The following is a 67,037-nucleotide window of genomic DNA, read 5'->3' on the forward strand; positions in this document are numbered from 1 at the left end:
TTTAGGTCCTCAACCTGCCCCTGGTGCCCCTGAGGTCCTCAACCTGCCCCTGGTGCCCTTTAGGTCCTCAACCTGCCCCTGGTGCCCCTGAGGTCCTCAACCTGCCCCTGGTGCCCCTGAGGTCCTCAACCTGCCCCTGGTGCCCCTGAGGTCCTCAACCTGCCCCTCCTGCCCCTGGTGCCTTAACACTCCTAGCTCACTTATCTTACAACGTGAAGCTCCCCTGATGCAAAACCATGTTGGTATTTATATCTACCTACAATACATGTAATGAGTGAAGCAGATTAATAAATAGTATTTGAAAAGAGAAATATTTTCTTTCTTCCTTGTCTGATTCACTCTAAACATGTTGGTGGTTCTGCTGAACGACTGATTTCAGGCAAGATGGTTTTGATGTTTATACAGAAAGAAACTGACATTCACAACACTGGGTCTTGCTTTCACACATGGTTAAACTTCATTTCTCTTTCTCGCCAGCCTCCTGTTTACTACTGCTGTGCAGAATCCTCTACCCATAAGATGAGCCAGTGTCTACCCTCACCCACCCTCACCCACCCTCTCACCCCTCTACCTGACCATAGCAACCAGTTATGACACTTTACAAATGATCTCAGACGCTTCAAGAAATAAGACAAGTTTATTTATATTTTTACAATCAACTGTCTGGTAACTCCACAAGGAATCATAAAACTTTATACAAACACGCATATCCCTCCCATCACACCCTCTCCTCCATTCCCCCCCCCCCTCGCTGTCTTTTCTGGAAGCATGATTAGAGTCATGATGCCGGGGTAGAGAGGCTCTGCAGGGGGTGTGTGTGTGGAGGTTGAAGTGGTGGTGGAGGGGTTCATAGACATGTGTATGTGTCTAAGGTGGAGTTAGCTTAGCCCAGTGGAGGGAAGCAGGTTTGAACATCAGTCATGATTCAGTATCTGACCCTCCTGCTGCAGCATTCAAGAGCACTGAGCTGTCTTCCCCCTCCTCTCCTCTACCTCTCCCCCTCCTGTCCTGCCAGTGAAGGCGCAGCAGGCTGGGAATCGATGTCTCCCAAGTCTGGCCTGTCACCCCGACCTCCCACCGCCAGCCTGTCAATCCCCTTCACTTCCTCTCCTCTCTTCTATCCCCCTCTCCTCTCCTCCTGTCAGCTCCAATCAGCTGAAGAAGAAGGTGGACTCCTTTACTTTCTGAAGATCAAAGTCACCTGGGGAGGAGAGGAGATGAGGACAGGATGAACTGCTCCTGTGTGAGTATGTGTTAAGAACGTTGAGGGGAGAGATGGCAGCTGACTAGAAGCTGACCGTGTGTGTGTGTGTGTGTGTGTGTGTGTGAGAGAGACTAACCAGTCTGAGGCACCTTGGCCAGAAGCAGCATCATCCTCCTGTAGTCTGGTTTCTTCAGGTCAGACCTGCACACACACACACACACACACACACACACACACAGCTGTGGTTTGTTGGCTGTGTTGGGTTAGGGTAAGGGTTAGGGTTAGGGTAAGGGTTAGGGCTAACTCCACCTCCTCTGCTGTTTCCTTATTCTGGTTCTGTGAAAAGATTCCGCTTCAATGAAAACTTAACTCTGAGGTTGAGTATGTGAACGTCTATGTGTGTGTGTGTGTGTTTGAGAGAGGGTGTGTGTGCAAGAGAGTGTATTTGTGAGCTAAGGTGTTAGTGTATAGGTGTCAGGTGCCAGACGAGGTTGTGGTCCTGAGGTTGATGGTTTAGACGTGGCAGCGCTGTATTTCCTGTCCCACACACCTCTCCCACACTAACACCCTGAGTGTGTGACGCTGAGGGGTGCGTTACTTACGGCAGCCCAGAGCAGTACTTTTTAAGCAGGAAGTTGGAAAGCTCTTGAAGGATTGGCTGGCTGTGTAGGGCAACAAACTGCTCCCGGCAAACCTGGCAACCCAGAGGGAAAGGAAGAACACAGTCTCTCTGACAGGAAGCTCTGAATGAAGCTTAGCAGAAGACAGGAGGAGAGGAGGAGGAGGGGAGGAGGAGAGGAGGAGGAGGGGAGGAGGAGAGGAAGAGGAGAGGAGGAGGAGGGGAGGAGGAGGGGAGGAGGAGGGGAGGAGGAGGGGAGGAGGAGAGGAGGAGGAGGGGAGGAGGAGGGGAGGAGGAGGGGAGGAGGAGGGGAGGAGGAGGGGAGGAGGAGGAGGGGAGGAGGAGGAGGGGAGGAGGAGAGGAGGAGGAGGGGAGGAGGAGGGGAGGAGGAGGGGAGGAGGAGGAGGGGAGGAGGAGAGGAGGAGGAGGGGAGGAGGAGAGGAGGAGGAGGGGAGGAGGAGGAGAGGAGGAGAGGAGGAGGAGAGGAGGAGGAGGGGAGGAGGAGAGGAGGAGGAGGGGAGGAGGAGGGGAGGAGGAGAGGAGGAGGAGAGGAGGAGGAGGGGAGGAGGAGAGGAGGAGGAGAGGAGGAGGAGGGGAGGAGGAGGGGAGGAGGAGAGGAGGAGGAGAGGAGGAGGAGGAGAGGAGGAGGAGAGGAGGAGGAGAGGAGGAGGAGGGGAGGAGGAGGGGAGGAGGAGGGGAGGAGGAGGAGGGGAGGAGGAGGGGAGGAGGAGGGGAGGAGGAGGAGGGGAGGAGGAGGAGGGGAGGAGGAGGGGAGGAGGAGGGGAGGAGGAGGGGAGGAGGAGGAGGGGAGGAGGAGGAGGGGAGGAGGAGGGGAGGAGGAGGGGAGGAGGAGGGGAGGAGGAGGAGGGGAGGAGGAGGGGAGGAGGAGGGGAGGAGGAGGGGAGGAGGAGGGGAGGAGGAGAGGAGGAGGAGGGGAGGAGGAGGGGAGGAGGAGAGGAGGAGGAGAGGAGGAGGAGGGGAGGAGGAGAGGAGGAGGAGAGGAGGAGGAGGGGAGGAGGAGGGGAGGAGGAGAGGAGGAGGAGGGGAGGAGGAGAGGAGGAGGAGGAGGAGGGGAGGAGGAGGGGAGGAGGAGGGGAGGAGGAGAGGAGGAGGAGGGGAGGAGGAGGGGAGGAGGAGGGGAGGAGGAGAGGAGGAGGAGGGGAGGAGGAGGAGGGGAGGAGGAGAGGAGGAGGAGGGGAGGAGGAGGGGAGGAGGAGGGGAGGAGGAGAGGAGGAGGAGAGGAGGAGGAGGGGAGGAGGAGGGGAGGAGGAGGGGAGGAGGAGGGGAGGAGGAGGGGAGGAGGAGGGGAGGAGGAGGGGAGGAGGAGGGGAGGAGGAGGGGAGGAGGAGGGGAGGAGCTCCTCTAACTGGGTTGTTGGGTCAGTGCAGGTGGAGTGTCTCGGGAGGCTGCCTCGCCTCGCCTCGCCTCGCCTCGCCTGCCTGCCTGCCTCGCCTCGCCTTGCCTGCCTGCCTGCCTCGCCTCGCCTCGCCTGCCTGCCTGCCTCGCCTCGCCTCGCCTGCCTGCCTGCCTCGCCTCGCCTTAGCTGCCTGCCTGCCTGCCTGCCTGCCTCGCCTTAGCTGCCTGCCTGCCTGCCTGCCTGCCTCGCCTCGCCTCGCCTCGCCTTAGCTGCCTGCCTGCCTGCCTGCCTGCCTCGCCTCGCCTCGCCTCGCCTGCCTGCCTGCCTGCCTCGCCTCGCCTCGCCTGCCTGCTCGCCTGCCTGCCTGCCTGCCTGCCTCGCCTGCCTGCCTGCCTGCCTCGCCTCGCCTCGCCTGCCTGCTCGCCTGCCTGCCTGCCTGCCTGCCTCGCCTCGCCTAAGCTGCCTGCCTGCCTGCCTGCCTCGCCTCGCCTCGCCTGCCTGCCTGCCTGCCTCGCCTCGCCTGCCTGCCTGCCTCGCCTCGCCTGCCTGCCTCGCCTCGCCTCGCCTGCCTGCCTGCCTGCCTGCCTCGCCTCGCCTGCCTGCTCGCCTGCCTGCCTGCCTGCCTGCCTGCCTGCCTCGCCTCGCCTCGCCTGCCTGCCTCGCCTCGCCTTAGCTGCCTGCCTGCCTGCCTCGCCTCGCCTCGCCTCGCCTCGCCTGCCTGCCTGCCTCGCCTCGCCTCGCCTGCCTGCCTGCCTCGCCTCGCCTTAGCTGCCTGCCTGCCTGCCTGCCTGCCTCGCCTTAGCTGCCTGCCTGCCTGCCTGCCTGCCTCGCCTCGCCTCGCCTTAGCTGCCTGCCTGCCTGCCTGCCTGCCTCGCCTCGCCTCGCCTGCCTGCCTGCCTGCCTCGCCTCGCCTGCCTGCTCGCCTGCCTGCCTGCCTGCCTCGCCTCGCCTAAGCTGCCTGCCTGCCTGCCTGCCTCGCCTCGCCTCGCCTCGCCTGCCTGCCTGCCTCGCCTCGCCTTAGCTGCCTGCCTGCCTGCCTGCCTGCCTCGCCTTAGCTGCCTGCCTGCCTGCCTGCCTGCCTCGCCTCGCCTCGCCTTAGCTGCCTGCCTGCCTGCCTGCCTGCCTCGCCTCGCCTCGCCTGCCTGCCTGCCTGCCTCGCCTCGCCTCGCCTGCCTGCTCGCCTGCCTGCCTGCCTTGCCTGCCTGCCTGCCTCGCCTCGCCTAAGCTGCCTGCCTGCCTGCCTCGCCTCGCCTCGCCTCGCCTAAGCTGCCTGCCTGCCTGCCTGCCTGCCTCGCCTCGCCTCGCCTCGCCTCGCCTAAGCTGCCTGCCTGCCTGCCTCGCCTTAGCTGTCTGAGTGTCTGTGTGTGTGTGAATGCATACCTTGTTCATGGTGTCCACAGTAATAGCGTGGGTCCAGAAACAGTCATGGACAGATGCAAATGTCACACCAGCCCTGAGAGAGAGAACAGAGAAAACAGTGAAAGAAGATTCTGTACAAGAATAGAGATCAAGCGTCTTCTGGAGCCTGTGGGGGGCTGTCAGCAATGTGTGTGTGTGTGTGTGTACCTGCAGCACTGCAGGGCTGTCAGCAATGTGTGTGTGTGTACCTGCAGCACTGCAGGGCTGTCAGCAATATGTGAGTGTGTGTGTGTGTGTACCTGCAGCACTGCAGGGCTGTCAGCAATATGTGTGTGTGTGTGTGTACCTGCAGCACTGCAGGGCTGTCAGCAATGTGTGTGTGTGTGTGTGTACCTGCAGCACTGCAGGGCTGTCAGCAATGTGTGTGTGTGTGTGTGTACCTGCAGCACTGCAGGGCTGTAAGCAATATGTGTGTGTGTGTGTGTACCTGCAGCACTGCAGGGTTGTAAGCATTTTGTGTGTGTGTGTGTACCTGCAGCACTGCAGGGCTGTCAGCAATATGTGAGTGTGTGTGTACCTGCAGCACTGCAGGGCTGTCAGCAATATGTGAGTGTGTGTGTACCTGCAGCACTGCAGGGCTGTAAGCATTTTGTGAGTGTGTGTGTGTACCTGCAGGGCTGTAAGCATTTTGTGAGTGTGTGTGTGTACCTGCAGGGCTGTAAGCATTTTGTGAGTGTGTGTGTGTACCTGCAGGGCTGTAAGCATTTTGTGAGTGTGTGTGTACCTGCAGCAGTGCAGGGCTGTCAGCATCATGTGAGTGGAGTCTAGAGAGTGGATGAAGTTGGGAGGGAAGGCGTTCTTCTGTTTCATAGTGTCTGGTCTCCTGCAGACACAGAGAGAGCAGGGTTACACACACACACACACACACACACACACACACACACAGAGACAGACAGATACACACACCTTTTGATAAAGAGAGCAACTTACTGTTTAGCGTCATAGTTGATCGAGAGACAAAGAGTCTGCATGGTGCTATTCAACTGAGGGAGAGGAGGAGAGGAAGAGGAGGATGAGGTTAGGAGGATAGGAGGAAAAGAGTTACATTAAGAACTGACATGGTTTCTGTTTCCACGGTAATTGATGTATTCATCAGGTTAACCCTGAGGTTTCAGCTGGCTGAAGTACCACTGGGTTTTGTCCCAGATCTCCAGGTCACCTCCCCCCTCCCCCGCTCCAACCCGGACAGCTGCTGATCAATATGACCCACTTACTAGCATCAATATGACCCACTTACTAGCATCAATATGACCCACTTACTAGCATCCCCCCCACACAAAGAGCCATCAGTAACTATGGCAACAAGGCATGGTTATCAAGGTGGCAAAAAATGGAATTCCTCTAGCCCTAACCCATCACATGATGATATTGGAGCTGGCCTCTCCTCTCCTCCTTTCTTCTCTTCCTTTCTTCTCGTCCTCTCCTCTCCGGGGGCGGTGATAGGGCTGGAGGATGGAGAGTGTGTGTACCTGGGTGTGGCGGGGGCGGTGATAGGGCTGGAGGATGGAGAGTGTGTGTACCTGGGTGTGGCGGGGGCGGTGATAGGGCTGGAGGATGGAGAGTGTGTGTACCTGGGTGTGGCGGGGGCGGTGATAGGGCTGGAGGATGGAGAGTGTGTGTACCTGGGTGTGGCGGGGGCGGTGATAGGGCTGGAGGATGGAGAGTGTGTGTACCTGGGTGTGGCGGGGGCGGTGATAGGGCTGGAGGATGGAGAGTGTGTGTACCTGGGTGTGGCGGGGGCGGTGATAGGGCTGGAGGATGGAGAGTGTGTGTACCTGGGTGTGGCGGGGGCGGTGATAGGGCTGGAGGATGGAGAGTGTGTGTACCTGGGTGTGGCGGGGGCGGTGATAGGGCTGGAGGATGGAGAGTGTGTGTACCTGGGTGTGGCGGGGGCGGTGATAGGGCTGGAGGATGGAGAGTGTGTGTACCTGGGTGTGGCGGGGGCGGTGATAGGGCTGGATGATCGGCAGGCCCAAGGGTGTGACCCACTCCACCGGCCGCCCCGACTTAGAGATCAGACGAGCACTGTCCGTCAGCCAATCCTGGATGAGATAGACAGAGGGTGTCTGCTGTGTGTGTCTGCTGTGTGTGTCTGCTGTGTGTGGCTGCTGTGTGTGTCTGCTGTGTGTGGCTGCTGTGTGTGGCTGCTGTGTGTGTGTGGCACACACAAGACAAAGATCTTGTGTTGATCCTTCCTCTGAGGAAGACCCACTTGGAGGAGGGGAGGGAGGGAGGAGGAGGGGAGGGAGGGAGGAGAGAGGCGAGGAGGAGGGGAGGAGGAGAGAGGCGGGGAGGGGGAGAGGAGAAGAGGAGGGAGGGAAGAGGGAGGAGGAGGGGGGCAGCAGTAGCAGGTCTTAACAGGAATGAATGATGAACACCCCAAACTAAACCTAACACCCCAAACTACTACTTATCTCCACTTGTCATCAATAAAACTTTCTAGGTCTGCGTGTGAGCGTGTGTGTGTGTGTGTAAGCTAGTCATTAATAAAACTTTCTGTCTGGGTCACCTGGGCAGACAGCAGATGTAGGTCAGCATGGAGTGTGTATGTATGTATGTGTGTGTATGTGAGTGTGTGTTACCTGGATTTCTCTGGTACCAGTGAACATCTCCTTCAGACTGTTGAACACCTGGTGCACGAGGTAGTGAGACGCTTCCCACAGGTACTCCTACGCACACACACATACAAATGACTTGGGCATTATACTGTGTATGTGTATACGTGCATAGGTGTGTGTGTGTGAGGTGTGTGTGCACCCCACCCGAGGGAAGTCCTCAGCCTCTCTCAGCCTCTTCTCTATCTGCAGTCGTCCTCCGTAGCGCGTCACCCCGTACACCACGGTCATCACAGTCTGTTTCACCACTCTCCTGCCCACCACCCCCTCCAGCACCTGCGCCACCTTCACGCCCCGCGCAGCATCCCGGCAGCGGAACACCTCCACCTGCACAAACACACACGTCAGGGGGCAGGGGCCAGGGGGGCAGGGGCCAGGGGGGCCCGGGGGGCCAGGGGGGCAGGGTACCTGCTGGGCCACGCTGCTGTAGACGTCCTGGGGCAGGGGGCAGGGCGCCAGGTTGACTGAGGTGGCTCCCACAACGTCCCGACCTAGAGCTGCGTAGTGCTGCAGCCCGTTACAGGAGCCGTCCTGGGGGCAGGGGGGGTTAGGTGTGTGTGAGGTGTATTTAAATGTGTTTCAGTGTGTGTGAGCAGTGGCGGTTCTAGCACATTGTGCGCCCAGGGCAAGTTTACCCCCCCCCCCCCCCCCCCGGGAGGAAGAAATCGTGTGCCGCCCCCTACCCTGTCGGCCGCCCCCCGACAGCGCCCTCAGAACGAGCACCGCTACTACCTGGCTGCGACAAACGAAAACGAAACTCCTGCACGGCAAGCAGGGGTGCCTGCAGCTGCCTGAAGGGGGCGCCAATATACCAATTCCCCACAAACTGAAATGATCGATAAGACAAAACCGCACAGAGATTTCTTTTTTTTTCATGCTCGTGCGCCCCCCACGTGACATGAAAAAATGCCGCCCCGGGCGGCTGCCCGGTCTGCCCGTGCCTAAAACCGCCCCTGTGTGTGAGGTGTGTTAGGTGTGTTTCAGTGTGTGTGAGGTGTGTTAGGTGTGTTTCAGAGTGTGTGAGGTGTGTTAGGTGTGTTTCAGTGTGTGTGAGGTGTGTTAGGTGTGTTTCAGAGTGTGTGAGGTGTGTTAGGTGTGTTTCAGTGTGTGTGAGGTGTGTTAGGTGTGTTTCAGTGTGTGTGAGGTGTGTTAGGTGTGTTTCAGTGTGTGTGAGGTGTGTTAGGTGTGTTTCAGAGTGTGTGAGGTGTGTTAGGTGTGTTTCAGAGTGTGTGAGGTGTGTTAGGTGTGTTTCAGTGTGTGTGAGGTGTGTTAGGTGTGTTTCAGAGTGTGTGAGGTGTGTTAGGTGTGTTTCAGTGTGTGTGAGGTGTGTTAGGTGTGTTTCAGTGTGTGTGAGGTGTGTTAGGTGTGTTTCAGTGTGTGTGAGGTGTGTTAGGTGTGTTTCAGAGTGTGTGAGGTGTGTTAGGTGTGTTTCAGTGTGTGTGAGGTGTGTTAGGTGTGTTTCAGAGTGTGTGAGGTGTGTTAGGTGTGTTTCAGTGTGTGTGAGGTGTGTTTATGTGTGTTTCAGTGTGTGTGAGGTGTGTTAGGTGTGTTTCAGTGTGTGTGAGGTGTGTTTAGGTGTGTTTCAGTGTGTGTGAGGTGTGTTAGGTGTGTTTCAGAGTGTGTGAGGTGTGTTAGGTGTGTTTCAGTGTGTGTGAGGTGTGTTTATGTGTGTTTCAGTGTGTGTGAGGTGTGTTAGGTGTGTTTCAGTGTGTGTGAGGTGTGTTTAGGTGTGTTTCAGTGTGTGTGAGGTGTGTTTCAGTGTGTGTGAGGTGTGTTTCAGTGTGTGTGAGGTGTGTTAGGTGTGTTTCAGTGTGTGTGAGGTGTGTTAGGTGTGTTTCAGTGTGTGTGAGGTGTGTTAGGTGTGTTTCAGTGTGTGTGAGGTGTGTTAGGTGTGTTTCAGTGTGTGTGAGGTGTGTTTCAGTGTGTGTGAGGTGTGTTTATGTGTGTGTGAGGTGTGTTAGGTGTGTTTCAGTGTGTGTGAGGTGTGTTAGGTGTGTTTCAGTGTGTGTGAGGTGTGTAAGGTGTGTTTCGGTGTGTGTGAGGTGTGTTAGGTGTGTTTCAGAGTGTGTGAGGTGTGTTTATGTGTGTTTCAGTGTGTGTGAGGTGTGTTTATGTGTGCGTGAGGGGTGTTTAGGTGTGTGAGGCGCTAGCTCACCTGGTGGACTGGAAGGTGTGATATGTACTGGGCAGGGTCAGGTGACCTGGTTGCGTTGGCGATCTCCATACAGCAGCCCAGAACTTGCCAGGGCTCCTCAGTTTCCATCCACCAACCTCTCCCCTTACACACACACACACACACACAGAAAAACATGTGTGTGTGTCTCCAGGGTCTCTTAGCGTGTGTGTGTGTGTGTGTGTGTGTGTGTCGCTGGTCTCACTGTTAGGGGGTGGTCAGCTGAGTCCAAGATGTCCTCCATAAGACTGTTGGCGTGGTCCAGCCTCTCCTGCAGAGAGCAACGCTTCTTCAGCCCCGTCAGGTTCACCAGGTGAATCTTGACCCAGTCCAGGCCCCGCGGACCCAACGGACGGCCCTCGGCAAACACCAGGATGGCCCGGGTCACATCGCTGCCCAGGTGGTTGAGGTGTGGGGGAATGGGGTAAGTGCGGCCTCTGAAGTCCATGTTGTGGGGGAACCAGAAGACCTGATCCCTCAGGTGGAGGGCGATGGACAGCTTGTACAATGCAGACACTCTCAAGCTGTGCATCTCACTGAGGCGCTTCTTAGCCTGTGGGACAAGCAGTAACATGATTCACATTAGGGCTGGGCGGTATGACAGTGTATACCATGCAACGGTAGAAATGTGTTTACCGGGAGAGATTTGGCTATACCGTTTCAACCGCGGTATACTTTTATACTATATTTTTGTATTACACGTGTCATTTAAATGTCTGGTTGTTGTATTGTACATAAGCCATCATATATATCGCATTCTTGCGATAGCCTATTTAGAATTGTAGTTTAACTTTTATTTTATTTGCTGTTTTCGTCTGACCTTGAAGCACATTTGCGTTGGTCTGACGGAATTATCAATGTGGAGTGTATTTTGTTTAAGCGGACCACATTTATGCCGATGCTAATTAATTATATTTGACCCATTCTGCAGGTAACTCAATTCGATTTGTTGTTGTAAAATTATTGTTGTAAAATTACACTGGTGGCGTTGCTAGCATTCTTATCTAGGATGACTAGTGAAGGCTAACTACTTACTAACTGAGAGTGAGGTCATGCCGGGAAATATCAAACTGAGGCTTTAACGTATCGACCGAGCTTTAACAAGGTCGATACGCCGAAACCCAAGTTAGATATGTTAGTAAAACTCAGACTGATCGCTTTCACTCATTTTTAAATTTATGTCGGAGGGCATTATTGAGCTGTGAGTAGGTCACCATGCGGATGGCTTGACTGCGCATCAGCCAATCGGAACACTCTTACTCCTAACTTTTGTTTTTAACTCAAGTGTTGTCTCATGTGAGGCAGTTTGTTTGTAATAATTAATCGAGTGTGATGAAGTATGGCAAGGCCGTAATCATAATACATCCCCCCAATTTTCAAATCATGTAAAAATTAAATTATTATAAAAAATGTAATTTGTCCCCCCCAATGTTGTGTCCATGACTACGGCCTTGAAGTACGCTATGGTTATTTTGAACCATTTCTTAATTGAATTTACAGAACAATTACTATACCATGATATATACCGTAACCGTGATATACAATTACTCATACCGTGATAGAATATGTTGGCCATATTGCTCACCCCTAATGCACACACACACAATCTCCTCCTGTCAAGGCATTTATGATGACCCACCACAGAGACCAAGATAAATTTCCCTGAGCGGGACAATAAAGTTCATCGTATCCTACACACACACACACACACACACACACACACTGTCCTCTACCCCCTCCTCCACCCACCTTGTTGGCCTGGGTCTTCAGGGTAGCCTTCTGGGCGGGGCTGACTGTGGGGTCTCTGGGGCTGAAGCGGGGGACCTCCGGGCCCTCAGACACAGGCGGGGGCACCGCCAGCTTCTCGTTGCCGCGGTCGTTGAACAAGGAGATGATGACGTCCAGGAGACGCTGGTTGACCCTCCAGGCACAGTTCCCCAGCTGGCTCAGAGAGTCCAGCACAGCATGCAAACTCTGGGTGGGTGTCCGGTCCAACAGAACCTGCAACATCACGGAAGTTTAGATATATTCGATTTATACTTATACCACGGTCTGGGTGAATACTCGATTCTGATTGGCTGCAGGGGTGTCCATTATCAGGTGATAATATACACCTACTAAGTAGTTCCAGTCAAACTGTCTGTTCACCGTTGTAAATGATTGCGCTGGCTACATATAGTATGAGCCTGTACAAAGTGTCTGAAATAATTAACCATAACAACAGGGACGGAGTCAAAGCCTCCATTTATAATTTTGAAAGACTTCAACAATCTAACATGTAATTACAACAATGAGTGCTTTCAATATTTATTTTAGCCTTTTTTTTATTAAACTTTTCTGAATTTACTGTCCAATTATAATTAGCTACCGTTTGGAGAATATGTCAACTTTGATGCGATCATCTCACATCCATTTGCTATTCAACTCGCTCCAATAAATCTATAATATATTGATGTGAATATTTATATAATGAGGTTTGGCCATACAAATTACGGGAGTTTCACGGGAGAAATAAGAAAACGGGAGGGGGCGGGAGATGGGTGTGAAATACGGGAGGCTCCCGGGGAAAACGGGAGTGTTGACAGGTATGGTTCATATCACCAGACGCCTCCAATCCATGTCCACCACTATTACATATACCTATACAGTCTTTACACACACACCTTGCTGTGAGACCATGTACACACACACACACCTCATGCTGGGCTGCTCTGCCTGTACGCATGATCTTGGCGGGGGTGAGCAGGTAGCCACCAGAGCGTGTGGTTGCTGTGAGACCATGTACACACACACACACACACCTCATGCTGGGCTGCTCCGCCTGTACGCATGATCTTGGCGGGGGTGAGCAGGTAGCCACCAGAGCGTGTGGTCGTCCAGGGGATGGGAGGACACAGCATGGGCATCACATAAGAGTCAAACGTCAAGGTCGTTTCCATGGCGTCCAGCTGTATCTGGCTCAGGATGGGGTGGGGCTTGATGAAGCCGACCTGGGGGGGGGGGGGCAGAGATATTTAGACATATTTAGATTAGATTTCAAAATCAGATTTTTTAGAGATTATTAAAAAACGGGTGCCGAGAAGGCAGGGTGTGTTCAGGTGGAGAGGCAGGGTGTGTTCAGGTGGAGAGGCAGGGTGTGTTCAGGTGGAGAGGCAGGGTGTGTTCAGGTGGAGAGGCAGGGTGTGTTCAGGTGGAGGCAGAGTGTCTTCAGGCTGTTCAGGGGAGCGTACCTGCTTCACACTGCGGAAGGTGTACATGTGGTAGAGGATGGGGACCATCTTGGTGTCTGTCTGCTGGGGGTTCAGGATGTTGCTGCGGACCTGCAGGTGTTTCACCATGAGCTCCACCAGGAAGGTGCCCAGCTCCAGCACCAGCATGGGGGGCCACGGGGCATCGTCCCCCTGGAGGGAGGGCCCTGAGGCCTGGGCAGCCTCCACACGACACCAGTGCTCCCTGGGAAGGGAGGAGGAGGACTGGGGGGAGTGGGGTTATGGACAAGTCATCTAATGATGCTGGGTTATGGACATGTCATCTAATGAATGCTTCCTGAGGAGACTGATGCTGTGTGTGTGTGTGTGTGTGTGTGTGTTTACCTCTGTGTCCTGGGCCAGCAGGTGTGTGTACTCCTGGTAGACTTGGCCCAGCTTGTGCACCATCCTGCTGTGGTTCCTGTCCTGGACACACAACTTGCTGTGGACCTGCGTCCCCAGAGAGCGAGCCAGGCTGTGCAGAGAGTCCCCCTGGGGTGACATCCCGCGCAGGCTCTGGAGGGAGGGGGGAAGGGATGAGGGAAGGATAGAAGGATGATAGAGGAAGATATACAGGACACAACAGAGGATGAGTAGAACACAAAAGACAGTGGTCAGGGTGTGTGAGAGTGTGTGTGTGTGTGTGTGCTACCTGCATCATGATGCCTGTGTAGTCCTGGTCCTGGAGCAGACACAGGTAGGGGTACAAGCTGGTCTTGAGGTGATGGTGGCTGCTGGAGGCCAGGGCCTGCCTGGTTTCTCTGAAGGCCAGCAGGAGGCTGCTCTGCCACTGGGAGCGCAGCTCACTCAACAGCTCCCTCTGCAGGACAGGAGGGGAAGGGAAGGAGGGTTAACCGGGACCACGTTAGTGTGTGTCTGTGTGTGTGTGTGTCTGTGTGTGTATGGTAGGGCTGGGCGATATGGGTAAAAAATCATCACGATAGATATTTATATTTACATTCGATAACGATAATTAAGACGATAGACCACAGATCTGTAGTAGCTAAATAAGTCTCTTTCTCAACTTTTTCTCTACAGTCGGCATAAAGTTTAGGCAGCCCGGTGTGAGAGAAATGTTTGCGGCCAGGGAGCACGTACCTGGGGTCAAGTAACTTCAGCTTTTTAAAACCTTGCTTTTTATCAATACCTTGGTGGAAACACACACTTGCTGCATGTTCCAACAAGTGATTTTACTTCAGGTGGTAAAAAAGGTTTGACGTTACCAGACTTGGTAGCCACCTGTTTGCACAGAACATTGCTCTGCTCTTTGTCGGATTTCAAAAAGCCAAACCACTTCCAATTAACTGAAGATGAACCCCTTTTTTTCAATCATTTCTTTATTGGAAGTTGCTCCCTCGCTGCCACTGTTTTCGTCAACAAGACTCATTTTCCGCAGTTAATATTAGCTATTCCACTCGAAATGCTCAGTGTCTTTTGGTGGGCATATACCATGTCTCCACAACTTCCTGCTGCATCACAGAAATTAAATGGACTGCTGTTCCTAATTATTCTCTATCGACATTATTGAAAATGAATTCATGTTACGACATCTTTATTGATGGAAGTCATTACTTCGATAATATTTTGTCTCAATTTATCGCCCAGCCCTAGTGTAGGGTGTGTGTACCATCCTGGAGGCGTGGGGAGTGACCGGTTTGCTGCTCTCTACTGACTGGATGGTGACAGTGCAGGCCTGCTCCTCACTGAGCTGCTGCTTGAACCTCCTCTGCAGCTCCGCATGGGAGAACGGCAGCTTAGGGTAGGACGCCTCTCCAGCCTGAACACACACACACACACATACATACACATACACACACACACACACACAGAGAAACCCACAGTCAGTCAGAAAATGATAATAAATCAGTAAATAGTTGTATAATATTTTTTAAATAAAGTGTCATTTTCCTGGACAACAGATCCATCACAGGCTAGTTTTGGGCAGAACATGTTGCTATACTGCAGCCTGACTAACAGAATATCAACAAGAGGCAAGCTTGGCTACAAAGTTCCTGTTCTTAGAACAAACTGAAGATAAAGATGTAGGAAAGAGGAGAGGTTCACCTGGGTGTAGAAGTCCTTGACCAGAGGAGAAGAGCAGAGAGGCTGGGTGTAGGAGCTGCTGGGCTGGTAGTCTGGCTGGACGGCGTGTACAGCCTTCAGAACCATGTCCTTCTCATCCTGCTTGAACATCACCTTGCTGAACATGCCATCCAGACTCAGACCATCCCCCTCCAGCTGGCTTAGACACCTGCGCACGCACACACACACTCACCTACCTGAGGATGATGTTTGTGTGTACCTGAGGATGATGTTTGTGTGTACCTGAGGATGATGTGTGTGTGTACCTGAGGATGATGTTTGTGTGTACCTGAGGATGATGTTTGTGTGTACCTGAGGATGTTTGTGTGTACCTGAGGATGATGTTTGTGTGTACCTGAGGATGATGTTTGTGTGTACCTGAGGATGATGTGCGCGGGGCAGGATGTGATGCGGCCCATGGCCTCCAGGGCTGCAGCGTAGGAGCCCAGGTCTGGCTTCAGCCCCGCCTCATCCAGCAGCGTGAAGATACGACGAACGTTACCTAGGTTACCCTGCATGGGACATACACACACACCATCAAACCTCACACACACGCACGCACCTACACAGTCCCTCCTCCCTCTCCTCACCCTCTTGGCCCAGGCCCTCATCATGGTGTTGTACTCAGCGGTGGTCAGCATGTTGCGTCTCTTCAGACGGCGATGCTGCTCCAGCAGGAAGCGATGAGCCACATTGATGTCCAGCGCTGCCACACACGCCTCCAGGTAGGACCGTACCGCCGTGGGGCTATGGCCCTGCTCCCCCCCAGCCCCAGGCCCAGCCCCAGGCCCAGCCCCAGGCAGCTGGTTGATCCGTGCCTGTAGCTCCTGTAGCCCCTCCAGATCCCTGTCCCAGCTGGCCTCCTCATGCTGCCCAGCCTCCTCCTGTTGCCCCCCCACCCTAGACACCTCAGCCTTCCTCTGCCCACCTCCAGCACCTCCACCTCCGGCCCCTCCACCAGCCCTAGCCTTGGTCTTGACCTTAGTCTTGACCTTAGTCTTGACCTTAGTCTTGACCTTAGTCTCTGCTTTAGGCCCAGTCCTCACAATGGCCTCTGCCCCAGCCTCCCTCCCAGCCTCAGCCATCATCCTGGCCTTAGAGGCAGGGTTTCTGGTACTCTTGCTGGAGGGCTTGGAGGTAGTCTTGCTGGAGGTAGTCTTTGTGGGGGTCTTGGAGGTTAGGGTGGGGGTCTTGGAGGTTAGGGTGGGGGTCTTGGAGGTTAGGATGGGGGTCTTGGAGGTTAGGGTGGGGGTCTTGGAGGTTAGGGTGGGGGTCTTGGTGTTCTTCTGCTGGATCCTCTGCAGCTTTGTATTGGTTACCCTTTTCTCCTTATTCAGCTTCTCCATCCAGCGGCTGGCTTGTTCCTTGCCAGGGGGGCTGCCCCCCACCGCGCCCCTGGGCTGGCCCCCCACAGGGAGCCTGGCTAGGGCCCCACTTCTGCCTTGCTGGGGGGGTCTGAGGGGTGGGGCCTGGGAGGGCGGGGGTTCCAGGAGGAAGCCACATTGAAGCTGTTGGATCCTGGCTTCTAGGACTGAAGAGGAGGGAGGCAGGATAAGGGAGGGAGGGAGGGGATGGAAAGGGGAGAAGAGGAGAGAAGGAGAGGACAGACAGAGGAAGAGAAAAAGAAGGCATTTAAGTGATCTGATGGAATCTGATGGAATGAAGCTAAGTTAGGAACAAGTACATTTTACAACAACTGTTTTGTATGTTAACACCACCGTAACATATACCTAACAAGGGACTAACTAACTACGTTGTCAACATTTGTTTGCTAGCCAGCTTTTAGTTAAATCTTAGGTTACCATGTTTCTACTGATAATATATTAGTTAGTCAGGACGCGAACCAGATACATCCGTTCCTACCGTCCAGCAACACCGACTGCTCCCGCGTTCTCTTCCTGCCATCGGCCGCCCTGGAAAAGACAGCTCGCGCACGGGCCGAGAAATTCTGCCGTTTAAACGTCCACGGGTTCTCTTAAAGGACAACAGACAAACACACAGACATCGTAAAGACAAAACACGGTAATCTACTCATCCTGCTTCAAGGAACCAGGTCGGCCGCTCGCCACCGGCTCCTCGGGAGAGTAGCCTACCTGCTCGAAACCGCTCCGCCGCCTCCCGGACGGTGTGACACACGGGACGTTGCCTCGCATGCGACACTCGAAAGACGCTTGTGTTGAGCAGTGCTCGGCCACTCAAACATCGGGGAAAGGCACATAGTCTGAGCAGAGACATGTTGACATGACAGCCGCATTACACCTCTACACACGGGGCTGACATGTTGAAACAGACCAAAGGAATCGAGCACAGTGGTTTCAAGTGGAGGCAGGCATGGCTGGTAGATCGCAGATAGAATGATGTCGATTTAGGCAAGTTTTACTTCCGCGATAATCGCAGAGTTTACAGAAAATTTAAATATATGGCTACTGTACTAAACAATGACCAAATGAATATTAAACTATCCTGTTGGAATTATTGACCAGATTAACTGAGTTCAACTTAAACTAATGTGAGTGGGAGGAACTTTCGGTAGTTATTTGTCATTTCCTCTCAAATGACCCCAGAGCAGGCCCCTGCACTGTTTCGTTTTTCGAACCGTTGGCAAACCACGCAGGCAACACCAATAACGAGACCGAACCGACACCAGACATTAGGACAGATTTTCACCCGAAAACCAGATAGTTTATTTATTTATTTTTGCTTTTCCACAGGTACACTTGCACTTATAGCGATTCATGTTGTTTAATTTGTAACTTGATTAACTACATGCTCTTATGGTTCTTCCCTTTGGCACTTATATTTGGTTGTTCACAATATGTGCTTGATGTTTTGGCTACCTGCAACGTTTTGGGGCTATCTTGTTGTTATCAGTGACCTATGCACTTTGTAAAGCTCTCTCTTGGAAGTTGCTTTGGATAAAAGCGTCTGCTAAATGAATAAATGTAAATGTAATGATAGGGATATTGTCAATATTCTATAATATGGTGCTTGGTATCGTTGGAAAGGGGACCTTTTAAGCTTTTATTTAAGCCCAGTACTGAATCTGTCTGACAAACACAGGTCACATGACTTCTTTAAACCAGAAATAACACACATTTTCTCACAATTCCCGCTTAAACTGTATGCTTTATTTTATCCCTGGGGCATGAAGGAACATCAGGGACACAAAACTCAACAATTTCAATACTCAAGGCACTCTGATGATTCGGAAAATGTATATTATACCCATACTATTTATTTGTGCAGCCAGCACAAGTCTTCAGAATAGAATGGAGCCAATATAATGGACAAGTAGAATACCCTATTAGTCCAGGGCCAAATGGCCTATTTATTCATGTACAGTTGTATGAAAAAGTAATTGTTTCAATAGTGTTGTCAACATAACACTTGTAAGTGCTTAAAAAAATTCTATCATGTATTTTGATATTCACCCACTTTCAGTTAGACAGTAGCTCATGCACGGAATGTTGATGGATTTTTACAGTTTAACAAGGTTTTGTCAGTTTGGTGAGAAGATCGTTGGTTCAGTTGACTGGTTATAACAACACTACCAACTATGCCATCTTCAATCAACTTCCAGTGGATTCCATGGGTATTAAATGTAAGTTCAAAATACTTTTTCTTTTGTGCTTGTGAATTGATGGAGAATAGACAGAGGGGGATTATACCTACAGCTGTACCTTTAACAGTAGCTAATGTAAGCTAGGCTAGCTAGCTTGTAGGTTAAACAGTGTAACAGTAACACAAACTGCTACAGTGCAGGCTACTTGTGTAGCCAGTAGTTAAACATATTTGTTTTCTCAGTTAAATACATGCCGCAGAAGCTGTGGCTGGATTGAATCGAGATCTCACACATTGATTTTCTCACTGGGTAAACAGCAGCTAATTTTCTTTCAGAGTAAACTAAAAAGAACAGTTTCCGAAGCTGAAGCTTTAGCTACTGCTACTGCTGCTCCAAACCTTTTCCTGCTAATCGCTATATGTAATGATGGTTGAATAGCCTATGTGTACCAATAGGTGGCAGTGTTGGTCACAGCTAAAGAGAGTGCGTTGATTAGGTTGTAGAGGAAGACTTGTGCACAGAATAAAGAACTGTCCTGGCTAGCCTGAAGCACAATGTGTGTTTGAGTACATCATTATTTCTGTGTAGAGGGAGGGAGAGGGTTATTACAACGGAGCTGGTTGATATTCTGGCCTGAATGAATGAATATGCGTTAAGCTGGGAACACAAGTCTATGACTCCCGGTCCATCAGCACCGGATCACCTCAGGGCTGCGTCCTTTCTCCTCTGCTCTTCTCCCTCTACATCAACAGCTGCACCTCCAGTCATCCGTCCGTCAAACTCCTCAAGTTTGCGGACAACACCACCCTCATTGGGCTCATCTCTGGTGGAGACGAGTCTGACTACAGGTGGGAAGCGGACAACCCGGTGACCTGGTGCAGCCAGAACAACCTAGAGCTCAATGCTCTCAAGACACTGGAGATGGTTGTGGACTTCAGGAAGAACACAGCCCCACTCACCCCCATCACCCTGAGTGACTCCCCAGTCAGCACTGTGGAGTCCTTCCGCTTCCTGGGCACTATCCTCTCCCAGGACCTCAAGTGGGAACTGAACATTAGCTCCCTCACCAAAAAAGCACAACAGAGGATGTACTTCCTACGGCAGCTGAAGAAATTCAACCTGCCAAAGACAATGATGGTGCACTTCTACTCAGCCATCATTGAGTCCATCTTCACCTCCTCCATCACCACCTGGTACGCTGTTGCCACTGCCAAGGACAAGAGCAGGCTGTAGCGTATCATCTGCACTGCTGAGAAGGTGATCGGCTGCAATCTGCCTTCCCTCGAGGACCTGCACACCTCGAGGACCCTGAGGTGAGCGAGGAAGATTGTGGCCGACTCCTCCCACCCTGGACACTCCCTCAGTCACTCCCCTCCGGCAGAAGGCTGCGGTCCATCAGGACCAATACTTCACGCCATAAGAGCAGTTTCTTCCCTTCAGCTGTTGGCTTCTTCAACAAGGCCAAGGGTCCACACTGACTAATGATTTCCTGCTTAAAACACTGCATTTTGCACTGCAATACAAAATTGTATCTTGTACACTTTTTTGTATAATTTTTTTATAATATTTGTATTTTTATATTGTAAATTACGGCAACTCATATTGTATTTTATTGTACATTTTATTTAATTCTAATTCCACTTAGTACTGCTAGTTTATGTACCCTTAGTATAGATAGTCCACATATTTTAATTTTAGGTTCCTATATGTTTATTGTATGCACCTTCCTGCCAAAGCAAATTCCTTGTCTGTGCAAACTTTGATGGCAAATAAATCCCATTCTGATTCTGATTCTCCAGTTGATGAGGAAGGACTGTGTTGTCCAGTTTGGATCCCAGCCCCCTGGAGACCTGGAGCTGCAGGTATGTGGTGATGTCACACTGATGTCATCCTGCTAGCACACCTGTTACACTTCCTGCTGACTTCCTGTCCCTCCTGCTGGTAACTTCCTGTTGACTTCCTGTCCCCCCCAGTTGAGGACGGCCCAGTAGGAGCTGGTTGAGATGGGAAAAGGAGGAGCTTGCCCAGTGCTGCCAGGAGCTGGATCTGCAGGAGCTGGATCTGCAGGTAAAACCAACAAGCTTCTAGACCTCAGCTAGTTACCTCAGTGAGTGTGAGCAGGCCAAGCCGAGAGATTACAAAGAGAAGCTGAGAGTGACGGCCTGGTACAATAAGGTAGGACAAGAGTTAGCGTTGGCATTACCGGCGCCGCCTCCCAGTAGGACATTTAGTAATTTGGCAGACGCTCTTATCCAGAGCGACACGCCCCCTCCATACAACCATCCTCCTGCCGGTCACTACGGAGACAGAACACCAGCCCAGCCCTCTCTGTGGAGATAAAACACCATCACAAGAACACAAACTAGTCACGCCCTTGCCCCTCCCTTTAGTGGAGTCAGATGGCTGAGCAGTGAGGGAGTCTGGCTAGTAATCAGAAGGTTGCCGGATCGATTCCCCGCCGTGCGACGTTGTGTCCTTATACTTACTGTAAGTCACTCTGGATAAGAGCGTCGGCTAAATGAATACATTTAAATGTAAAATGTAAGAGAGCACTTAAGTGACCTTAAGCACAAGATCTCGCACTCGAGCTTGTGGACTCTCTAGGACTAGTGGACTCTCTAGGGTTGGTCCTCCTAAGCAGATGATTAACTAGACAGTAAACCTCCCTGTCCCCACTGCAGGGGCTCACTGTGAACATTCAGTCTGTTGTTAGAATAGACACAGTCTAACACAGAACACTATACACCCAGGACGGGAGGAGCAGGGGGTGGCTGCTAGTCCAAGCACTGGTCCTCTCCAAGTTGGACTAGTGCAATTCGCTGCTCGCTGGTCTCCCAGCACGTGCAACCCACCCTCTTCAGAGGATTCAGAACGCAGTGGCCCGCCTGATCTACAATCTACCCAGACGGTCCCATGTTACCCCGCTCCTCATCTCCCTCCACTGGCTACCCATCACAGCCCATATCAGATTCAAAACCCTGGTACTGACCTTCCTAGCAGTGAACGGGACTGCACCCGACTACATCAAGTCTCTCCTGCACCCCCACCCGTCACCTACGGTCTTCTTCAGACAACCGCCTGGTGGTCCGACCGCTCAAGACCGCCCGATCCCAACACAAGCTCTTCTCCTGCCTGGGCCCCCAATGGTGGAACCAGCTCCCCACCTCCATCAGGGACACTGACTGTCTCCCCACCTGGTGTGTCCAGTCTCTCCCATGAGGGCAGTCCTGGTGTGTCCAGTCTCTCCCATGAGGGCAGTCCTGGTATGTCCAGTCTCCCCCTATGGAAGCAAATCAATGACAATGTTATGAATTCAAACACCACCGAATTGTTTTTTTTTTAAATCACCTCTTTAAAATTGATGTATGAATTTATTTCAATGTATAAATTAAAAAAAAATCTGATCCCAAAAAAGCTATAAAAAAAAATCAAACTTCAGATACTGAAATAGAACACAACTCTGTCTGCTCAAATTCGATCTCAGACCACCATACAGAACAATTCTGTTTCTCCAGTAAAATAGAACTCTACAGAATCTGACCACCATGAAAACTGCAGAATGAATAACAAGCCAAATGTAAACGCCCTCATATCTCATGCATACCCTCAACCCCTTCTGCTATGTTGTTTAAAGAGAGAGAGGATGGGGAGAAGGAGAGAGAGATGGGGGGGGGGTGAAAGACCAAGAGGTTAGGCAAGGCCTATGGCTGGGACCTTTGTGTGTGCATGTGTGTGTGTGTGTGTGCGTGTGTGTGTGTGTGTGTGAGAGACCAGTAGGAGTGTCTCCACGGTTGAGCTGCTTACCAGTGGCTCGTTTGAAGACGCCCCCCCTCCCCCACACATCTTCACCCTCACAACCTGGCTGGGGGGGGGGGTGGTCCAGGCTGAGGGGGTCCAGGCTTTGGGGGGTCCAGGCTGGGTGGGCTCCAGGCTGGGGGGGGGTCCAGGCTGGGTGTCTCCCTGAGGGAGGGGAGACATGGAGGTGGGGTGGGGTTGTGTGTCGGAGTGTGTGTGTGTGCGTGGGAGTGTGTGTGTGTGTGGGAGTGTTTTTGTGAATGTGTGCGTGAGCCTCTCGCATCTCAGAGGCTTGTTTCTCTTCTCTGTCCACTCCAATTCTCTTTCAGTGTTTGTCTCTCTTTGACTCTCTCTGTCTCTGTCTCTTGTAACTCTTTTCTCTATTTCCCTCCCGCAACCTCTCACTTCCTCTCTTCCTTATTTATCTCAGTCCCCCCCCCCCCCCCCCCCCCCGCGTACTCCCCCACTCCCTTCCTCCTGTCATCTCACTTCTTATCTGTGTTCAGATAATCGTTGCCGCTCTGCTAATCTGAGCCAGTTTAATCTCAGGTGCAGCTCCTTGTCTGATCTTCAGAAAGATCCCAGCAGGAACATCAGATATGTTGACCACTTATCACCATAACGACAATGGACAATGGTCACAAAGCCACCATATGCAAAACTGAGTTCTGACCCTGCCGCCGTCACTGCGATACGGTTGGTTCCTTAATGGGCTCGGGGATGTTTATTTAGCCAATCACAGCGCCCATGTTGATTTCAGAAACAGGAAGGACACCTGGATGGGGCTAGTCCAGACAGGAAGTAAGTAGAGCTGACAGGAGAGTGTTGTGACTGAAGTTGGAATACAATATTTCCTGCATGTTACATGAACGAGAGAGAGAGAAAGTGAGTAAGACAGAGAGACAGAGAGACAGAGAGACAGAGAGACAGAGAGACAGAGAGACAGAGAGACAGAGAGACAGAGAGACAGAGAAACAGAGAAACAGAGAGACAGAGAGACAGAGAGACAGAGAGAGGGCACTCTGATGTGGAGATCAAACTAAAGAGGAGGGATGCTAAGGGACATGGATGTCAGAGGTCAGAGGGGACGGATTGAAAACAAATCAGTGAGGAGAGAAGAGATGGAGTTTAGGGCAGGAAGGGTGGGAGAACAAATTTGAGAGGACGGGAAACTGAAAAAAAGGGAGGGGAAAAAGAGACAGAGAGAGAGAAAGAGACAGAGAGAGAGAAAGAGACAGAGAGAGACAGACAGACAGAGAGAGAGGGAAAGAGAGAAGGAGAGAGAGAGAGAAAACAATTAATAATAGAAGCTATTACTGGGGATTGTCCGTGCTAAGAGGGGTCAGATTTCAGGCCTTTTGAAGACTTTGATGGAACCAAACAGGCTTCATTACAGAGATATTATCTCTAACCCTATCTCTATTCATACGCCACAGAGCTGCAGGGAAAGATTAGCATCCTCAGCCTGTGAACATCCTACCCTGCTGCCCAGACTGGGTGGGAGGCTGAGGGATAGGCTGAGGTTGGGGAAGGCAAGCGGAGGCTGGGAGAGAGGCTGGGGCAGCGGGAGAGGCTGGGGCGGGGGCCGGGGGAGGCTGGGGCGGGGGAGAGGCTAGGGCTGGGGGAGAGGCCGGGGCTGGGGGAGGCTGGGCGGGGGAGATGCTGGGGCGGAGAGAGGCTGGGTTGGGGGAGAGGCTGGGGCGGGGGAGAGGCTGGGGCTGGGGGAGGCTGGGGCTGGGGGAGGCTGGGGCGGGGAGAGGCTGGGTTGGGGGAGAGGCTGGGGGAGGCTGGAGCGGGGGGAGGCTGGGGCTGGGGGAGAGGCTGGGGCTGGGGGAGAGGCTGAGGTTGTTAGTGAGTCTGCATACAGAACCTACTCCCAGAATACAGATCTCATACAGTACATGGCAGCTTGTATGATTCTAATTTCCAGAGGAAGGGCAAGTGCCACTTCCTGGGGGTTGCGGGGTCATCTGGCCGGTAGGATGTTGAAAGGGATGAAAGGGTTGAGGAAGTTGCTTGCCCCCGGAACAATCAGATTAGCTACAATGCATGCTGGGATAGGAAGGACCTCCAAGAGCAACCTGTAACTGGTGACGTCTTCGGGAATGATCCATATTCACTTACTTTCTTCTAAGATATTATGCATTTTATTTAATACAAATTTAAACTACATTTTATATAAATAACAACAAAACCGAAATTCACGAAGAGCATATATAAACTAGCGGTAGAAGACAAAAAAGAAATGAAATTTGTGTAATGTAAAAGCTTTATTTCACTGACTCTCTCTCCCTGTCTCTCTCTCACTCTCTCTCTCTCTTTCTCTCCCTATCTCTCTGTCTCTCTCCCTATCTTTCTCTCTTTCTCACTCTCTCCCTCTTTCTCTCCCTCTTTCAGAAAGTTATGAATGACTGTGGCCCCTCCCTTCTCCACCACCCACACAAAGCCCCGCCCAAGAGAGGCAGGGCTCCCAGACAGGAGAGAGTGGGGCTCTGCTCTGTCGCCCTGCCCTAAACACTCTCTCTCTGTCTGTCACACACACACAGCCTCTCTCCCTTGCTTACTTTCTCCTCCCTCTCTCTCCCCCTCTCACCACCCAGCAGTGCATGCCTGGCATTGAACACAGAGGAGCAGTGCAAGGTGGACACACACTCCAGGACAGACGCACACCATCCCTCACACACCCACACCCTCACGCACACACACTGTCAGTGGCTTCAGCTGAGGACCGGAGGAACACACGAGTTCCAGAGCAGAGGACTTGTGGATGGATGGATTTACAAAACCACTTGTGTTTTTCTTGAAGGAGTGAGAGAGGAGGAGTCAGACAGACAGACAGACAGACAGGCAGGCAGGCAGGCAGGCAGGCAGGCAGGCAGGGCCCAGTGCTGGTGTGCTGTCTGGAGCTTGTTGACCCAGCAGTGACTGGCTCTGCTCCCTGGACAGGCAGCATGCTGACAGCTTGTGCTCAGACCCCCCTGGGAGACTGACCCATCATGTCTACATGGAGCCCCCCTCCCAGCCTCCCTGCCCAGCCCGGCGCCTCCCCCCTCTGCCTGGGCTGGGTTAGGGTCTGGGTCTCCCTGCTCCTGCTGCTCCCAGCCTCCACCCTTGGGCTATGCCTAGGCCCCCCGGGCACCCCTGCCCCCCCGGGCACCCCTGCCCCCCCGGGCCCCCTCGCCCCCCCGGGCCCCCTCGCCCCCCCGGGCCCTCTGGCCGGGGCCGGCTGCTCCTCCTGGCTGCTGGACCGACGGGTTAGTGAGAAGGTTAGTGAGAGGGTTAGGGTTAGACAGCCGCGCAGCTACAACCACCTGGAGGGCGACGTGAGGCTCCGTAGACTCTACTCTGCAAACAGGTTCTTCCTCTGCATCGACAAGGCCGGCAAGGTGGACGGAACACGCCGGAAAAACTATGCAGAGAGTGAGCACCTCCCGTCTCTCTCCCTCTCCCTGTCTCTCTCCCTCTCCCTGTCTCTCTCCCTCTGACTCTGGTGAGTGATGTGAGATGCTTTCTGTCATGGTCCCTTCCTAGTTTTACTGTGCTGTTGAACTCTGTTATCTGGTTAATAGTGTTATAGTGGTTCAGAGGAGATCCTCGGAATGTCACGGCTGTTGTTGCTCCGTGTTTGGAAGCAGAGGAGGTGTTGCTAGGTAGATGTTTGGAGGCAGAGGAGGTGTTGCTAGGTAGATGTTTGGAGGCAGAAGAGGTGTTGCTAGGTTGGGCGGGCAGGGAATACCCAGGAAGAGAGGCAGCTTCACATGGGAGCAGAACTCTAACCCTAACCCAAACACACAGATTGAACATTTGTTTGTTAGTTATTTTTGTGTGTGTGTGTGTGACTGGGTGACTGCAAATGTGTGTGACTGTGTATGTGAGTGTGCATGTGTGTGTGTGAGTGACTGAGGGCCTCATGTACTAACATTGCGACCGCAGCTTAATCTGCGCCTTTGCCCAACCGCAAATGCGGATGGTGTATTTCTGCATTTTGTGAGGTATTTATCAAACCAGATCCTCGTTGGGCAATCAGCGCCCATTAGTGTTAATTAGCACGCCGTTAAAAGACGGGAGAAATCGCCTGCATTTTACTGCCACCATGGGGGATTCGAGGAAAAGAAAAAAAAAGAACAGGAGCTCCACCCACTTCCCTTATACCCTCCCAGCAGCGGTAATCTGCGTTTTTACTCAAATGTGCTGCCTTTGTAAATACAGTGTTGTCTTTACCCGCTATTTCACGACTGAAATAGGCGCAATCCTGTTAGTAAATGAGGCCCTGAGTGTTTGTGTGGGTGTGTGAGTGTGTGAGTGTATACGTGTGTTTGAGTGTGTGTTACAAGTCTACGTGCAGCAGTGCGCAGTGTGTTGGGCTGTGTGAGGCAGTCATAGATCTGTTGGTGTGTGTGTGGGTGTGTGTGTGGGTGTGGGTGTGGGTGTGTGTGTGTGGGTGTGGGTGTGTGTGTGTGTGTGTGTGGGTGTGTGTGTGTGTGTGTGGGTGTGGGTGTGGGTGTGTGTGCTTTTCAAGATTTCTTGATAGAGACCTGGAATTGAATGGGACACCTGAGACTGGACACACACACACACACACACACACACACACATACACAACTACACAACTACACCCACACAGCCCGGTCACTCCACAGGTTGTGCATCTTCTCTGTGTGCGACAGCTGACCTGCGTGTGTGTGTGTGTGTGTGTGTCCCAGTGGTGACCCCTGTGTTGTCTGGGCAGCACTGAGGGATGATGTCTGGATGTATTTGCTTGTTACCTTGTTAAGCAGCAATGACTCCATGTTTTCCATCCTGCAGAGGAACACAGCTGGGAACAGCCACACAGTGTGTGTGTGTGTGTGTGTGACTGAGCAGCAGTAGCTCTCAAAGCGTCCGACCTCCAGCTTCTCCTTCATTGGAAAGAAATACACACAAACACACAGGGACACACGCAGGCACATGGACAGGAAGTGTTGCATATTTGATGAACACACAGACACCCTGCAGAATAACACTGCAGCTCTCTCCTAGAGACTAACCCTCCTCTCTCCTCCCCTCCTCCTCTCCTCCCCTCCTCTCCTCCTCTCTCCTAGAGACTAACCATCCTCCCCTCCTCTCCTCCTCTCTCCTAGAGACTAACCCTCCTCTCTCCTCCCCTCCTCTCTCCTCTCCTCTCTCTTCCCCTCCTCTCTCCTAGAGACTAACCCTCCTCTCTCCTCCCCTCCTCTCTCTTCCCCTCCTCTCTCCTAGAGACTAACCCTCCTCTCTCCTCCCCTCCTCTCTCTTCCCCTCCTCTCTCCTAGAGACTAACCCTCCTCTCTCCTCCCCTCCTCTCTCCTCCCCTCCTCTCTGCTCCTTTTTTCTCAGTCCGGCCCTCACCCATACACAGCTCCTACTGTCTGGATGCAGAGTCATGCAGAGTGTGTGTGTGTGTGTGTGTATGCTCTGGAAGTCTGCGGTACATGTCTGATGCTGCCTCAATCCGCCTGGATCAATCCCACAGAGAAAGAGAGGGAGGGAGAGAGAGAAGCATAGAGGTAGAGAACAAGAGAGAGGGAGAAGAGGATAGAGAGGGATAAGATGTTCCTGCTGGTACTAGATGCAGAAGACGGTTACAGGCTGGAATCTGAGACTGAAAGTCTTCTCAGTGAAACCCTAACCCTCCATCTCCCCACAGGAAGCCCTGGACACCAGGATCTGATGCGGCTTCCTGCTAATCATTAAACTCAAGTGGCACCTCTGAGCATGAATATCCTCTCCTCTGTTGGTATTAGTAAGAGGCTGGGGCAGGGGCTGGGGCATGGGCTGAGTCTGGGGCAGGGGCTGGGGCTGGGGCAGGGGCTGGGGCAGGGGCTGGGGCAGGGGCTGAGTCTGGGGCTGGGGCATGGGCTGGGGCTGGGGCAGGGGCTGGGGCATGGGCTGGGGCAGGGGCAGGGGCAGGGGCTGGGGCAGGGGCTGGGGCAGGGGCTGGGGCAGGGGCTGGGGCTGGGGCTGGGGCAGGGGCAGGGGCTGGGGCAGGGGCTGGGGGGGCAGACAGATTTGTCAGTCAAATAATGCAGATTAATATCAGCTGAGAGACAGAAAACTCAAGTCTGGCAGACAGCAGTACAGACCACCTCCCTCGACCTCCTCCTCCTTTTCCCTCCCTCCTCGACCTCCCTCTACCCTCACTCTCTCCCTCTTCTCCTCCCTCCTGTCTGTGGCTGGGATGAGAGGGCCTGTGTTGCTGGGAGGGTTAGGGTTAGAGCTGGCATGATGGAGAGGAAAACTAGTCACTTTGTTTACCCGAGCCCTGAGAGGAAGGTACGCATCACTTCCTGGTGGGGGTCATAGGCCGTGCCTGGTTAATTACACAGCAGTGACCTGGACCCACCCCCTGGCGCCCCAGTAGCCTATCGCAGGCAGAGAGTGCAAGATCATAGAGACTATAGGCTCGGTTCCAGACACACTCATTGGCTGATTATACTGCACGACCAAACGTGTTTTCTTTTTGCGTTTCATTCCCCCGGTCACGTTCCACCTGGACCACAGCTGGTCTGACCTGGTGAACAGCACACTCTGTTGAGGTTTTGGGTGTGTGAGGGAGGTGGGAGGGGGGGTTGTTTGTGTGGGGGGGTTTATGGTAAATGTGTGTGTGAGGGTGTGTGTGCATGTGTGTGAGGTTGTGTGTGTGTGTGTGTGTGGGGCTGAAGGCTTCAAACACTTGTACGGTCTCCAGGTTATGACTCGCCCTGAGGAAGTCAGGTAACGGTAGAATCAGGCTGTTAAACAAACACACCTTCCTCCACCTAGTGTAGCAACACTGCAACACACACACCTTCACACACACCCTCACACACACACACCCTCACACCCACACACCTTCCTCCACCTAGTGTAGCAACACTGCAACACACACACCTTCACACACACCTTCACACACACACACCCTCACACACACACACCCTCACACACACACACCCTCCGTCCCCCTAGTGTAGCAGCACCAACACACACCACACCCCTTTCCTCCCTTATCATTGTCAAGGTAACTTAGGTCCCTCTTTGTTTAGAAGGCCAGGGTGTGGTCAGTGACGCATAATTCTTACCAACACACACACAGTCCAGGTAGAGCACCTCAGGCTGCCCTCCAGCAGCAGTGACGTCTCGGGGATCACATGACCAGCTGGATGCATTTGCTGTCCTGCCTCCTGCTTGTTACCACGGTGATGTCTGAGTCTGAGGTAATTGGTCTCATTTGACCCTGGCCTTTAGACTGTGGAACGCTGGCCTTATCAGGTGATTGGTTAATGAAACACTTCCGCAGTTCCTCAACATGGTCCGGGTGTGTGTGTTATGGATGGCCTGACTGACTGATAAAACTGAAGAGGGGGAGAGAGAGGCAAGAAAAGAGGGGGAGAGGGGGAGAAAGGGGGAGAGAGAGGGCGGGAAAGAGGGAGAGAGTGGTGGTTACTACTGAAACTCGCTGCTCGCTGGTCTCCCAGCATACGCAACCCGCCCTCTCCAAAGGATTCAGAACCCGGCAGCCCGCCTAGTCTTCAATCTACCCGGACGCTCCCATGTTGCCCCGCTCCTCATCTCCCTCCACTGGCTTCCCATCACGGCCCGTATCAGATTCAAGACCCTGGTACTGACCTTCCGAGCAGTGAACGGGACTGCAACCGACTACATCAAGTCTCTCCTGCAGCCTTACACCCCCACCCGCCACCTAGGGTCTTCTTCAGACAACCGCCTGGTGGTCCCACTGCTCAAGAGTGCCCGGTCCCAACACAAGCTCTTCTCCTGTCTGGCCCCCCAATGGTGGAATCAACTCCCCATTTCCATCAGGGACACTGACTGTCTCCCCACCTTCAAGAAAAGGCTCAAGACGCACTTGTTCCGGGAGTACAACGGTACTTAGGAATGATTGGCTGGACCTGATGTTTCCTCCAGGATCACAATGACTCTTATTGAAAGACTTATTGCCCTTGTTGGTTAGTTGTAACTGACTTAAAACTATGGAGTTAGATTTGTTTAATAATTCAAGACAGTCAAACAAACGTAACACGATTCAAACTAACGTAACACGATTCCAACAAACGTAACACGATTCAAAAATGTATTTCATGATTCACAAATAAATGTAACGCGATTCACAAATGTATTTTGTGATTCACAAATAAATGACCCCATTAGATTTGTTTGCAACCTGACAAACACGAGTTACAAATCGGAAAACACAAGTTACAAATCCCTGCATTCGTTGGTGTGGATTTTTGGAACTTTCCTGACGCGCTTAGATTCACAAATGCATTTTTTCTAAAGTATATTCTCTGCAGCCTATCAGATCGGATCTTCCAATTTTAGCCAATCACATTAACGTGTCTATGTGGACTTCAACAACCTGCCATAATAACGAACATCGTCTCCTTTAGATCACGAGCAATGTCGTCTGGTAGCATGTAGGTGAAATATTGCTTGTTAATCTTATTAAACCGATGATCATACGAGATTAAATATTCTTGAGAGTGGCAGGATCCATGTTTAGTCATTTTCAGTGTTTTCTAGGCTAACGCAAGCGCGTCAGGAAAGTTCCAAAAATCCACACCAACGAATGCAGGGATTTGTAACTCGTGTTTGTCAGGTTGCAAATAAATGTAATGGGGTCATTTATTTGTGAATCGCGTTACATTTGTGAATCACAAAGTACATTTGTGAATTGCGTTACATTTATTTGTAAATCATGAAATACATTTGTGAATCGTGTTACGTTTGTTTGAATCGTGCTGTGTTTGTTTGAATTATGAAACAAATCTAACTCCATATAAAACTACTGTACTTGCTGTGTAATATATTTTTGCTGCTTGCTTTTTTCCACAGGTACACCCTTGCACTTTTTTGAGGTTCATGTTGTTAAATTGTTTAATTGTAACTTGTTCAACTACATGCTCTTATGGTTCTGCCCTTTGGGACTCATTTAGGGTTAGGGACCTATGCACTTTTGGAAGTCGCTTTGGATAAAAGCGTCTGCTAAGTGCATAAATGTAAATGAAATGTACTAGCTTGGTTTTGTGTTTCTGTCCCAGTCTGACCCCTGTCTGCTCTCCTGTCCTTCTACCGCACCCCTCACCTGCCCCCGCACCCCTCACCTGCCCCCGCACCCCTCACCTGGGGGTGCAGTGCAGTGAAACCAGACCCCTGTCATGAGGCAGCAGCCTCTGAAGGGGCAGTCTGGTCCCTTGAAGGGCTCTGCCTTACCCGGCCGCCCAGGGAAGCAAAATTGTGCCACCGGACCCCCCGTGTGATGTGTGTGTGAGGTGTGTGTGTGAGGTGTGTGTGTGAGGTGTGTGTGTGAGGTGTGTGTGTGAGGTGTGTGTGTGAGGTGTGTGTGTGAGGTGTGAGTGTGAGGTGTGTGTGTGAGGTGTGAGTGTGTGTGCCTAACCTCCCGGGTACAGTCTAATGTATGGTATCAGCTGTGTGACTCATGCTTCCTCTGTGTTACAGTGCCCTGAGTGCTAACTGTCCTGTAACTTACACTTCCTTTCTTGTAACCCACACTTCCTGTCACCCCCCCACCCCATCTCCTGCAAAAGATCCACCTGCGTTGTCATAACACGGATATCTTATACTGTGAGGGTTAGGGTGAAGGGGGCAGGAGAGGAGGGGGAGGGTTAGGGTGAAGGGGGGAGGAGAGGAGGGGGAGGGTTAGGGTGAAGGGGGGAGGAGGGGGAGGGTTAGGGTGAAGGGGGGAGGAGAGGAGGGGAAGGGTTAGGGTGAAGGGGGGAGGAGAGGAGGGGGAGGGTTAGGGTGAAGGGGGGAGGAGAGGAGGGGAAGGGTTAGGGTGAAGGGGGGAGGAGAGGAGGGGAAGGGTTAGGGTGAAGGGGGGAGGAGAGGAGGGGGAGGGTTAGGGTGAAGGGGGGAGGAGAGGAGGGGAAGGGTTAGGGTGAAGGGGGGAGGAGAGGAGGGGGAGGGTTAGGGTGAAGGGGGGAGGAGAGGAGGGGAAGGGTTAGGGTGAAGGGGGGAGGAGAGGAGGGGAAGGGTTAGGGTTTTGGTGGAGGGGGGAGGAGACGAGGGGAGGAGAGGGGTAGAGGAGAGGGGTAGAGGAGAGGGTTGCCCCCCCCAGAGACAGAGTATGTAGAGGAACAGACCCAGAGAACAGAGCTCCATCTGGTGGCCGTGGAGAGGAATTCTCCCAGCAGCAGACTGGATCTAACCCAAGACTGTCTTCTCATGGGAACCAGGCCTGTTTCTAACCCCTCCTCCCCCCTCCCATCCCTCAGGTCTGCTGGAGATCCGCTCGGTCAAAGTCGGGGTTGTGGCCATCAAATCTGTCAGCACCGGTCTGTACCTGGCCATGTCCAAGAAAGGAACTCTCTTTGGCTCGGTAAACTTGCTTCCTTACTCGCTGTCTCAGGCACACACACACACATACACACACACACACATACACACACACTCATACAGGACCCAGAGGTCCCACACACACACTTTCAGGCACACACACCAGTCAGTCAGATAGGTGTGACAAAGACAGGTGTGTGACAGACAGACAGGTGTGTGACATACAGACAGGTGTGTGACAGAGACAAGTGTGTGACAGAGAGACAGGTGTGTGACAGACAGACAAGTGTGTGACAGACAGACAGACAGGTTTGTGACAGAGAGACAGGTATGTGACAGACAGACAGGTATGTGACAGACAGATAGGTGTGTGACAGAGAGACAGGTGTGTTACAGAGAGACAGGTGTGTGACAGACAGACAGGTGGGTGACAGACAGACAGGTCTGTGACAGACAGATAGGTGTGTGACAGAGAGACAGGTGTGTGACAGAGACAAGTGTGTGACAGAGAGACAGGTGTGTATCTGTGGTGATGACATAGCTGGGTTGTGGTTGATGAGTTTGAGATGAGTCAGCTTTGAGGGAACATAGATGTAATTAAGAATATTACTATCTTCATGTCACACCCTCTTTACTGACAGCATATAAAACATTCAGAAGATAAATCTCACTACCTGGTCTTCCCCCTGTCTACAAGAACACCACACACCTTCCTACGACTGCTTCAGAACTGATAGTAGTTACAGAAAAACACCAGACTTCAGCAGAAATTCTCTGAGATTAAACATGCAAACAGCCAACTGTCAAGTGTGTGTGTGTGTGCGTGTGACTGTGTGTGTTAGTGTGTTAGAGTGTGAGTGTGTGAATGCAGACTCTGACCTTTGCTCTCTGTGTTGGTTTATAGAGTGCAGTTTCAACCAAGCCAATCTGTAGTAACCGGTTTCTCCCCCTCCTTCCACTCCTCCCCCTCCCCTCCTCCCCTCCCCTCCTCCCCCTCCTCCAGGTGAAGTACAGCCCCAGCTGTAAGTTTAAGGAGCGGATCGAGGAGAATGGTTACAACACGTACGCCTCAGTCCGCTGGAAACATGGCGGCCGGCAGATGTTCGTGTCTCTGAACGGCCGGGGGAAACCGCGGCGAGGCCACAAGGCCCGCAGGAGACACCCCTCCACCCACTTCCTCCCCATGCTGCCTTCCTAGCTACGCCCCCTGCGCTGCTATTTGTCAGCCCTCACACAAAGGCCTGCCCACCTGTGTTGTGGATGTACAGTGATGTTCATATTCCGCCGTCTGCCTCTCTCTCCAGACCTCCCCCTCTCTGGAACACTTGACCCCTCAACACCACCCCGACTCTGACCCTACGGGGTGGGGTTCTCCATGCTGGTCTGACCCATCAGCACCTTGACTCCAGGGGGTAATCCCCCTGCCCCCACAATCTCCCACCCCTCCACCCTCGTCCTCTACCCTTCCAGTCCCCCAGTCTTCAGTCCTCCAGGCCCCCAGTCCCAAGTCCTCCAGTCCCCCAGTCCCCAGTCCTCCAGTCCCCAGTCCTCCAGTCCCCCAGTCCTCCAGCCTCCAAGTCCTCCAGTTCTCCAGTCCTCCAGTCCTCTACTCCCCCAGTCCTCCAGTCCTCTAACCCCCCAGTCCTCCAGTCCCCAGTCCTCCAGTCCCCAGTCCTCCAGTCCTCCAGCTTCCAAGTCCTCCAGTCCTCCACCCCCCCAGTCTTCCAGTCCCCCAGTCCCCCAGTCCTCTACCCCCCCAGTCCTCCAGTCCCCCAGTCCCCCAGTCCTCCAGTCCCCCAGTCCTCCAGTCCCCCAGTCCTCTACCCCCCCAGTCCCCCAGTCTTCCAGTCCCCCAGTCCCCCAGTCCCCCAGTCCCCCAGTCCCCCAGTCCTCCAGTCCTCCAGTCCCCCAGTCCTCCAGTCCTCCAGTCCCCCAGTCCTCCAGTCCCCCAGTCCTCCAGTCCTCCAGTCCCCCAGTCCTCCAGTCCCCCAGTCCTCCAGTCCTCCAGTCCCCCAGTCCTCCAGTCCCCCAGTCCCCCAGTCCCCCAGTCCCCCAGTCCTCCAGTCCCCCAGTCCTCCAGTCCCCCAGTCCTCCAGTCCTCCAGTCCTCCAGTCCCCCAGTCCTCCAGTCCTCCAGTCCTCCAGTCCCCCAGTCCTCCAGTCCCCCAGTCCTCCAGTCCCCCAGTCTTCCAGTCCTCCAGTCCCCCAGTCCTCCAGTCCCCCAGTCCTCCAGTCTTCCAGTCCTCCAGTCCCCCAGTCCTCCAGTCCCCCAGTCCTCCAGTCCTCCAGTCCTCCAGTCCTCCAGTCCCCCAGTCCTCCAGTCCTCCAGTCCCCCAGTCCTCCAGTCCCCCAGTCCTCCAGTCCCCCAGTCCTCCAGTCCCCCAGTCCTCCAGTCCTCCAGTCCTCCAGTCCCCCAGTCCTCCAGTCCCCCAGTCCTCCAGTCCCCCAGTCCTCCAGTCCCCCAGTCCCCCAGTCTCCCAGTCCCCCAGTCCTCCAGTCCTCCAGTCCCCCAGTCCTCCAGTCCTCCAGTCCTCCAGTCCTCCAGTCCCCCAGTCCTCCAGTCCTCCAGTCCTCCAGTCCCCCAGTCCTCCAGTCCTCCAGTCCTCCAGTCCCCCAGTCCCCCAGTCCTCCAATCCCCCAGTCCCCCAGTCCTCCAGTCCCCCAGTCCTCTACACCCCCCAGTCCTCCAGTCCTCCAGTCCCCCAGTCCTCTACACCCCCCAGTCCTCCAGTCCTCCAGTCCCCCAGTCCTCCAGTTCCCAAATCCTCCAGTGAGGGATCCAGGAGGAGGCATCCAGGAGGAGGGGTGGAGGACTGGATCACCGTCTCTCTCTGCTTCTCCAGGACTGTCTCAAACTTGTTGGTTAGGACATTACTTAACTGGTTATCATATATATTTTCTCTGCGTCTTTCTAACACCTGTTGCACATAGAATTTTTAATATATTTCAATTGTTTTTATGTTCAATGTTCAATTGTTTTTATTTTTTACTGCATGATGTTTCACTTTGGTGAATTTGGTGACACGCCCCCTTGATCTAATTGGTCAGCTGCAGGTTAAAGGTAACAGCATCACAGATCCTTTGAAACATAAACAGAAAATGGAATTAAAAACTGAAAACTAAAGGAGAGAAAGGAAACAGGAGGAAGAAACAGGTAGAGGAAGCATGAGACGGGTTAGTCTGATGACAAGGTGAGGAAGGCCCATGTGTTGCCACCAACCACATGTTGGACCGCACTCAAACACTTCCTGTTGGGCCGCACTCACACACTTCCTGTTGGACCGCACTCACACACTTCCTGTTGGACAGCACTCAAACACTTCCTGTTGGACAGCACTCACACACTTCCTGTTGGACCGCACTCACACACTTCCTGTTGGACAGCACTCAAACACTTCCTGTTGGACAGCACTCACACACTTCCTGTTGGGCCGCACTCACACACTTCCTGTTGGACAGCACTCACACACTTCCTGTTGGACAGCACTCACACACTTCCTGTTGGACAGAACTCACACATTTCCTATTAGATGGATCTCTAACTTCCTACTTCCTGCTTTCCTACTTGTAAACCCCTAAAGCCAGTGGTTAAGCCGCTCAGTGTCCTTGAGCATATTTCTCATCATGTGTCACTGGCTTAAGAAGGAAATGAACAGGAAGTAGGAAAACAAACGGGAAGTAATAGAGGAAGAGGATCATGGAAGCATACACTGTTGCTAAGATACATTCAGTGATGAGTGTGGGCCTTGGTACATGTTCCGCTTGAGAAGCATTATATAATGTTGATAAATTATTCCTTGTTTCAACTGTATGCGTGCCCCTGTGTCTGTGTGTTAGTTTAAGACTGGAGAAACTAAACTGTATACACACTCATCCCGACTGAGGAGTCAGGACGCTCTCTCTCTCCTCTGCTGTACATGTAGTGTACAGCAGAGGCTCTCTCTCTCTCGCTCTGTTTGTCTCTCTCTCTATCTCTGTGTCTGTCTGTCTCTCTGCCTATTCTCTCCCTTCCCTCTTGTAGTGCTGTAAGAAGTTTGGGTGGGTTGGTAGGTGACACAACAGGACAGTATTAGGAAAGATGTGAAATGCAACCAACCAACCAACCAACCAACCAACCAACCAACACACACACACACAGACAGAAAGGGAGGCAGTTATTGTGGGAGTCACTGTTGCAGTAAACCAGTCCTATTATGGTCATAAAGTCTTCAATTCTCTGGTCTTATAGAAACCAAACACACATTTACTTTTCCAGCATCTGTATTCTAACTAAACTTGAAGCTCTAATCTTTGAACTAGCAGATGTCTCTGCATCATAAATTCTATAACCCTAACCCTGTATATACCATACACTGTACCATGCACTACTTTGTTGAAAAGTACCTTGCATAAAAATATAAATATTCATATATTGACTCTGACCACCAGAACAAAGTCAGACCCACATACTGCTTACTTTTTCTGTAAATGTAATCCAAGTGGTAACATCTACTAACAACAAGCACAGCAGCAGCATCTGGGGAATGCATGAGTCTGCAGATTTCCAGTAACATGCAGCCCTGCTGCCTGAGCAATGTGAGGTGTCACAGGAAGAGATGATCTACTGAGTTGTGTCTGGTGTCTCCAGGACAAGCAGAAGAAGCTAATCTGTCTCACCTCATCTAAACCACACGAGTGAGAACACTACTGCTACTTTACACCATGTGTGTGATTGTGTGAAACCTGTGTGTGTGTGTGTGTGTGTGTACCAAGGTATGCTTGTGTGTCCCAAGGTATGCATTCACCAGTGTGTTGGAGTACAGGCATTTCCTAGAAATATCTATGGGGATGAGTGCATGCATGCATGCATGTTTGTGTGTCTGTGCATGCATGTGCATGTGTGTGTGTGTATGTGTTTACTATATGTGTGTGTGACCATTTCATCTCTACAGATCATGTGGCTCCATGACTCATCAGATCTGAGTTCTGTCAGCATAGCCCCCTAACCCTGGAGGCTGTATAAATACAGACGAGTCACTGAGAGGGTCCGTACTTCGCTCAGGCATCATGGCTGCCCCTCTCACCCTCTCACCCTCTCACCCTCTCATCATGCTGCTGGCTGCCCTCCTCTCTCACCAGGGTCTGACAGGTGAGTTACCTGAGACAACGCAGCCCAGCTAACCACACCACAGAAAGATCATCATTTGTAGGTTTATTTAATACTTGTAGTTGGAGGTTGAAATCAAACTCCATGTTATGGTGTTCAGGGTTGTGATGTGTTGCAGGTGTGTCAGGGACTGAGATCATCAATGGGCAGAAGGCTGGCAGGAGCTTGTTTCCCTTCATGGCGTCGGTCCAGAACAACCTCAAACACAGCTGTGGAGGGGTCCTGATCCAGAAGAACTTTGTTCTGACTGCAGCCCACTGTGACAAGAGGTAAGCCTGTTGACTACTTGATCTGAGCTTCCACAGCTGCATATAATCATGTTGTTTCTTGGATTAGACCATGTGCTCTAAGAACTCAGACAATGGGGAGGAGCTCACTAGGCTCATGTTCTCACCAGTCTGATTGTGGTCATTCAACAGACACTCTGAGTGACCACACTTTCTCAAAGCCACTGTTTCTCAAGAACAGGGTTCCTCAAAGTCAGTTAGGTATTGTATTTCATAGACAGTGTTCCTCAAAAACAGTGTTTCTCAAGGTCACTTTGTCTCCAAGACAGAGTTTCTCAAGACCACTGTGTCTTAAACACTTTCAAAGATAGTGTTTGTCATGGATGCTGTATTTTGTAGACACTATTTGTCAAAGCCAGGGGTTGTAGTGAGAATTTCAGGGCAGCATGAAGGAGGTTTCACTACCAGGGAACCTGACCTCTGCCTAGTGTGGTTTTTGGCGGCCTGTTTTAAATTTAGTTTTAGTTTAGTCTCTGTGTCAAGCTGTCATTTGAGTTGTTATTAGTTTTAGTCACATTCATACTATTTTTAGTCTAATCAAGTTTCAGTTGACTAAAAGTCTGAGCATTTTAGTCTAATTTCAGACTTATCCATGACTATTTTCGTCTATTTTAGTCAATGAAAACTGATGACATTTAGTTTCTTTACACTCTCTCATACAAACAAATACACACACACACACACAGTATACACACTAGTCATACATGTTAACCCACTTTACACTCACAAACAAACACACGCTAGTTACACACGTTTGACTCAGTCATTTTCAGCTCAAGTGGCTAATGTTTAAAGCTAACGTCTAAAGCTAACGTTAAAATGAGACACATTAACCACAGCCTCATGAGTTGGCTAATAATAATAACGCCACTAAACGAGACGAAATACCGTTGTTGTTTCGTCGTTGACGAAAGCAACTCTACCTCTGCCTCCTCTAGAAACCTCAGCGTGGTTTTGGGGTCACACAACATCGGGGAAAACTCAAAGGGAGCTGTGAGGTTCGCCGTGGAACGCAAATGCATACACCCTTCCTTTAAGGACATCAGGAAAGGAAATGACATCATGCTCCTGAAGGTACATAATCACATGACCGTCCACTCTGACCAGCTGAACAGATTATGAGTTAAACAGCAGTGTGTACTCTGCCTTATATCATTGCTTGTGCCCCTGTGTGCATCGTAATAATAATTTGTTAATTTAGCAGACAAACTACGTTATTAATCTGCAGTCAAATGCTCCTCCACAGACCTGTACTAAGTAACCTGGATTCTCCCCACAGCTGTCCAAGAAAGTGAAAATCATCAAAGTAGCCAGGATCCCGACCAAGCCGCGCGCGGTTGGTGCTAACATCCGGTGTCAGTTGGCTGGCTGGGGGCCGACGGAGACAAGGGGTGGGGCGGTGGACGACCTCAGGGTGGTCAACGTGTCCACCGTGGACCTGGACGTCTGCCGCAAGAAGTGGCAGGATGTTCGGTTCCCTCTCCCCGACAAAGTGGTCTGTGCAGGCGGGTACAAGAGCAAGAGTGGTGCCTGCCAGGTTGGTCAGGTTTAATAGCCAGTTAGCTAATCAACTAACTGGATAATTTATCAACTTTATAACAGACTCAAGGCCCACATGGTAAAAAAAACTAAAAAAAACAATACATACAAACAATTAATTAGATATAAATATACAAGGAAAGAAGGGCTAAGCAGGCCCTCCAGTGCCAGTGCTCCCAGATCTTAGAGGTGAACGTGACAGAGCTGCAGCCAGGGTTTGTCATCAGATCAATGATAACATTTGTAGAGCGGTCCAGCCCACTCATAACTTTAAAGTGTGGATTAACTAACTGACAACATTGTTATCTACATAGCTAGAGAACTAACTAAACACAATGCCATAATGACATGTAAATGGTATATCTCCTCTCATCCCCCCTCTTTCTCTCTCTGTCTCTCTTTCCATCTTTCCCTCATCCTTAACTTCCTTTCTGTCCATCCATCCCTCTCTCTCTCTCCCTTCCCTCTTTCTCTCTCTCTCTCTCTCTCTCTCTCTCTCTCTCTCTCTCTCTCTCTCTCTCTCTCTCTCTCTCTCTCTCTCTCTCCCTCTCTCCTGTAGGGGGATTCGGGGGGTCCCCTGGTGTGTGCTGGGGAGGTGGTGGGCATTGTCTCCTTCAACATGAGGAACAACTGTGACTACCCCAATGTCCCCAACATCCACACCCAGGTGTCCAGTTTTCTGTCCTGGATCAGAAAGGTCCTCAACAGCAGCACCTGCTAGAACACAGGCACCATCACCATCATGAAGTCATCTCTCCATTTCTCTTGCTCTCACTTTTTTTTGTCTTTCTCCCCCTACCAATCTCTCTCTCTCTCTCTCTCTCTGTCTTTCTCTCTCTCTCTCTCTCTCTCTCTCTCTCTCTCTCTCTCTCTCTGTCTCTTACTCTCTCTCTCTCTTTCTTTCTTTCTCTCTCTCTCTCTCTCTCTCTCTCTCTCTCTCGTATTTGGGGCCATTAGGTCTGTACATGTTTCTAAGTTTTTAGATGATAAATGACATGATTAGGGTTAGGGTAAATGACATGGTTAGGGTAAATGACATGGTTAGGGTAAATTACATGATTAGGGTTAGGGTAAATGACATGGTTAGGGTAAATTACATGATTATATCTCCATCGTGACCATCATGAGTCAACCATGACTGTGCAGTTTCCTAACCTCAGGGTGATGTCTGACATTAAATCTATGCTGAAATACCAAGTGTGAGTTTTGTCACTGTGTGCTGGTGGTTTGGAGGGCCCCTCCCTCCCTCCCTCCCTCCCTCCCTCCCTCCCTCCCTCCCTCCCTCCCTCCCTCCCTCCCTCCCTCCCTCCCTCCCTCCCTCCCTCCCTCCCTCCCTCCCTCCCTCCCTCCCTCCCTCCCTCCCTCCCTCCCTCCCTCCCTCCCTCCCTCCCTCCCTCCCTCCCTCCCTGGTATAAGACCCTCCTCTGGCAGCATGGTTGTGTAGAAGGCACCATGAAGGTCAGCTTCTTGGTTTTTAACATTGGGCTGCTTCTGTCTCTGGAGGGTAAGATACTTTTCTGACTGCTGTCATTTTAACAGAGACACATGTTTATATTAACTTTGTATTCATCTATCAGATGCTTTGATCCAAGGACACAAACTGCATTTATAAAAAGTATAGCAGAAGATCAAGGATCACAAGTGTATAGTTCTGCAGTATTGTACTGTAAATACTAGAAATCTCCCTCCCCCTCTCTCTCTATCTCTCCCTCCCTCCCCCTCTCTCCCTCCATCCCCCCTCTCTCTCCCTCCCTTTCTCTCTCTCTCTCTTTCTGTCTCCATTGGCATTGTAGATGTTGCATGTGTATGTGTGCAAGGGTTTCTTTACTGTGTGTGTGTGTGTGTGTGTGTGTGTGTGTGTGTGCGCGCAGAGGTAGGGGGGTCCCGGGTGGGTATCGTGGGCGGCAGGGAGGCAGAGCCGCACTCCAGACCGTACCTGGCCTCCTTGCAGACCAGGGGGACACATGAGTGTGGAGGCGTCCTGGTGAGGGAGGACTTTGTTCTCACTGCTGCACACTGCTCTGGGTGAGTCTCTGTCTGTCTCTGTCTACCTGTCTGTTTATTTACCTGTCTGTATGTATGTCTACCTGTCTGTCTGTCTGTGTCGGTCTGTCTTTATGTATGTCTACCTGTCTGTCTACCTGTCTGTATGTATGTCTACCTGCCTGTCTGTCTGCCTCTCTCTGATCCTGATCTCTGGTCTGACCCTTTCCTGGGGTCCTGGTGTCCTGGGGTCCTGGGGTCCTGGGTCTGATGTCCAGGCGGTTCAGGGTGGTACTGGGAGCTCACTCTCTTGGCGCCCGGGAGTCGTCCAAGCAGAAGCTGGAGGTTCAGAGCTACATCCGTCATCCTGGTTTCCAGGTTGTCGGGGATGATACGGACCTCATGCTTCTCAAGGTGAAGATCTCTTTAAGCATCCTAACCCTGGACCAGCCCCACATTAACACTAACCTCACAGCACTGAGCTAGTGGAGATCTTTCTCTCACCCTAGAACAGCAGCACCCAGTGCTAGCGCCACCTAATGGTGCAACTGACTATTCTGTCTGCCTGTCATCCTTACCCCCCCCCCCCTCTCTGTACCAGCTTGCTAGTAGAGCACGCCTGACCAGGGAGGTGCGTTTGATTCCGCTGATGCAGAACCCGCCGTCCCCTCGCAGCCTGTGTAGCACGGCTGGGTGGGGCGACGTGGGGGACAATCGAACCTTGGCAGACCGGCTCCAGGAAGTGGATGTCAGGATCCTGTCGCAGTCTAAGTGTGCTCGGAGATGGAACCTGATGATCACAGAGAAGATGCTGTGTGGGACTGGACAGCAGGCCTTCCAAGGGTTCTGCTCCGTGAGACGTTGCTCTGCTCACAAGGTTTAATTTACATTTTCACACTTTATTCATATAACAGACGCGTTTGTGTGGGTGTGTGTGTGGTGTGTGTGTGTGTGTTGCAGGGAGACTCAGGGGGCCCCCTGGTGTGCAGTGGAGAGCTTGCAGGCTTGGTCTCTTTCTCGGGCAAGAAGTGTGCAAACCCATCCACTCCAGATGTCTACATGAGTGTGTCTGCTAACCTGCCCTGGATACAGGAAGTCATCGACAACAACTAGGATGCTTCCTGTATGAATCTGTCATGTGACCCACGTGGTCTTTTCTCTCAATTACTGTGTCTTTTTATTAAGATATTGTTAGTTACTGTTCGAGTGATTAAAGGATTCTAACTTCCATGTTCACCTGGTCTCTGCATATTATTTCGATTATTTACTGTCGCTTAGTTTCAGAGATGAATCTCTAATGATGAATGATAATTTAATTTCTGTGATGTCATTATTCATAAGGATGAAAGAGAGACTCCTTACCATGCCAGCCAACCCAATAAACACCCCTAAAAAACACATTAGTAAAAAAAAAAAGCCCAATCAAAAGGGCCCCATTCCCTATTTTTGTTTAGGGCCCTCAAAACCCTAGGCCCACCCTGCTAATTACTCTTGAAATCATAAGGACCCTTTTCTAAACTATGTGTGTCTATACAACAGTAATCAGAATCAGAATGCAACATTTCATTCATGAAACATTTACATAATGTAAGACAATAACTTTAATTATAAAAATATATCATGATGCACAGCACGTGAATAACCTCGGCCCGAGCCGTAAACACGAATAAACTTGAAGTCGGCGCCACAATGACATCAATTCCCGGTGTTCATTACACTCAAGTTCACTTAACTTTCTACGGCCATCACCGCTACGCCACTATGGGTGTTGTAGTTTTTTCTCCCAAGGAACTGGCCTCCCATTTTCCATAGGTTTTGCGAGGTTTGCATGGGCGGTAGTCTGCATTTCTCTGCAGGAAGAATTGAATAATACTGGCATGAAATTCGTGTTCAGGTAATGTGATTTACTGAACGGCATGGATTGTATCAAAATATCGATGTACAGGAGTCATGGCTGCGCTTTAAACCCTCATGTTCAGGATATTAATGAACAGCTGCATTGGGGAGTTTATAGGTATGCTAGCTAGCTAGAATTATTGATAACCTACAGTGTTATTGCGCGGACAGTCCCAGGTGTGCGCTAGCTATAGCTAACATTAGCGCTGTGTCAATGATACTGTGGCTATTTAGCGTTAGGTAATATGAGCTATTATTGTGAAACGGTGACGAATCGGTAAAAGCTGTGTTTCAGCCATATCTTCATGTTTCATCATTTCTGACCCAGTGGTGATGGCTGACGTATTATAATCTTGAAGTTGAAGTAAGGCAGAACACATCTGGTTTTGATCCTGTTGTCCCTGTAGCCGAACATTTTGCAGTTTATGAATTGGTGATTTGACCGATTACAACAAATGAGGTATAAGAGACAGTATTTAATGGTGCATGAACTGTGTCGCTTTTAGAATACGTGTGTCTCTTTGGTTGTGTGTGTTAAACTGTATGTTTTAGTGACTGACCTCCATAAATGCGTAATGCACACAGGCAAATAACCAGGAAGTTATTCGTCAAGCAAGGCCATTGGCTGTTCAGGTTGTCAATCTCAGCCAATAATTAAACAGTTCTCTCTTTGCGCACTGATTTACTCTGATATTCACTGTGCTTCTCTCCCTCTCTCTGTCTCCCCTGTTTATCTCTCTCTTTATCAGTAGCATTTGAATGTCTGGAGGCATGTCCAAGAAAAGGGGCAGGTATGTGGAATCATCCCTCCCAAAATGTACTGCTTTCATTTTGTGTGTGTTTGTGTGTGAGAGAGAAATATAACCATAAAAAGACAGTGAGAAAAATAGAGAGAACTGTTCCAGCCAAGGGTTAGGGTTGAGGTCTTAACTAACCCTAAACCAATGTCATCAGTAATCTCATGGCCCAGCTTTGATCATCCCTCCCTCCCTCCCACTCTGTCTGTCTGTCTAATAGGAAACGGAGCAGCGGTGAGCTGAGCGACACCATGACCCCGGACCCCAACTGCATCCTGGGAGTGCGTATCCAGCACAACTGGCATGAGAAGGGCACCCAGAGCAAGTGGAAGGGCACAGTGCTGGACCGTCTGGGGGTCAACCCCGCACTCTTCATGGTCAAGTACGACGGCTTCGACTGCGTCTACGGCATCGAGCTGTTCAAGGACGAGAGGGTGTCCAGCCTACAGGTGCTCTCAGAGAAAGTGGGTGAGTTCTGGTTCCTGTCTGCAGAGCATATCTCTCTCTCTTTCTCTGTGCGTCTCTGTGTGTGTGCGTCTCTCTCTGTATGTGTGCGTCTCTCTCTGTGTTTGTGCGTTTCTCTGTGTCTCTCTCTCTCTTTCTCTGTGTCTCTCTCTCTCTTACTGTCCCTCCCCTCTCCTTAGTCAACAACCGGATCAGGGTTCCCCCCGGGGCTGAGGAGCTGGTGGGTAAGGCGGTGGAGCACCTGTTTGAGAAGGAGGACGGGGAGAAGAACGAGTGGAGGGGGATGGTTCTGTCCCGCGCCCCCATCATGACCCACTGGTACTACATCACCTACGAGAAGGACCCCGTGCTGTACATGTACCAGCTGTGGGACGACTATGCAGACGGAGACTTGCGCATCCTGCCTGAGGCCGGTGAGACGCAGCACCTGTCTCTGTCTGTCTGTCTCTCTCTGTCTCTCTCTGTCTCTCTCTCTCTCTCTCTCTCTCTCTCTCTCACACACACGCACTCTCTCTCAGTTCAGTTCAGAATGCTTTATTGGCATGACAGTTCGGGTTGAGAAGTATTGCCAAAACAGTCCACATTGAAGGGACATTTTAACTTAAATATCATAACATATCACATGGAGTCCAATAATAATAATATGACAAAATAACAGTAGCATAGTGAGTTGGAGACTGAAGAAAAGTAACAGATAAGTGCATGTTAAGATACAGAAATGTTTTAACAATCATACAAGGTTGATTCACTGTCCCTCAGGTTGTGACATTGAGATACATATCTAGCGGCAAGACTTCGCCCAGAAATATCCTTCATTTCTCATTTACATCAAGCTCTGTGTAGTCTTTAATTAACTGGTTACAACTGTTTTTCTCTCTCACACACACACACACACACACACAATCTCTTTGTGTGAGATCTCTTAGTTAAGCAAGTCCTGTGCTGTGTGGTGACCTTCCTCTCCCCCTCCTCAGAGAACAAGCACCTGCTCCCAGCTGACCGTAAGCCTGGGGAGGAGACAGAGAGCCTTGTGGGTAAGCAGGTGGAGTACGTGACTGACAAGGGGGTGAAGAGGACCGGCCTGGTGATCTACCAGGTCCCAGCCAAGCCCTCCGTCTACTATATCAAATATGATGATGACTTTCATATCCACGTCTATGACCTGGTCAAGACCACCTAGAGACAGATCCCTCCCCCTCCTTCCCCCCAGTCATCACCCCCCTTTACTCTCTCAGTGTGACCTCACAGAGAGAGAAACTGTTATTTTAATGTCTGTGGTTTTAAACCAGTATGCTTTCATCTTTCAGAAGGTCTAACCTCTTTAGTTTCTGTCATGGGTAATGCTGAGCGAAACTGTAGCAATGCCAGGTTTGGCCACTAGAGGGTGGTGTGGAGGGAGGCTCAGGGGAAGCCGTCTGGAGGGACAGTGTGAGCAGGCTCTGGCTGGGTGCTCTGGACCACTTGCTAACACTTGGCCTCATACAAGCTTACACAAACAATGTAGTATTATTATTATTAATAATATAAATTATATGAATATTATTGGGAAAGCTGCCCCCCAAAAAGTCATTATGGTCCCATATGGGCCAGAGAGGCTGGTGGTGTGGAAGAGCAGAGCAGGAACCACGTTCGTGTGCAGCTGTTATTTATTAACGACTTCATAGACAATCATTTATTATTATCGGAGCCACAGTTTGTATCACCACTCTCTTACACACACATACACACATGCTGTACACACACATACACACATACTGTACACACACATACAGTACACACACAAACACACATGCTGTGCACACACATACACACATACTGTACAAACACATACAGTACACACACAAACACACATGCTGTACACACACATACACACATACTGTACACACACATACACACATCCTGTACACACATACTGTACACACATACAGTACACACACAAACACACATACAGTACACACACAAACACACATACTGTACACACACATACAGTACACACACAAACACACATGCTGTACACACACAAACACGCACACACACACACATACTGTACACAACATACACACATACAGTACACACACAAACACACATACTGTACACACACACACTGTACACACACATACAGTACACACACATGCTATACAAACACACATACTGTACACACACACACACACACACACATACTGTACACACACATACAGTACACACACAAACACACATGCTGTACACACACATACACACATACTGTACACACACATACACACATCCTGTACACACACACAGTACACACACAAACACACATACAGTACACACACACACACACACAGTACACACACACATACAGTACACACACACTGTACACACACAAACACACACAGTACACACACACACACTGTACACACTCGTCCAACCTGAGCAGAACAGCAGAGGAGTTGGTCTGGCAGGGGAGATCACAGTAACCACGGTGACCACGAAGACTAGACTTGTCTGAGAGGTCCTAAGTAACAAGCCTTGTGATAAGCCTGGGCTGGCGCTCCTCAGTAATGGGCCCTGTGATTGGCCGGGGCTAGAGCTCATCCTCACTGAGGCAACGTCTCATTGGTAGATTACAAACGAGAGTCCCTTGCACATCATCAAAGTGCCTTTCGAGTCACGTTGCCATGGCGGCGTGTTCGCTCGCCACCCATCCTCCTGAGCCCGACGCCAGGTTCACACTGTTGCTTTGGTTACGGACCAGTCTGCGTGGGGCGTGGACAGAGATGCTCGTTTGTACCCCAGGGGAAGAAGTTTTAAAGTGTTCTGATTGGTCATACGCAGCCCATGCAGACCCAACAGTTGATCTCTTATCAACAGTTCTGCACGGTAAAACCCGCCTGCAGCCATTTTCAGGATGTATGAAGTCAAACCATAGATTTATTATTAAGTAGACAAGCATCACAGCTGGTTAAAGATGGCATCCCGTTAGTTTCTATGGAAACTGCTTAGTGGTGCATTGAAGCTTGGGGTCTTCAGGAAAACATATTTTATAAAAGAGATATTATTTTGCGCCAGGTTTGAGAACCGGAAACAGTTTGGGTAGTTTTATTTGTTTTGACTGGATTTAATAAAATGATTGTAAAGAGCAGTGTGCCAAAACAAAAATGCTATACCAACAAGATCCACCGGGAACTCTGCTTCAAGCTGAAGAGCTGGAGGCAGGGCTTGTGAGGAGATGGGAGTGGGACTTGAGAGGATTGGGTGAGGGGCTTGAGAGGATTGGGGGAGGGGCTTAAGGCGCTCATGCTAAGGGACTGCATTGAAACCCTGCGTGGGCTGTAAACACAGCAACAGTGTGAACCAGAGGGAGGAGAGGTTGTGCCCAGTATTAGCCGGCTCTGTTTGAACAGACCATACAGACGTGTCAAAGGTGGAAAAAGGGGTTTGGGGTAATGGTTAGGCTAACCCTACCCACGGTAATGGTAACCCATTTGTCAATTTTTAAGAATATGTGCAATGTTCTAGGGTCATGCAGTATGAGTTTTTTTGTTGTTGTTGATATGAAATTGTTATCGATCAGTTGATCGTTGATTCTTGTTGATCGGTTTGTATCCTATGAATGGTGATATTATAGGCAGCACTACAAGTATAGTCATATAATGCTTAAAACTGATACATGATTTCACAAACATGCTTTTTGTAGTCGAAGGGTTACTGTCATATTTCTGCAAATAATTTTAATTCTAAATTAAGTGCATGGAGAAAACAGAAGTTCTAATCTAGTTATAAAACGCTTTTAACACCTTCAGAATACTGTATCTCGTTAGTTTTTGTGTTGTGTATAGTGACGTGTACTGTTGTGATCATATTGTAAATATCCCATAGAAACACCAGCTTGTTTCTGTGTGTTGTGTGTCTGTTGATATTGTGACACAACTCACCCAAAGACACACATCGTCCCAGTTCTTGTGTCCTAGTCATGGTGGAGCTATTTCAGAGCAAGGTTTGGACAAACAACCCAAATGCATCATGGGACTGGCTACAAAGAGATTATTTAAATTATTCATATTATGATTTTGTTTATATCCTGTTTGAGGTTGTCAGTCTCTGATCTAACACAACAGGCTGAGCTCACACTTGCTCCAGTCCCCTCGTGTCTCCAGTTTGGAAGACAGGTCAGGTCACCTGTGGTTTCACCTTTCTAGCTGTCTGCAGCCTCTTCATCTGCAGATGGACCCTCAAGCTGGTGCAGACCAGGTCCCTGATAGGTTAGGGTCTCTGCTTCTGGTGGCTCAGAGCCTTCTGTGCTGCAGTGAGGAGGGAGGCTAGTCTCATGGGAGACGGGGAGACAGAGGAAGGGAGGGTGTGCTCTATGTTCCTCCTCTAGAGCAGTAGGATTCAACCATCCTGTTATTATTCTGTCATGAGTAATAAAGTTTTTTGCACATTGATCATGAGCTTACTTCTGGACTTCTTGTACATAACTACTTCAACAAACAGAAAACAACATAACACATTTAGGGTTTATTTTACACAGTCATGGTGAATTAATGATATATATATATATACAAAACAGACATTCTTTGTGTATAAAATAGGTGAATTGTTGAGTTTTGGGCTCTGGCTAAAGCTAGAACAAACTTAATATGTTAGAGTTCAGGAGATGAATACAAATATTTTTAAACCCAACCCCAGTCTAGGGTAAGCTTGTTCATGGAGGGCTCTTGCTGTGTTTCTGTCTGGACACTGGATGACTTTCCCAAACAATCAAATCACTTCAACACAAAAATCGACACAAAAATCTGAGATCTATTATTTTCTTCTCTGGTAGACAGTTACATAGCATTCAGTATATCCTACATCCTGTTTAGTAACTGCTGTAAGCACTTAAATCATAACTATGCTTCTTTATGGTGTGGAAATCTTTCTGGGTTTGGCGTTATTTTCAGGGCAAGTCTGCTTCTTGCCAGGCTTTGAGATAGTTAATATTATGTGATTCCTGGGCGGGGCGATGCTGCCAGGAGACGATATTATTTGGTCAGGTTCTTCAGGTACTGCACGCTCTGGCTGCTGATCTCTCCTGCTCTTGTGGGCGCGAGGGACAGGAAGGAGATGGAGGCACGCACACCTGAAACAGAGGATGATTAGAAACACCACCATTACCACGATACGGGTCAGGAACGTTTTGATTTAGACAACCCAACACAACACAGATGTTTTATAATTTACTTAAAAACCTCTAATCGGACAGTCGTTGGACTCACCGGAGTTCCAGGATTCAACCGGGGCGAAAGCGACCTTCGGAATAGCTGGGAGCTGAAGTGTATCAAAGACAAGTCAAATTCATACCGTTTGACACATACGGCAAAAAACAAGTATTTCTTTCTCGCTTTCCCTGACGGCGAACCAATGAATGTACCTCCAGGCCAAAGTACTTCATCCACTCGTCTACGGCAGGCGGGATAGCTGCCTTAGCCTTGCTGAGAACCTCGGAGCCTTGCGCGCTGCCTCCGAGTAGACCTGAGTCGTAGGCTACATAAAGAGCCCCTCCCGCAACGGTCACCTTGGTGGCCAACCTAACGATTCATTTAGCTCAGTATTATATTCAGAGAACAGAGATAGGTGGTTGAAAACACCTTAACAATCAGATATAGACTAAGAAAGCTGGCTAGCCACAACCTACTAGAAGTTTCGATGCTAACTGAAATCCCTATAACAATAAAGTAACAATAAAATATATCATATACAACACTGCATTTTATAAACGTTCCTAGGTATCTTGCTACACAAATGAAATTACAGGGTACCTACCTGCCTATCCGGATTAAGGTAGCTAGCTATAAAAGTAAAGCTAGCTATAGTTAGTTGGAACGGCTCCTTCCAGCTCAGTCAAATTAGACCATTAACGTTAGAAGACACTTACTTCACAACCGGTAAAAGCTTGGCCGCCATATCTTCACCACCGAACGTGTAACTGGACAATTATGTGCAGATTTTTGGGGGAATCCGTAGCTATCTTGTTACACAGGCCTGCATTAGATGACGTGCTGTACAGTGCCCTGTCTCGATTCGCTGAAGGGCAACTGCTACCCCGTTGTGTTAATAAAGTTTTTTTTTAAACGGTGCAACGTAAATATCCCAGCAGCTGATTCGACGTCACCACAACCTGTTAGATCACATACATTTCATTGTTGTTTATTTAGAGAATTTGAAAAAATATACATATTTAAAAAAGGTGATGTAATTTGTGTGTGTAAGAGTGAGATGAAACACAGACCTAAGTCTCCTGCTTATGAATCGGACGAGGTAGTGCATGAGAGGGTCTGATAGGTCACAGATCTGATAGGTAGTAGAGATTTGTTTGGTTTAGAACAGGGCCTATGGTCACATGAAAGATGAATGTTCATTTGCTTTGGAACTCAAAGAGGCTGTGGTTATAACATTAGACTCCGCCTGCTTCAAGTTCAATAATCCTCTTATCTTTTGGGGGTGGGGTATTGAGGTGCACAGCAAGAGGAAGCCACACTGGACAAACCTTTCCTTAAAAACAAGTCAGATTTCTTTAGTTGCTGCAGAGTTGCTGGACCACAGGAGTCCCTGTTTGCAGATACGTGCCATAGAGCATTGTGTAATCTCAGGATGAGAACGTTATCTAAACTTTTTCTTGTTGGAGCTCTTGGTGTGTTTCTTGCGGTCCAGTGGAATGCACCCAGCTTTGACCCAGGTAAGAGAGACCTGTCTCACCACACTGACCCTGTCTCACCACACTGACCCTGTCTTACCACACTGAACCAGGTCCTGGGCTTTAGAAGCAGATACATGTGACTATTACAATGGTAACAAGAGAGGGTACAATTTCTGGGGAAATTGTAGGGTGTGCTTGCTTGCGTTGGTTGCAGGGGTCCGTATTTGAAATACATTGATTTTTTATATAAAAAATGCATAGCCTACTTATTATTTATAAAGATTACATGGATTTAAAAGCATAATTTTTCTGCTAATTTATAACTCAAAATACTAAGAGTGAAGAGTAGAATGAAAAAGTTGTCTTCTCATTTCCCCTGCAAGAGGTCATGGTGATCAGTAACCTCATAGTTGAATCAAAACGAGCAGACCGGTGTAAAAATTGACCTAATCTTTATGATTTAAACGTCATTGTAAGTTTTTCCCTTCTCGTGATATTTTCAGGCATTTAGCCTATTCATATTGCATTCATTCCTTAATAAAGAACCCCCTTTTGAAGCTTATTTTAACAACGACGTTACCAGCAGTAGCTATCTCAGATGGAATCGCGATTCAAATAGTAGGCTACCATCTGCTAACTGAAAATATGCCCCCAAAAACTTAGCTAAATAAGCTTGACATGTATTTAGGGGAAAATCCTTCATTCATAAAAATGTCAGTGTCAGTAACAAGGCAGAATGCGACATAGCCCTGTGTGGAGAAGCTGCCCCGGTAAATTGTATTAAGCTACTACTACAAGACTGTGTTCATCTTGGTAGCGATTGCGTTGGTTGAATTCGATTTGATGTTACTTCAGTTGTACGGTCTAGGCTGAAATGAATTATTTTCATGATAAGATTGACAAAGTTTAGGCTGTGGCAATGGAGTTCAGGTTAGTAGTCAGATAGTTTCACCTATTGAAAGACTTTTGATTTAAGTAAGGGTAGTGCCGAACATGTGCTGCCGTTGCACTTCCTAGTAGGCCTACTGTCAACAGCTGTGCAGATGTTTTTGTTCGCTACAGTACTGGACTAGGCTACAGCGCTGCCGTGAGCTTTTTCTGTTCTAAAAAGCCTTTGAAAATGTAAATGACGTCATACACATCGTACGACCAGAGCTACTGCTTGACGGCAAGCTCTGGTTACTTCCACTTTTCTCTCGAGGCATCGACAACACAGCTGACAGGTTAGGCTCTCCCTGTCAATAGACATGCTATAAAGAGTTTTGGCTTGCTAATGTTGTTGCTAATGCTTTGACATTCTGGTTCTGCTTCGGATGCCAACAAGCGGGATCTCTGGTTGTAGTCAGTCCTTCACTAACCATCAGCATTCGTTAGCATAATGCTAGCGTGTTATGGGCAACAACGACTTACCCTGTGAGAAATCGAAAGGACATAAGTACTTGTTCATTCAACTTTTGACCTGTAATCCATGTTGAACATGCAAAATCTACAATCAAATCTGAGATTTCTCAACGACAATCAGGTGAAAGAGACAAATGTATCCGTTTAGCTCCATAGACTCCCATTCATTTTGCACTCCCATTTCGACCGCGATCACTCCCAGTGGAACTCTGGTGGAACTGCAACAAAATTCGGTACGATGGGGCTTCATAGGGAGTGGCAATGCTCTCCTTAAACAGGCTCTGGTACTGTTGTCAGAGAATGTCTAGGTACGTTCGACTTCATGCAGTGCCGGCGTCGCCAGCAGCCGCCTGCAGCCCGGCTGACTTGAAGCAGCCAATGGCATTCTCAGCTTCAAGGCAGCTGGCTGCAGCCGGCTGTCGGCGCCGCCGGTGCTGCATGATGTCAAATCCACCCATTGTCTGTGCTAATGTTCTGCTAGAGATAGTCACGTGACGTCAGTGGCTGGCGACAGTGGCTGGCAACAGTGGCTGGCGTCAGTGGCTGGCAAGTTAGCCACCGTTAGCTTCACTTTTTGCCACAAAAACGTAATTTCTACTTAAACCGTGAAACGGAACGTAAATCCCAATACAGGCAACTCAATCGCTACCAAGACGAAACGTTTGACACCTAGATTGTCTATGTAGTCCAAATATTGACTAAGTTTTAGGAGGGCAAAAAATATATATATATGTGTGAGATAACTATAGGTGTGTTCGACATGGACTGACTTCATGCAGCCGGCTGCAGGCAGCTGACTTGAAACAGTGAATTCTGGTTAGACTTTTTGTCCGACTTGAGACGGCGCCGAGGCTAGGTCACTGTGACGTCGCCATCAAAGTACCGTGAGATCGATTTGAGAACTGCCGGCTGTGTAGCCGAGCGAATTTTCTCAAGAGCAACTGCACGGGTTCTAGTGACGACACAGCTATTTCATGATTGGCCAGACTCACACGACTTTGACGCGTGTTTTGTAATTATTCTGACACCTTCAGTTTTGCCAATGCTCAAATCCGGACCAAACTGTTAAATTGAATAAAAAATGTATGGAAGAAAGGGTTTTATTCTGCCTCTTCATTAATGGAAAGACTACATTTACTTATAAATAAAGTAAAGTAAGCAAACAACTAATTGTACATGACTGACGTCAACGCAGCAAACCTCGAGAAACTGAAATGTCTGACTTCACAGAGCCGTTTTCAACTCCTCCCCGACTGCAAGCGGCTGCTCTCGCCGATGGTTTCATGCAGCCGCAGTCGTTGTCGAACGTACCTAATGGTTGTGTCCTTGCCAAAGGCAAAGCACACCCAATGACTTGACTATTAGCTTCTGACTGGCCAGTTTAATATGTGAGCTCAGATAACGTTCTGTGTTCCCATAGTGTAGTTGTCAGGTGACCAAGTGTTCTTACTGCTGCATGACGCAGGAAGAGAACCAACCAATGATCAATGAGCCATATTTAGAAACGCATCTGACTGTTCTAGAATGGTTTAATGCCTGAAGTTGGTTGGTCAGAGGAGTAAGTGTTCTCTTGCTTGGACGTGTAATCGAATATGATTGGTCTCATTTAGTCTTGTGAGTGTGAGTGTTGTCTCTCTGGTGCAGACTGCGTTCATGTGATATGATAGAAGACTAGGATTCTCCCTGGCTGGCCCCTGGGTTATCTGGTTGGTATTTTTGGTTTCTTGTATTTGAATGAGAGATGGCTGCAGAGTGCATAAAGGCTTATTGTGTGGTCACAAAAGTCCTCTAGTAGCTGTTGTTTCCTGTTAGCTGTTTCCTGTTAGCTGTTTCCGTTGTGCAGAGTCTCTGAGAGGAGCCAGAGTGTTTGTGACTGGAGCCAGCACGGGCATCGGGGAGCAGACTGCCTATCACTACGCCCGCCTCGGAGCCCAGTTGGTGATCACAGCACGCAGGGAGCATGTACTACACAAGGTGAGGGGCATGGCTGGGAAGGGCTCATGTTTTGATTGGTTGTAATGATGTGCTCTGATTGGCTGCTGATGTAGTGGTGTGTCCTGACTGGCTACTGTGGGGCAGGTGTCAGAACGCTGCCAGGTGCTAGGGGCCCAGCAGGCCCGCTACCTGGTGTTGGATATGGCTGAACCCCAAGATGCCGAGCGAGCCGTGGGGTTGGCTGCAGACCTCCTGGGGGGACTGGATGTGGTGGTGCTCAACCACATCGGCTCCAGCCCCTTCAGCATGTGGGACGGAGACATACAGCACCTGCGCTGGCTGATGCAGGTGAGGGTTAGGGTCCATGGATGATGCAGGTGAGGGTTAGGGTCCATGGCTGATGCAGGTGAGTGTTAGGGTCCATGGCTGATGCAGGTGAGGGTTAGGGTCCACGGATGATGCAGGTGAGGGTTAGGGTCCATGGATGATGCAGGTGAGGGTTAGGGTCCATGGATGATGCAGGTGAGGGTTAGGGTCCACGGATGATGCAGGTGAGGGTTAGGGTCCACGGATGATGCAGGTGAGGGTTAGGGTCCATGGCTGATGCAGGTGAGGGTGAGGGTCCATGGCTGATGCAGGTGAGGGTTAGGGTCCATGGTTGATGCAGGTGAGTGTTAGGGTCCATGGATGATGCAGGTGAGGGTTAGGGTCCATGGCTGATGCAGGTGAGGGGCTGCTGCGCTGCGTCAAACAGGTTATACAGGACATACACAACTATGCTGCTGTTGTAGGGTTTAACTAAAGTGTTGTGTTTGTCTGTGAATTCAATACGTGTGTTCACTGTATGCATGTGTGTTTACTATATGTGTGTGTGTGTGTATGTTCACTGTATGTGTGTGTTTACCGTGTGTGTGTGTATGTTCACTGCATGTGTGTGTTTACCGTGTGTGTGTGTGCGTGTGTGTTCACTGTATGTGTGTGTTTACCGTGTGTACTTGACTCTCACTGCAGGTGAACTTCCTGAGCTACGTGCAGATGGCGAAGGCAGCTCTGCCGCTGCTGGAGCCCAGCGGAGGGTCTCTGGTCGTCGTGTCGTCTCTGCTGGGTCCGTCTCCTGCACCACCACCACCAGGCTGCATAACTGACTGCTGATATAAAGCATCAGAACTGGTCTACTAAGCTACGTAACTGACCTACATTGAACAGCCGATTTGAGTCCTCTCTGTCTTCCCTCAGCTAAGATGTCCTCTCCGTTCGTGGCACCCTACTCCTCCACCAAGTTCGCCCTGAACGGGTTCTTTGGGTCTCTGCAGCAGGAGCTGGCAATGAAGAACAGCAACGTGTCCATCTCCATCGCCACCCTGGGCCTCATCGACACCGACAACGCCATGGAGAAAGTCAGGTGACTTCACCAGCGTTACATGTGAATTACCTTCTAGTTCATCTAGTTGATGCTACTGTAGGAAGTCCAGTAGATCATCAGTTCTGACAGGATTTTAGTAGTCAAGGAAGGTCTGTGTTTACCAGTATTTACAGAGTAACCATGTGTGTGTGTGTTCCAGGGACATGGTCACCATCCCAGCTTACCCAGCCAGTGAGGCAGCACTGGCCCTGCTGAGGGTGGGGGCTAGCCGGCAGGCAGAGACCTACTACCCCCAGCACCTCCACCTCCTGGCCCTGGTGCGAGACTGGGCACCCTCTGTGAGAGACTGGGTCATGAGGAGCTCCTACAACTACACTCCCTGAGGACACACACAATGTCATCTAAGGGTTTTAATGCTGTTGCATGTCCTAGAAATCCACATGTTAGCTGAGATGCCTATTTCATCCATGTTCTGTATTAAATATGGTGCTACGTGCCACGTCTTACACTCATATGTGTGTGTGTGGGAGAGAGAGAGTGTGTGTGTGTGCCTGCAGTGCTGTTCTCATGGTGTGTGGGTGTGGGTGGGGGGGGGTGGGGGACTCTTCAGGTCTGAAGACTTGGCATGATTAACAGGTGACAGGACCAGACTGGGCACCTCTCTGCTCTCTGAGCTGCAGTTGCCATCTCTACCACACGAGGGCAGCGGAGTCTCAGGAAAGGAAGTGAACGACTTCAGTGCAGAAGAGGAACCTGTTCCCCCTGATGACCTAGTCAGGTCTGTCACTAAACCAACCACACACACACTAACACACGACCACACAGAACAACACAACGATCTCCCCCCGCTCCTTTATCCAGTCAGTCTTTTGAGGGTACATGTTGGGGTTTTAGGAAGATGATGAGATAGTACTGAACATCTGTAGAATTATCATAGCCATCACACACATATGTAGCTCCCTGCTGGAGCAAGATCTTGGGAGAGCAGCCAGGAACACCTGCAACAGCTTAGTGCTCCTGATGGTTCTAAATCCCCAAGCCACCTCCTGTATCTTCTTAGGGACACACACACTCATGTATGAGTTCATGCTATACTACACACCCAGTATGTGTGTGTGTCCTGGCCTAGTTCTCAGCAGTGGGCTTCCTGAAGTGTACAACCCACAGTCTTGTCCACAAGTCATTCATCTCCCGCTCCCCCTGTCTCTATCTCTCTCTCTATTCCTCTGTCTTTGTGTTTTGATCTCTATCACTCTGTCTTTGTGTTTTGATCTCTATCACTCTGTCTTTGTGTTTTGATCTCTATCACTCTGTCTTACTCTCTCCCCTTTTCTATATGTTTCTATTTACTGCTCGCTCTAACTTCTTCCATCTCTCCCCTCCAGGTGGAAGGGAGGATGGAGAGAGTGGTAGGTGAGGAGGTAGGGTTAGGGTTAGGGATAGCTGAGAAGGTAGGCAAAGGATGGAAGGATGTACCAAAATAAATGAGGGGGACTGTGAGGAGGGGGAGGGTGAGGAGGGTTCTGGCCCATTCACTCCCACACAATGGAGAGACACCTGGGCCTTTCAGCCTGGCCTGCATGGGCCTCACCCCCTCACCACCCCTCCACTCCAAGAGAGAGAGATTGGTGTTGTTTTAGAATAGCGAGCAGGGTTAAAGGAGAGAGGAGGAGAAAGGGTGTGCCACGAGGCCATGCAGAGATCGTTCTGGAACGTTGTCATTGACAACCAGCAGACTAGAACTGTTGGGGGTAAACAGCCTCAAGCTGGGACCTGCTCCTCCCTCCTCTCCTCCTCCTAACCTGCTCCTCCTCCTAACCTGCTCCTCCCTCCTCTCCTCCTCCTAACCTGCTCCTCTCCTCCTCCTAACCTGCTCCTCCCTCCTCTCCTCTTCCTAACTTGCACCTTCATCCTCTCCTCTTCCTAACCTGCTCCTCTCCTCCTCCTAACCTGCTCCTGTCCTCCTCCTAACCTACTTCTCCCTCCTCTCCTCTTCCGAGCTGTGGCTGTGTTGCAGCTCTAACCCTGGTGTTGTGGCTGTGTTGGAGCTTAGGGATGGTCACTGAGCAGAGCAGGGGCTGGGGGGTCAGAGGACGTAGGGAGGGAGGGAGGCTGGGAGGGAGGGAGGGGTATACAGGGAGAGAAAGAGGTAAAGAGAAGTTGGGAGGGAGAGACAGAAAAGTAAGAAGGGAGAGAAAGAGAGAAGTGGGAGGGAGGGAAGCTGGTGTAAATGAATTCTTCTTTTTCTCTTTTTTTCATTTGGGATAGAAAAACCAATTAACAAAATAAGTGAACCATAAACACCCTCAACAAGAGCTGGCTTTCTCTCCCTCTCACTCTATCTACTTCTCACTCCCCCTCTCTCTCTATCCCTCCCTCCCTCTTATCCACTTCCCCCACAAAAGGAAGCACTGAGTTTACAAAGTGCCAATTAACACTGAATGTTTGCCGCTAGCCCCCAGCCCCCCACCCCCACCGACAGCTATGGTGTTTGGGTTAATACCAAAGGCCTGCAAAGAATTATAATTCTCCTCCTTGCCCCCCCCCCACCCCTTGACCCCCACCCCCTTGCCCCCCCTACTCCCAGCTCTGTATTTGGTCTCCAACAGGGAGGTTTACAGTTCAGTGCACGTTCAAAGGGTGATATAAAATGACTTTCCAAAGAATTTCATTTGGAGAAGAGGGGCTTGTGTTGCATTGGGGCTGAGGCTGGGGCAAAGGCTGGGGCTGAGGCTAGGGGTGGCTGAGGCTAGCGAGTCAGGTGAGAGTGTGTGGGGGGTCTGAATGGAGTGTGAGGGGTGAATCTGAGGTCAGCAAGAGAGAATAAACAGACAGAGGGCAAGACATTCAGGGAGAGACAGAAACGTAGAGAGAAATAATGGGCCCTATGTTAACGATCTGAAACGCAAGTATCAAACGCGAAAAGCAAGTAACTTTGTGGGCGGAACTCGGGCGCTGTTGCTACGATACCGGCGGGATAAATGACTCCTGCGCCCACTGCAAATCTAAGATGATCTGAAGTATATTTACAAAGTGCAAAGGTCACTGATAATAACAACACTATAGCCCCCAAAACATTGCGGGTAGCCAAAACATGAAGCACATATTGTGAACAACCAAAATAAGTGCCAAAGGGAAGAACCATAAGAGCATGTAGTTAAACAAGTTACAATTAAACAACATGAATTGCTGTAATTGCAAGTGTACCTGTACAAAAGAAAGCAACAGTAAAAAATATTTCACAGTGAGTACACCAATTTAAATCTGTTACCACTACCAACAAGAGCAACAAGTCTCTAAGCAAGAGTCATTGTGATCCTTGAGGAAACTAACATGGGGACCAGCAAACCATTCCTAAAGTACCGTTGTACTCCCGGAACAAGTGCGTCTTGAGCCTTTTCTTGAAGGTGGAGAGACAGTCTGTGTCTCTGATGGAGGTGGGGAGTTGATTCCACCATTGGGGGGCCAGACTGGAGAAGAGCTTGTGTTGGGACCGGGCGGTCTTGAGCGGTGGGACCACCAGGTGGTTGTCTGAAGAAGACCGTAGGTGGCGGGTGGGGGTGTAAGGTTGCAGGAGAGACTTGATGTAGTCGGGTGCAGTCCCATTCACTGCTCGGAAGGTCAGTACCAGGGTCTTGAATCTGATGCGGGCCGTGATGGGTAGCCAGTGGAGGGAGATGAGGAGCAGGGTAACATGGGAGCGTCTGGGTAGATTGTAGACCAGACGGGCCGCTGCGTTCTGAATCCTCTGAAACGGGCGGGTTGTGCATGCTAGTAGTTACATTAGGACTACTCATAAGTGTGGTTTGGGCGTAACGTGCTATAAACCAATCGGAGCATCATCTCACATTCCCTTTAAGAGCAGGCCAGCTTGTTCCATGGTGGATTGCTATTACAACGGTGGATTTGCCAGGCGCACGCCAGGAGCGGTTCACAGCCGAGAAGACTGACGTTCTCATCAGGGCCATAAAAGATAGAGAAGTGACATTGTATGGGGATGGGAGAAGAAACCCACTCAAATTAACTTCGGTTAAACAGGTGTGGGAGGAATTGTTACAAATCCACATACATAGAGATACCTCATGAAAATCATTGACATGAAAGAAATGTAACAGCCATAAAATAAATCCAAACAATGTAACGTAGCTTCGCAGGAAGAAGACCCTGGCCTCGCCAGCAGTGCGCAGAGCCAAGCATGCGCCCTTAAAATAGCATTTGAATAATGCGCCATTGACTGTAGACTACGTTTTTCCTGGTCAGTGGCGAAACTGCAAAATAGCACCAGGGAACGTTAGCGCCAGAACACGCCTCCTCTTTTCGCTGAACCACCCCCGGGAGCGCACGTTCATTCCCTAATTTACCAACCTGCGTCTGTGGAGGGAAAAGTCTGCTGTGCGTTGTGTGCAAAATAGGAATGATACATGCATCGGTGTACAAAATCAATTGCACTGGGTGCAAGATAGGGCCCTAGATCTAATATTGGACATCTGGAAGTGATCAGATCTGAAGACAAGTTTCAAAGAGAAGAGGGGAGGGGAGCATCATATGTACCAGAGAGGGGAGCATCATCAGTCTGAACCCTGGATATGCTTCACAGACTTCCCTACAGACTGCCACTCATGCAACAAGCGCACACACACCAGTAAACAACCTTAACCACACATCAACACACATCCACACACACATTGAACAGGTCAGATGTAAATACTATGATAGGTAGGGGGGGAGAGAGAGAGAGAGACAGAGAGAGAGAGGAGAGAGAGAGAGAGAGAGGGGGGGGAAAGAGAGTTCATGTTGGAAGAGGTTTATCTGGTCCCAATCATCATCAATCATGGGAGACTAGTGGTGAACCCCTGCTTTCTCTCCCTTCAACTCTCTCTCCTCTACCCCTCTCTCCTTTTCTCCTTCTATCCCACTCTCCCATCCAGTGATGTCATACCTAGTCAGTGATGTCATACAGAGACCTATCAAGTGATGGGACAGAGAGACAGAGTGAGGGAGGGATAGAGAAAGAGAGGTAGAGAGGTTAGTAGGCAGGGTTAGCAGGAATAACAAAGGAGATTAATTTTTCTGTTTTGTCAAACCAACACAGAGGTATGTCCTTTTGTGTTCTAGATTGTGAAAGATCACTAAAGATAATATAATATTATATAATAATGCTAACAAAGTGACTCTATAGTTCCTGCCCCTCCCCTCGGCCCTCCCCCACCCCCCACCCCCTGCCAAACAACCCATCAACCCCCATCCTTCCTCTTTCCCCCTCTCCTTCTCTCTTCTCCCCTGCCCCCTCCCTCTCTCCCCTCCTCCCAGCAGGCTTGGTGTGCAGGAGGTCAGTAGGTCAGGCTGGTCTCCAGAGGGGTTTATAATTATCTGCTGTTGGCACCAGCCACAGGTTCAAGCGCTGTGTGAGCGTGTGTGTGTATATATGTCAGTCTGTGTATGTGTGTGTGTGTGTGTGTGTGTGTAAGGGTGTGTGTGTGAGCACAGGCAACAGTGAGAAGGAGGACGCTCTTGGCTAGACTCTGGGTGATTAGTGATTAGTCGTCCCTAACTGTCAGCTCCTTGTTTTTTTATTTTTCATCAATTGTCTCTTCTCCTGTCTTCTCCCTCCCTCTTTCCTCTCCCTCCCTTTCTCCTCCTGTCCTCTCCCTCCCTCTCTCCTCTTCCTCCTTCTCCTCACCCTCCCTCTCTCCTGTCCCACCCTCCCTCCCTCTCTCCTCCCTCTCTCCTCCCTCTCTCCCTCCCTCCCTCCCTCTCTCCCTCTCTCCCTCCCTCTCTCCCTCCCTCCCTCCCTCCCTCCCTCCCTCCCTCCCTCCCTCCCTCCCTCCCTCCCTCCCTCCCTCCCTCCCTCCCTCCCTCCCTCTCTCCTCCCTCTCTCCCTCCCTCTCTCCTCCCTCTCTCCTCCCTCCCTCTCTCCTCCCTCTCTCCTCCCTCCCTCTCTCCCTCCCTCTCTCCTCTCCTGTCCCACCCTCCCTCCCTCTCTCCTCCCTCTCTCCCTCCCTCTCTCCTCTCCTGTCCCACCCTCCCTCTCCCTCCCTCCCTCTCTCCCTCCCTCTCTCCTCTCCTGTCCCACCCTCCCTCTCTCCTTCCTCTCTCCCTCCCTCTCTCCTTTCCTGTCCCACCCTCCCTCTCTCCTCCCTCTCTCCCTCCCTCTCTCCTCTCCTGTCCCACCCTCCCTCCCTCTCTCCTCCCTCTCTCCCTCCCTCTCTCCTCTCCTGTCCCACCCTCCCTCCCTCTCCCTCCCTCTCTCCTCCCTTTCTCCCTCCCTCCCTCCCTCTCTCCCTCTCTCCTCCCTCTCTCCCTCCCTCTCTCCCTCCCTCCCTCTCTCCCTCCCTCTCTCCTCCCTCCCTCCCTCCCTCCCTCTCTCCTCCCTCTCTCTCTCCCTCCCTCTCTCCTCCCTCTCTCCCTCCCTCTCTCCCTCCCTCTCTCCTCCCTCTCTCCCTCCCTCTCTCCCTCCCTCTCTCCTCTCCTGTCCTCTCCCTCCCTCTCTTTTGTTCTCTCCTCTTCTTGTCTCTTCTCTCTTGTCCCCACCCTGTCCTTTTCTCTCCTTTCCTCTCTTTTCTACTCTCCCCTTCCTTTCCCTCTCTCCCCTCTCTCCTCTCCCTTTCTCCTCTCCCTCTCTCCTCTCCCATCCCCTGTCCTCACCCTCCCTCTCTCCTCACCTCCTCACCCTCCCTCTCTCCTCTCCCTCCCTCTCTCCTCTCCCTCCCTCTTCCATCCCTTGTCCTCACCCTCCCTCTCTCCTCTCTCTCCCTCTCTCCTCCCTCCCTCTCTCCTCTTCCTCCTTCTCTCCTCTCCCTCCCTCTCTCCCCTCCCTCTCTCCTTTCCTCTCCTCTCCTCTCCTTCCCTCTCCCATCCCCTCTCCCCTCCCTCCCTCCCTCCCTCCCTCCCTCCTCTCCCTCTCTCCTCTTCCTCCCTCTCTCTTCTCCCTCCCTCTCTCCCCTCCCTCTCTCCTCTCCTCTCCTTCCCTCTCCCATCCCCTCTCCTCACCCTCCCTCTCTCCTCCCTCTCCCTCCCTCTCTCCTCTCCCTCCCTCTCTTCTCCCCTGTCCTCTCCTCCCACAGAAGGGTTATTCACTCTGTCCTCGTTGAAGGGAGATTGTATTAAATTATTATACAATTATTATTGTTATTGTCCATAATTGTTATTGTCCTCCTGAGCATCTTTTGGAACAGTCTATATTTAACACACATGGTTGAAATAAAAAACTGTTTGGAATCCTGTCTCTCGTGTTTTCAGCAAGCGAGGAAAAAGAGATTCTGCCAATTTCGAAGAGTGCTGTGAGATGAGATGTGTTTGTTTGAAAACGGAGGAGCAGCAGGAGATCTGCACATGGCTGGCAGACTGCATTCCAGACCGACACCTCAGCCTGGACAGAGAGAGGCAGAGACACAGAAGGACAAAATAGGAGGCAGAGGGAGAAAAATATATTTATCTTGTTTTTTAAACACACCCTCCTCACCCTCCTCTCCCCTTCTCTCCCTCCTCATCCCTTCCTCTCCCCTTCTCTCCCTCCTGCTCCTCTAATTGTTCACAGGTGTTTGTTATCAGGACACAAAGGAGGCTCCTATTCAGTCACACAACCCTAACCAGGTCCAGCCTTCTACGACTGTTACCCTCACCCTACCCTGTTACCCTCACCCTACCCTGTTACCCTCACCCTACCCTGTTACCCTCACCCTGTCACCCTCATCGTGTTACCCTCACCCTACCCTGTTACCCTCACCCTGTTACCCTCACCCTGTCACCCTCACCCTGTCACCCTACCCTGTCACCCTACCCTGTTACCCTCACCCTGTCACCCTCACCGTGTTACCCTCACCCTACCCTGTTACCCTCACCCTGTCACCCTCACCGTGTTACCCTCACCCTACCCTGTTACCCTCACCCTGTTACCCTCACCCTGTCACCCTCACCCTGTCACCCTCACCGTGTTACCCTATTACCCTCACCTTGTTACCCTCACCCTGTCACCCTCACCGTGTTACCCTACCCTGTTACCCTCACCCTGTTACCCTAACCCTACCCTATTACCCTCACCTTGTTACCCTCACCCTACCCTCTAAATGCCCTGGCACACTGAGGGCCTCATTTACTAACATTGCAACTGCAGCTTAATCTGCGCCTTTGCCCAACCGCAAACAGCGGACGGTGTTTTTCCGCATTTTGCGTGGTATTTACCAAACTAGATCCTCGTCGGGCAATCAGCGCCCATAAGTGTTAATTAGCCGTTAAAAGGCGGGAAAAGTCGCCTGCATGTTACTGCCACCATGGGTGATTCGAGGAAAAGAAAAAAAAAAGAAAAAAAACTAAAACAAAAAGCGAACAGGAGCTAGAAATATACACCCCTTTTTCCCTTATACCCTCCCAGCAGCGGTAATCTGTGTTTTTACTCAAATGTGCTGCCTTTGTAAATATGGTGTGTCTTTACCCGCTATTTCACGCCTGAAATGGGTGCAATCCTGTTAGTAAATGAGGCCCTGAGTGCGAATTTTCGTATGCATTTTTCGCAATTGTCAGTCTCAAAATTGGGTGGTTCTGAATTGCCAACAAAACTATCAAAATGCTGGCTATGGATGTGAAAACGCAGAAAATCGAACCCGATCCAAACTTTTTTTTATGGACGAAAGTTTCGGAGGCAGTGTGTAAGCATGATTGACATAACGTGAGGTCGTATTTATTGTATTTATTTATTAACTTTTCGGACTCAGTGTGCAATAGCCTTTACCCCCACCCTACCCTGTTACCCTCACCCTACCCTGTTACCCTCACCTTACAACCCTGACCCTGTTACCCTCACTCTATCCCCTTACCCTAACCCTGTTACCTTCCAGGGTTCTAGGACTAGGGTTCTAATGTTCTATGGCTAGGGTTCTAAAGTTCTAGGGCTAGGGAACACTGGGCCTCAGACCGAAGGCAACAGGAAACAGAGGTAAGTAGAGCAACACATTTCAGCCCACTTCCTGTACTCTCTCCTGCAAGCTGTAATGGGTCCCATGTGTGGAGACAGAGAGACATGTTCCTCCAAAGATTGACGAGAAGGTTTGAGACAAGACAGAAAATAAATACAAAGACGAATTCTAGAGCTAGAGAGACAGAGAGAGAAAGAGATTAAGCCCAGAAAGGGGGAAAAAATTATGAAAATATGTGAGATTCGAGACCCAGGTTATAGGGAGAGGGAGTGATTGCTATTCCAGGCACAGCGAGGCAGCATAGCGGCACTGTGCAGTGATGTTGGATGTCGGGAGCAGCCAATCCCAGGAGACTCATGGGAGGTCAAGGGTCAACCAGCCCCTTCCTGGTGCACCATATGTTAGAGGATTTCTGCATTGCATTGTGGGATATGACATCAGCAACCCCCATTGCTTTGTTTCCAAATGACTAACACATACCTTCCCTCACTCCAGACATCCCAAGTCTCCTGGAAGGGGGCAGGGGGTGCAGGTTGGGATGTCTGGTATTATATATTATTATAATGTATATGTTATGGATAAGAATAGCAGGTCATATAGAATTATGATCTTTATTAAAGGTTCAGACAAGCTGCTAGGCAGCAAATGTACCTGACACAAACAACAGAAAAGCGGGCCATCTGAGAAGATGGTTGACTTCCATGTTCACTGCAGGGAGAAAGAAACACTAATTTGCATTAAACTGGAGAAGGTAGCTAGGCTAACTTTGAGGTAGGGGAGATGTAGTTAGGCTAGCTGTGAGGTAGGGGAGATGTAGTTAGGCTAGCTGTGAGGTAGGCGAGATGTAGCAAGGCTAGCTATGGTAGAGAAGTAGGGTGACCAGACGTCCAGATTTCGGCCAGACAGTCCGGTTTTCCAACCTTTTGTCCGGACCGCTGTTGTGTGTCCGTCTTTTCGCCCTTTTGTCCTCCTTTTTGACCCTTCCTGCCCACCGTCGCAATTTACCACTCGCGAAAGTTTTCCGATGTCAAAGAGAAAGACCTCCTTCTAACCTACGCGGAGTTCAGAACTCCACTTTGCCATAAGAGCAGCAAAGATCAATATCATACCTTCTGTAAGTTCTGTCGCATTGACATTGACGTGAGTAGTAGGGGGAAAGGGGCTTTAAGCATGCTTACGATACGCAACTGCACTAGGATAATGCTAGGTCCTCCTTTTTGACCCTTTGTCCTCCTTTTTGGACCCAAGTGTCCTCCTTTTCAGGGTCATTCTTCTGGTCACCCTATAGAGAAGGTGTAGCTAGACTAGCTATGATAGTGGACTTGTAGTTACTAACACATACACACACGGTACAAACATACAGAGTGCACACATGCACCAACACACACGCGTGAGCTTGCTCACACATGCAAACACAAAAACAGATACACACACAGTCAAAGGCACTGACTGTCCCCACCGCCACACACTAACAGACGTTCCAGTGCAATGTTCCAAACACACACTGGCTACCAACACTGGGCTAAGCTGGGGCTGGGGGCTGGGGTTAAGAGTTTAGGTTATCAATGTCAGGATAAGGGTTGGGGTCAAGGTTGGGGTCAAGGTTGGTTCTGCAGTGTTAGGGTTTGTTGTTTCCATGACTGTGATAGAGCAGGAGGATAGAGGGCAGAATGTACCGGAATGTTTTCCATGTCAGGCTCATGTGTGGGTAGGTATGTGTGGTGCAGGTAGCCAACGTGTGTGTGTGTGTGTGTGTGGGGGGGGGGGGGGCTCCTGCTACCTCATCCTTCCCTTTGCCAACCCCCCCTCTCCAGGAGGGTGTGTCTCCATGCAGCAGTTAAGACCTGGTTTCCTCCTAGAGAGGCCTGAACAGGGAGTAACAAATACCACTTTCTAACCTCCTCCTGCTCCTCTCTTGCTCTCTTCCCCCTCCTCCTGCTTCTCCTGTTCATCTCTTCCCCCTCCTCCTGCTTCTCCTGTTCACCTCTTCCCCCTCCTCCTCCTGCCCCTCCTCCCATTCATGTAGCCATTGCAATGTGTGAAAGGGTTATCAATCAATTCTGCTGTTGTGTGTGTGTGTGTAGGTATGTGCATGGAAGTGTGTGAGTGTAAGTCTGTTTCTGTGCATGTAGCTGTCTAGTAGTCTGTGTGTATGTGTGTGAATGTACGTGTGTGTGTGTGTGTGTGAGAAGCCATGGGCCTCTCTCTGGCCTCCCTGAGAGCCGCTCTGATTGTAAGACTCTCTGAAGTAGAAACACAAAGTGGATGAACCTC

General features: G+C 50.5%; 7 protein-coding genes across 13 annotated transcripts; 5 read left to right on the plus strand and 2 right to left on the minus strand.

The window, feature by feature from the left end:
* Positions 1–618: 618 nt before the first annotated feature.
* Positions 619–17,021, minus strand: polrmt (polymerase (RNA) mitochondrial (DNA directed)). 3 transcript variants are annotated; one of them, XM_084693003.1, is made up of 23 exons: positions 16,811–17,020; positions 16,581–16,691; positions 15,308–16,248; positions 15,096–15,229; positions 14,700–14,886; positions 14,263–14,412; positions 13,288–13,455; positions 12,981–13,151; positions 12,618–12,860; positions 12,189–12,377; positions 11,137–11,388; positions 9,593–9,940; positions 9,370–9,492; positions 7,623–7,745; positions 7,362–7,541; positions 7,182–7,268; positions 6,528–6,641; positions 5,530–5,582; positions 5,324–5,422; positions 4,561–4,633; positions 1,807–1,898; positions 1,341–1,405; positions 619–1,201 (listed from the first exon to the last, which is right to left on the minus strand). In XM_084693003.1, exons 1-23 carry the CDS (start codon positions 16,950–16,952, stop codon positions 1,152–1,154), a joined length of 4,095 nt encoding a protein of 1,364 aa, XP_084549129.1. In that variant the 5' UTR covers positions 16,953–17,020; the 3' UTR covers positions 619–1,151. The 3 variants fall into 3 exon arrangements, with proteins under 3 accessions (XP_084549129.1, XP_084549130.1, XP_084549131.1); XM_084693004.1 differs by lacking the exon at positions 6,528–6,641 and having other exon boundaries at positions 16,811–17,021; XM_084693005.1 differs by lacking the exon at positions 7,623–7,745.
* A 3,060-nt stretch (positions 17,022–20,081) lies between these two features.
* On the plus strand, positions 20,082–33,992 carry fgf22 (fibroblast growth factor 22). The gene is made up of 4 exons (XM_084692325.1): positions 20,082–20,141; positions 25,368–25,494; positions 32,322–32,425; positions 33,386–33,992. The coding sequence occupies exons 1-4, from the start codon at positions 20,082–20,084 to the stop codon at positions 33,578–33,580; spliced, it is 486 nt and encodes a 161-aa protein (XP_084548451.1). The 3' UTR covers positions 33,581–33,992.
* A 3,435-nt stretch (positions 33,993–37,427) lies between these two features.
* On the plus strand, positions 37,428–40,074 carry LOC146221489 (mast cell protease 1A-like). The gene is made up of 5 exons (XM_084692326.1): positions 37,428–37,509; positions 37,646–37,796; positions 38,753–38,888; positions 39,094–39,351; positions 39,913–40,074. Exons 1-5 carry the CDS (start codon positions 37,428–37,430, stop codon positions 40,072–40,074), a joined length of 789 nt encoding a protein of 262 aa, XP_084548452.1.
* Positions 40,075–41,317: 1,243 nt separating this feature from the next.
* On the plus strand, positions 41,318–42,538 carry LOC146221490 (serine protease 57-like). Its single transcript, XM_084692327.1, has 4 exons — positions 41,318–41,337; positions 41,615–41,750; positions 41,938–42,189; positions 42,297–42,538. The coding sequence occupies exons 1-4, from the start codon at positions 41,318–41,320 to the stop codon at positions 42,447–42,449; spliced, it is 561 nt and encodes a 186-aa protein (XP_084548453.1). The 3' UTR covers positions 42,450–42,538.
* A 547-nt stretch (positions 42,539–43,085) lies between these two features.
* Positions 43,086–48,918, plus strand: LOC146221491 (spindlin-1-like). 3 transcript variants are annotated; one of them, XM_084692592.1, is made up of 5 exons: positions 43,086–43,230; positions 43,982–44,023; positions 44,250–44,497; positions 44,674–44,907; positions 45,469–48,918. In XM_084692592.1, exons 2-5 carry the CDS (start codon positions 43,992–43,994, stop codon positions 45,672–45,674), a joined length of 720 nt encoding a protein of 239 aa, XP_084548718.1. In that variant the 5' UTR covers positions 43,086–43,230; positions 43,982–43,991; the 3' UTR covers positions 45,675–48,918. The 3 variants fall into 3 exon arrangements, with proteins under 3 accessions (XP_084548718.1, XP_084548719.1, XP_084548720.1); XM_084692593.1 differs by having other exon boundaries at positions 43,130–43,230; positions 43,985–44,023; XM_084692594.1 differs by lacking the exon at positions 43,086–43,230 and adding an exon at positions 43,465–43,692.
* A 51-nt stretch (positions 48,919–48,969) lies between these two features.
* On the minus strand, positions 48,970–50,554 carry micos13 (mitochondrial contact site and cristae organizing system subunit 13). Its single transcript, XM_084692595.1, has 4 exons — positions 50,391–50,554; positions 49,887–50,043; positions 49,732–49,783; positions 48,970–49,595 (listed from the first exon to the last, which is right to left on the minus strand). Exons 1-4 carry the CDS (start codon positions 50,417–50,419, stop codon positions 49,498–49,500), a joined length of 336 nt encoding a protein of 111 aa, XP_084548721.1. The 5' UTR covers positions 50,420–50,554; the 3' UTR covers positions 48,970–49,497.
* Positions 50,555–50,690: 136 nt separating this feature from the next.
* On the plus strand, positions 50,691–56,347 carry LOC146221493 (hydroxysteroid 11-beta-dehydrogenase 1-like protein). 3 transcript variants are annotated; one of them, XM_084692590.1, is made up of 6 exons: positions 50,691–51,191; positions 54,397–54,527; positions 54,633–54,836; positions 55,500–55,593; positions 55,725–55,890; positions 56,051–56,347. In XM_084692590.1, the coding sequence occupies exons 1-6, from the start codon at positions 51,107–51,109 to the stop codon at positions 56,232–56,234; spliced, it is 864 nt and encodes a 287-aa protein (XP_084548716.1). In that variant the 5' UTR covers positions 50,691–51,106; the 3' UTR covers positions 56,235–56,347. The 3 variants fall into 3 exon arrangements, with proteins under 3 accessions (XP_084548716.1, XP_084548715.1, XP_084548717.1); XM_084692589.1 differs by lacking the exon at positions 50,691–51,191 and adding an exon at positions 52,264–52,375; XM_084692591.1 differs by lacking the exon at positions 50,691–51,191 and adding an exon at positions 52,264–52,375 and having other exon boundaries at positions 55,725–55,911; positions 56,051–56,137.
* Positions 56,348–67,037: the final 10,690 nt, after the last annotated feature.

The sequence above is a fragment of the Hypomesus nipponensis genome, chromosome 26 (assembly GCF_054491055.1).
Source record: "Hypomesus nipponensis isolate SF chromosome 26, ASM5449105v1, whole genome shotgun sequence".
NCBI lineage: Eukaryota > Metazoa > Chordata > Actinopteri > Osmeriformes > Osmeridae > Hypomesus > Hypomesus nipponensis.

Bases quoted from the DNA above. Each gene is read 5' to 3' on its own strand.
- LOC146221491 (XM_084692592.1), top strand. From the start codon at position 43,992: ATGTCTGGAGGCATGTCCAAGAAAAGGGGCAG. The intron at 44,024-44,249 runs GTATGTGGAATC...TCTGTCTAATAG, and splicing joins ATGTCCAAGAAAAGGGGCAG to GAAACGGAGCAGCGGTGAGC. The intron at 44,908-45,468 runs GTGAGACGCAGC...CCCCCTCCTCAG, and splicing joins GCGCATCCTGCCTGAGGCCG to AGAACAAGCACCTGCTCCCA.
- fgf22 (XM_084692325.1), top strand. From the start codon at position 20,082: ATGAGGAAGGACTGTGTTGTCCAGTTTGGATCCCAGCCCCCTGGAGAC. The intron at 20,142-25,367 runs GTATGTGGTGAT...AGGGTTAGACAG, and splicing joins CTGGAGACCTGGAGCTGCAG to CCGCGCAGCTACAACCACCT. The intron at 32,426-33,385 runs GTAAACTTGCTT...CCCCTCCTCCAG, and splicing joins AAGGAACTCTCTTTGGCTCG to GTGAAGTACAGCCCCAGCTG.
- micos13 (XM_084692595.1), bottom strand. From the start codon at position 50,419: ATGGCGGCCAAGCTTTTACCGGTTGTGAA. The intron at 49,784-49,886 runs GTACATTCATTG...GATACACTTCAG, and splicing joins TGAAGTACTTTGGCCTGGAG to CTCCCAGCTATTCCGAAGGT. The intron at 49,596-49,731 runs GTGAGTCCAACG...CCTCTGTTTCAG, and splicing joins GGTTGAATCCTGGAACTCCG to GTGTGCGTGCCTCCATCTCC.
- LOC146221489 (XM_084692326.1), top strand. From the start codon at position 37,428: ATGGCTGCCCCTCTCACCCTCTCACCCTCTCACCCTCTCATCATGCTG. The intron at 38,889-39,093 runs GTACATAATCAC...TTCTCCCCACAG, and splicing joins ATGACATCATGCTCCTGAAG to CTGTCCAAGAAAGTGAAAAT. The intron at 39,352-39,912 runs GTTGGTCAGGTT...TCTCTCCTGTAG, and splicing joins GCAAGAGTGGTGCCTGCCAG to GGGGATTCGGGGGGTCCCCT.
- LOC146221493 (XM_084692589.1), top strand. From the start codon at position 52,279: ATGACGTCATACACATCGTACGACCAGAGCTACTGCTTGACGGCAAGC. The intron at 52,376-54,396 runs GTTAGGCTCTCC...TCCGTTGTGCAG, and splicing joins ATCGACAACACAGCTGACAG to AGTCTCTGAGAGGAGCCAGA. The intron at 55,891-56,050 runs GTGACTTCACCA...TGTGTGTTCCAG, and splicing joins AACGCCATGGAGAAAGTCAG to GGACATGGTCACCATCCCAG.
- polrmt (XM_084693003.1), bottom strand. From the start codon at position 16,952: ATGTCTCTGCTCAGACTATGTGCCTTTCCCCGATGTTTGAGTGGCCGA. The intron at 14,413-14,699 runs GTGAACCTCTCC...GTGTGTGTTCAG, and splicing joins TCAAGGACTTCTACACCCAG to GCTGGAGAGGCGTCCTACCC. The intron at 12,861-12,980 runs GTAAACACACAC...CACTCCCCCCAG, and splicing joins TGCTGGCCCAGGACACAGAG to TCCTCCTCCTCCCTTCCCAG.
- LOC146221490 (XM_084692327.1), top strand. From the start codon at position 41,318: ATGAGTGTGGAGGCGTCCTG. The intron at 41,338-41,614 runs GTGAGGGAGGAC...TCTGATGTCCAG, and splicing joins ATGAGTGTGGAGGCGTCCTG to GCGGTTCAGGGTGGTACTGG. The intron at 41,751-41,937 runs GTGAAGATCTCT...TCTCTGTACCAG, and splicing joins CGGACCTCATGCTTCTCAAG to CTTGCTAGTAGAGCACGCCT.